Source organism: Zophobas morio, unplaced genomic scaffold (assembly GCF_036711695.1).
Source record: "Zophobas morio isolate AGI-343-1 ecotype UQ-CSIRO unplaced genomic scaffold, CSIRO_AGI_Zmor_V1 ptg000428l, whole genome shotgun sequence".
Lineage (NCBI taxonomy): Eukaryota > Metazoa > Arthropoda > Insecta > Coleoptera > Tenebrionidae > Zophobas > Zophobas morio.
This window is the reverse complement of record NW_026972532.1, coordinates 45,782-116,765: the sequence shown is the minus strand read 5'-3', so window position 1 is coordinate 116,765 and position 70,984 is coordinate 45,782. Positions and strand designations below refer to the sequence as shown.

Here is a 70,984-nt window from a genome sequence, read left to right as displayed (position 1 = left end):
TCAAAAGGTAAGCCTGCATTTTCTATCCCGGCCCTATTACCTTTTCCTATAGAGAAAAATAAACTTAATATAACTCAAGCTAGGTACTTAAATATTGAAGTTATTTTTATACTATAAAAATTTTAGTTTCAGCCTTTGTAAACTTGAAGAGAGAGTTACGAAATTAAAAAACTCATCTACCACTACGGATTCAAATAATACTGTAATTTCAATTTTTGATTTATATTTTTACATAAAAGTTGTTCAATTTTATTTATTACACTTGGTCATACCCTCAAAGCCCCCATTTATAATGACTTAACTTTTCAGGTAAGGGAAGAACATATAAATATCTTAATATATGTAGTCTTACTTTTTTTGATTTATTAATATAACAAGTAACCTTACAAATCTAAGGGACAATAATTAAAAAAAACTTAAGATAAGTAATTTAATTAATTTTTACTCTTAATAAAATGTTATTAATACTTTGTAAGTTAGTTATGCTATTCCATAAAGTTATTTTTTGAATTTTCTCGCACCTTAAGTTATGAGTTTAAGTTTATACTTCAGATCGTTGTAAATATACATATGAAGGATATGCGGTTAGACAGTTACTTGGTTAAAATATAAGCTAAAGAATTGTTAAACTTTATTAATCCCTACAAACTATCTTAAAATTTAAATTTTTTAAAATGCTTACTTTATTTATTTCTTTACGATTTTGTTTTTTTTTATTATAGACATAGTATAAATAAGGATAGTACTTACTTTATAAATATAGGGCTTGCAGGGTCCCGCACGAAGCGGGAAATTGAGTGAAAAATTCACAAATTTAAATCTTAAAGAAGATAACTTAAAATATGAAGAAAAAATTTTGGAACTCAAAAAGTTATATATATTTACTATATTATGTGTTTGGGAAATATATTTTGGTATCTTAATAATCCTCTACTGAAATGAAGAGAAAAAAAAAAGCTTAAATCCCTACTGACTCTTTTTTTGAGGAGGCAAGAGCGCAAAAGTTTTTTATAGAGAAAATTATGGAGTTAAATAATTGCTGAGAGCTATATTTATCTGTTTGCGGTGTTGAGTATTGCAGTTACACTGAAATCTTCACACTTACCATTTTTTAATTATTAATTTTAATCCAAATAATATTTTTGACTGCTCCTTTAAGCGATTTCTATGTTTTATTGAATAATTGGAAGGCGGTACTCCTCGGCCTCTTATTGCTGATTCCCATCGTTTTCTCCCTTAATGTTTATTTAAGCAACACAAGTTAAGCAATGGATTTAGTTCCGATCCCAAGCATTACCCCTTTACCCCTATAAAAATGTTTCCCAGCTTATCTATTAAGCTATTAAAAATCTAACTACCCACTTTATCAACATTTTCTCTCCCTTTCCTAAAAAATTAATTATACTAATATATTATAATGTTCAATACATATTGTCAAGTGGTTCTCTACCTGTACACCTTATGTGCTTTTATATAAACGCGAAACGTTTATGTTTCTTAATTACCGGTTCCTCAATAGAGTAGTCGACCAAGTTAACACGAGACATCGTTACATTTTACCCCCTAGGTCAGGTTTTAAGAGCTCTTCCATCTCTTTCCCCTTAAAAAAGCTTTTTTTTGGTTAGAATTTTTTTATTGGAAGGTTAAAACTTTTTGTCCTTCAGCTTTAACTTTATATTCCTTTTTAAGTTTTATATAACCGCTAATTTTACATATTATCGAGTGCTTTTATCTGTACTACCTTAAAAATGGTAAAGCTTTCCAGCGCTTGAAAAAAACTTAAAAATTAAATTATTAGGTTTGCTCAAGAATTAAAACAGCAACAAGGCGTTCGGATTTCGAAAACAGACCTTGAAAAAGGTGTTATAACGGTAAATATCGATAGTTGCTAAGTTTATTTTCGTGGTTTCATACCAAGATTTTAGACAGGTTCGACTCCTTGCGATAAGGTAAACGGCCTGATATTCATGTTAATGATGAGTCATTTCTAAATAAAAGGTTTATAAGTGTTTTATATTTGTTTTTTTAGAAATGCTTCGGGCAAGAGGAAGGATCCTCTTCGGAAGAGTTTCCTTGGTGCAATATTTGCAATGACGATGCAGTTTTAAGTTGTCCCGCGTGCGAAAATGAACTCTTTTGCCAGTCATGTTTCCTACTTATACACGGCACTCGGTCAATGAAAAAGCACAAGCCTATACACTACTCGCCGAAATCAAATAGCCGGACCACTTTATAATGTTTTAAGATTTATAATATTTAATTAGCGCATTCTGCCGGAATATTTTAAGACGGTCACTTCGAGAACTGTCTTCAATTTTTCTGGTCAACTTTTTTCAGTCTCTTTCACTGCTCGACCTAATTTACTTTTTTATTAAAAACACAATAAAAACAGTAATATCTAAGCTATAAAAAGGCTATAAAATTTAAACTTTACTTTTAGTTGTTTTAACAACCACAAACATTCAAAGAGTTGGAAGAAAGAAATGAGCTGGTTACCCAGTTAGTATAGAGGAAGGGGAGCGGTCTTAAAGCTTAATGCCTCTGTAATATCTTGTGTAGATTATTTTTTATAGATTTTCTCATATTCTTTAGTCTATCGTTATTTTCTATTCATTAGTCTTTAAGTGCTAGTGTTTATACAATAAAGCTCTATTATATAACAAATAAACACTGCATTTTAGATCATAACGTTAAATAGGTTAGTTACAAACTGTGGGCTATGCAGTAAAATTTTTGATCACAAACCCCTACATTCAACGAAACAAACTTTACAAAAAAAAGAAAAGGAACATATATTTGTAACAAATATTTTTTAGCACAGCTAAGTAAATTCAAATTGTTAAGCCCATCATACTTTGAATGGGGGATGCGTACACATACCACCCAAAATTAGAACGTGGGTCTTATTTGATGGTCTTCAAATTTTCGACATTGATTAAGGCGTCTATGTTCTTAATTAAAAAAATACAATTACTGGTAGGTGCTCATTTCTTAACTTCTCATTCTCGGAATACATCATTCGAAGTCTCTGGTCTTCTTGCTTTATAGTAATTTAGTTGTAAACCTTTTAATTGAAAAAAATATTGTATTTTAAAAATGTTTTTTTTTAATAAAGCATCCTTTGAGAAAATTGTATATATGCTGGTTTCTTAATTCTCACATGCGGTGTTAATATCCTTCGTGTGTTTACTAATAAGTTCTTAAATTAAGTTATAAATATTAGAGTTAAAAGGGTGGTGCCCCCTCGCACTAAAGACCCTCACAGCGACTTCTGTTAAAACAGACTGTCATGTGATTTAAAATTAGTCTCGTTTGACTATACTGTTAAGCTCAGATATGGACACTTGTTTGTAATCTTGATGACAACCACAGGTTAATAAAGGTAAAGGGTTATGTTTTACTAATCCCGTGAGTTTTTTGGCTAAGGTAAGCTTTCCTTATTTAAACTGTTTTTCCTTTAGGTGTGTCAAACTCTAAGCCACTAAAAAGTGGTCGTAAAAACCCCAAGAACCTCCAAGGAAGAAAAACTAGGCACGTTTAATCGCTCCTCTGGGCGGTTCTCTGCCCTCTCTTGTTCACACAGTTAGAGAGCCCCCACCGCGGTCTGGTAGGGTGTTAAGTTCAAAACCAAATTTTAAGTTTTTTTTTAGGTATGTAGTACTTTGTTTTTCTCGACTGGTGGTTAATCATTATTAATATTTTCACGAATTATTGTGGTAATATTTGTTAATTATATTTTTTGGGTTTGTATATTAGGTATACTCCATTTGTGCCTTTGTTGCAGAGTGCTTTGCTTACAGTCATAGGTTCTTGTGTTTTACCAGTTCTTAGCGTTGGTATAAACTTAACGGACGCGACTGTTTCACTCTTCTTCGTTTAACTGTCCTGCAATGGTAAATAGCTCTGACGATAAATGATTGTTGCTGATACTAGTTGTCAATTATTGTGATAGAACTGAAGCAGTTATTGGTGGCTATCAATATGCTATTAATGTGATATGTATTGTATTCTAACTGCCAACCTGCTCATTTTGTATTACTTACCTGAAGGTAAAAACCCTTCCTAAAGAAGTGATCGCCTCTCCTCTATTTCTCCGTCAGGGTTGATGAGCTCCCCTTATTAATTTTTGTTATATATCACTACCATAAAATAATAATTGCTACCACATAACTTTTATAGCCATACAAAATACTATAAGTATTTTCTCGTGAAGCTCAATAGATTTTTATTCTATCAAGCTGTATATACTCCAAAAAAAATTAATGGAAGTTAAAGTATTATCATCAAAATTTCTCAAAATATAAGTAAATTAATCCGTCTTCCTGCCCAAATCTTAATATATATTTTTTAAAATTACATCCATTAAAAATTAAGCTATAAATCTCTAGCCTCAATAATTTTATCTTAAACGGAACCTTAATTCTAAATTTTATATTAGCTGAATGGATATATATATTAAACTTTGTTGAGTAAAGATCAGGGGGGAAATTTTAAATTTCCTTTCTGCTCTTTTTTTTATATTTTACATTTTTGTATGTTTATACTTTATTTTATTTATATTTATTCATCTGTTTTATTTATTTCTAAAATTTAAATCCTGGTATAATTATCTCTTTTGCTTTCTTCCTCTTGCTCACGTGTTTTTCCCTTTTTATATCAAGGTCGTTTGATTACCTTATTTATTTATTTAACAGAATAGAGCCCTTTGGCTTATTTATTTCATTATAAATTTATCTATTTATATTATTTGTTTTTTATTTAATTTTTGCTTCATTTTGTTTTTTAATTTTTATTATTATTATAAATAACATGGAGGTCTAGCTTTAGTTTTATAGAGTTTGTTTGGAGATAACAATTAGGTTTGGAAAGTTAGATTTCTTGTCTTGCCTTCCAAATTGGGCTGTGGTTCCGTGTACCAGCGTAAAGATCTTGTTTCAACTGATTTGGCAAACTGGAATTAGGTAATGCTAAGGGCTTGACCATGACGGCAAAATCCGTGTGTTACGTAATTACTGCCTTCTCCTGCTAGAGCACGAAAGTCAATACCTATTCACAACTTAATATTTTTGCAATGTTCAAGAGTATGTAAGTCATATAAAATTTATTTGTAGACAGTATAGTAAACTGTTCGAGGAAAAGACACTTAAACTTGGGCAAGTCTCTTATTTAAGAGGGCTTTCAAAAAAACATAGCAACATTATTTATATAATAATTTCCAGTTCAATCCTACTTTTCAAGCTGTACATCCATATTAGACAAGGAGCTTAAATTAAAATGTCTATAAATAAGACACGATGATAAAAACCAGTATTGTTGCAACCAACACCAAAATTTAAACAGAAGGAAAAAGGATCCTAGTGCATCTGCGGAAAACATTTTTATAAATTCGTCTGTCTCTTATATAGTATTGTTTACGGAGGGGTCACGCCTACAAAATCTGTCAAACGCGCTGCCATCGTTGTATGAACTTTATTAATAACGGTACTTGTAATAATAAATTTACTAACGCATATTCTTATAATCTACTTGCTCTGCTTATTTTGAAAACTAGCTCTATCCAATTGAAAAACAAGCCATATCGTAATTAAGCAAAACGATTAAGATGGACAGAGGCGCTAGTCTTCATTTATATGAAGACAAGTTTTCTTTACCTCTATAACATCGACCCTAACACCCATCAGCGGATGGATTCGTCATAAGTGCAATCTACAAGGTGTTGTTAGTATATACTCGAACTTAAGTTTTAAGCATATTTCTGTATAAACGTTTTGTCAGTTTGTAAGCTTACAGAAAATGGGTGTACCGTCCAGTTTAACCACGAGAAGAAATAATATAAACATCCTTTTCTCTCTGGAACAGGTGTGTGGAAGTTAAGGATTTTCCTGCTAATGCATTATTTAAAGGAAGCTTGACATCTGGCATCGAAGACTAGGTCATTTTTTGGAGAAAGACCATTTTACTAAGGTCATAAATAATTCGGTTAACAACCTTTAATATAACTTAAAGTTAATCAGGTGGTTTTATCTGTGAAAACTCCCAACATGGAAAAGTGTAAAAGAACAAAATTTACTAAGAAGGCCAAGTATAAGGCTACTACTGTGCTTTTTAAACTTTAAAAGTTGATATCGTCAGCCTATCAATCCAACTGCATTTGTGGGTTATAAGTTTGCTATATGCTTTTATGGGTGTATTCGATGATTATAGAGCTTAGTATTAATAGAAGTTACCCGAACAATTTTAATATTTATGGACTCTATAGCAAAATCAGTAAAATGGGACCCCATAAACCATTACACTCTAAGACATTTTTTAATAATTTCTTTTTGATAAATTGATAATTACAAATGTCACAGCAACTTAGACGTCCCCATACACAAGAGTTGGAGCCGCTGAAAAAACTGTAAGACGTCTATCACCATGGCAAGGCCATCCTGTTCGGCTCTGGTTTACCCAAGTTATTATGGGGTGAAACCTCTTCTCCGTCAGCCTTTTTTCTAAGTAATAGGACAGCATCTACAGCTCCTTAGTCAACTTGCACATGAACTATCGCCGTAGCGAAAGTCGCATTTCTGGGTGCAAAACCTATTATTATATTAGTTCTGTTGAGTCTAATCTGGATGAACGAGGTAAAGTAGGTTACTTTGTAGGTTTCGACACTTACAAATTTTTAGTCCACCATCACTTACTTAAATTCGTGTTTATCAAATATGTTCTTTTGACGAGAGCCTCATATTTAAGGATGAATGTGTTCAGGAGTCGAACAAAAACGGCTCACTGTACTTATCTGACTGGCGTTTTACCACAGCCAACCAGGTAAAAAAGTCAAGTCGTTGCAACTGCCTCAACCAAAAACTTGGATCCTGCGGTGACTTGCCACCATGTGCTGACCTTTCGTTCAGTATTATAGAAAACCAAATTGACGTTGGGGGAGGAATCATTAGTGGTAGACGCACCAGAGCTGGTGAGGATTGTGCTAAAAAACTTGTAAATCTGAGAAATTGACACCGCCCTATTAACTCAAGCTCTAACACCTAATGCGCGTAACAATGCAACTCCAAGGACTTATTATGAAGCACATTATAGCGCCAAGTTAGAGTAGTTGCATGTTAAAAATAAGAAATTCTTCTATCATTTCAAAAGTTGCAAGTGGGTCTTTACAGATAATAGCAACTTTGACGGTGGCGTCAATAATTTTAAAGCCCGAATATGTGTTAAAGGTTTTACTTAAGCGTATGGGAAGATTATCTAGAAACCTTTAGTCCTATTGCGAAGTTAAAGCTTGTAAAGTTTTTTTTTTATTTGGCACTTCTATGAGGATAGAGCTACTACTAGACGGAGAACAAGTTAACTGTGTTAGATTGCTTTAATCACTGCTAAGTTGCGACACTCTGGTTTAATGTGGAATGTAACCATGCACCATGACTTAATCCAGTTTGGCTTCTGCCAATAACTTAGTAATTCTTGTACATATAATTAAAAAAAACACGACGAACTTATGCTTATCTTATTTGTTGATGACTGTTTGAGAGTAAAGTATTAAGCAACGAAGTAATATCTTACGTTAACTCCAAACACTACATTAAAATCCTTAGGAAAGTATCTTGAGTTTTAAGAAATGAACGTTGTTTAAAGTGACAATGAAAATTTTAATAATAAAGAAAATTATATTATAGAAGTTAATAACAAAATTTTACATAAACGATGCAAAGTCACTCAGAAACATTCACCTTATTTGAAGAAGACCAGTTAGGTGAAGCACCAGTTGATGCGACTCTAGAGAGCTAACCGGCTCTTTAATCCACTTAGCTTTGTAATAACTATACTTGATATATTGTTCGCTGTTAAAAAATTAGCTAGTAATCGTACAAACCTCTAGACTGCAAAGCTTTGGTATATGACAATAAATAAATAAAAACGTTAGGCAGATGATCGTGCATTTGGGGGCAGTTACTCTCTCTAACTACTTACTCAAACTTATGACGAGTATTTTATACTAAATATACATACTAACAGGATTTTTAGATCTAAAGATCTTACATTCTTCCTTACAATCAACGACAGCCCAGAATTAACATATAGTAAAAAAAAATACTTTATTACATAGAGAACTTCAAATATGAACCTCCGATAACAGACTGCTAAATCCTCCTCAGACACTCGACATCAAAACACCAAACGTATACACGGAGAGGTGGAAGAAACAGATAAAAATGACACTATAGAAACCAATAAACATATCTAACCCCTCCTTCAACCAAACCACAAAACAGATTTCACACAAAGCTAAACGAGAATGAAACTAAAACTATTTAACGAACCAGTAAAATACCCCTAGACTCTCTTACAACCAAAATCCCAGACAGTTAAACACTGAGATGAATAGAAACGAAACTAACACGAAAAAAAAATCAAAAATCACACCTAGCCTACCTACGCAAAAGACACCTATACAATATGATGGTACATCTTGTGACTGCCTACCCAAGCAAGCTCATAACAAACTTATTGAGGACGAATATAATGGGGTTACATCTGACCCTAATATAAATAAAGTTAACGACAATGTTTCGGAAGAAAATATTAGGATAGCAAATAAAAATAAACCAAAATAACTAACGCGATGGGAGACATTGTCGAATTACTTATATCAAACACAACACTAAAATTAAAACTACAAAGAGTTACATTTATAAAGCTAGATACTATTTTTGACCCCGAAAACAAATTTACTACCAGTTATCAACCTTACTCTCATAATAAACAAATCAAAAAATAAACATAAATTTCTAGCGACCCCAGCGAAGAGAATAATATAGCGCAAACGGACACTATATTAGAGGGTTACCCTCTGCAAACAGGAATTAAAAAACTGGGAAGACAATAAATGATAATCCCTTGTACGGAACCCAACTTAAGGATAAAAAAGAAAAAGAATTTACGAAATTAATTATGACACTAATAACCATAAGTAGTAAAAAATAAACCTACCTTTAATAACCTACTTAAACTTTCAATAAAGCAAAGGTATTCAATAAACGTGAATTATACATGTAAGCAGCTAAAAACGAATTATTTTTAATCCTTCATCATAAGGGATTTACCCTTAAGTAACAACCCAGATCATTTACCAGATACAAACATTATCTCAACCGCAAAAAGAAACTTCATTTACAAAGCTAGGTTAAAAGCAAGAGGTTTTCGGAAAAACAAAGGGTTTATGGTAGTATTCTAAGAATACTTCTGAGTACTCTCGCTCATATCTGATATTAAAAATTGACAATTATAGTGGCAAACATACATTTCTACACACCAAACTAACGAAACCTGTAAATATTCATATTTCAAGGTATTATACCTAATTATACACCACTAGAGTCCTTTACAAAAAGAATTGATAATTAACCTTTACAACAAACAAATTAAGTGCGCTTTTAAACTGTATGCAGCCTATACTGGCTTAAAGACTCTGCCTGCCCTTTTTACCAAACCTTACACATAGACTTTTAATATCCGGAACCTGCTTAATCAACTTGATGAGTATATTCTTTATTCTAGGAATTTTAAAACCATAGTTGGTATTTATGTCGACAACTGCATCACTTTAAATCGTGAACCTTTTTAAAAAAATATACTTAGGGTATACACTATAAAAGATGATTGCAGTGAAAAAAGTTTGCTTGCAGACATTCATCCACCTTTGGAGAGCCATAGACCGAAACCAACTTCCTAGGGGATCAGCGTCGGCTGACGCGAATTTAAATATATTGGGCCAATCTTCCATGGCCGCTTGTACGACATTGAGCCTGGTGACGGTACAGTAATCGTTACTCCCAATGAAGGATGTACCGAATGATCGCGAAGGTTCATAAGGTAGTTAAAACCAACAGACAATGCTCCCATCAAGGGAAAAGACCTGAACGGTTGATACATAACCCCGTTCTTTAAAGGATTGCCGACGCGAACCTCGCCGTGGTCGCAGCGATTAAAAAGGCTGCCTACGAGTCCCACCACGAAAGTGAGGATACAATGATAAAGATGTTAAAATAACGCAGCGGGACAGCCGTAAGCAAACGAGATATTTAGAATTAACTTTCAGCATATTATTATAATGAAACAAAGAAATTACATTGGACCAGGTAGATTTGGATGAAATAATTACCAAAAAGAGGTATAAAAATACCGTTACCTACAACCATTAAATTACAACCACCACTTGGGCATTAATAAAACTAACCTGGGGTAATACGAAACTTAGACTCAATAACAAACATAACTAATACTACTATACCTGACATTGCATACGCTACACACCCTACTTGGGCGGTATATGCACAGCAATAACGAAAGATATGGGAAATGGCAAAAAAAAAAAATAGGTTTTCCATTGAAAGATGGTATAGACGGCGTAGTTTATTAGTTTATCTCAAAATGATCCTTTTAATGTGTTATCAATTTATTTTCTAATACATTGATTTTGCACCTTGAGTCAAGTGGTTTAGACTTTTGCGTTCTGTTTTTTTGCTTCTGCCCATTTTTTTGGAGGCGTTCCATAATTCTAAACATTTATTAAATAAAAAACCTTTTCCGTTTGAATGCCTTTCTGATGGGGTCGATGTCTTGTATACTTGATTATAAAATTTAGATGATAATCCTTCATTATTTTTCTTATATCAGCCGCTTTTTTTTCTCAATAACTCGTCAAAAATTATGAGAGCTTACCTACAGGTCCTCTCTGTTGACAACGTAGTGAAATAAACAAGTTTTATTTTTGTCATTCGAAGCTTCTTTAGTCAAGCCTACCGGGTAGTTGCAGCACTTTGTTTTCACTTTGATGTTATTTTAAGGGTTGCGCTTCTAACGTGATTATTTGTAAAAGCTCCTACTATCTGGAAGTCGACTGAAAAAAAATAAGCGCATCTTTCATAAATATAAGTTTGGTACTCCATTTGCTTGAGCTGAAATTTCAAGTACGTTTGAGTTCTCTTGTAGCTTACCTTTAATACATAGTAATAGGTACGCTACGATTGTTTAAGTTATAGATGATGGCCAGTAAGCCTTCAACGAGGGTTCTATCTTCGCGTTAAATGCAAAACTCAGGTTTGGTTTTACGATTCTTAAGCAATTCTTTCGAATCGTGCATAAATAGTGAAAGGGCTGTGTTCGTTCGACTGTTAGCTTCTGCCTTGTATTTTAACTTTTTAGCTATTGTCCAAGGCTTGTACACTTTTCATGAATGTAAGGATTCATCTAAACGTCCCCTTCATGTAGCAAAGTGGCCTGAAAAGATAGAACTTTTTAAAAGGTGAATAACCTAACAGATTCCATACTAACAGGTAGACACACCTAAGAAATTCTTCAATACTTTTCATTAATTTTCTATTTTATGGCTGTGGTATTATCGAATCTCTCTTTGCTCAACGCTATAAAGGCTTGCCCGGAGCTTCCGTACGCAACTGATCACTAAATTATCCGTGCGCATATAACTTAGCCGCTCAGATCAATTTACAATTATTTGGAATGGGTCTACCCTATCGCTCAAGTCAAGAATAGATGACTCGAACAGGGAGAAAGGGGACTACTTTTCTTGTTTTCTCGTTCTTCTTTAGAAATACTGATAGGACTATTTTATTGCTTATGTCTTGTTCGTCCGGACTCATTATAGTATATTCCAGGAAGCAACACTATTCTGTAAGCCCCCTTACTTTTTGAGCTTAGTCAACAGTGGAGTTAGTCCTATTAAAATAAAGACCACAAAGATATCTAATGAAAGCTATGTATTGACATAAATTCCTTCATGAACTAAGTTTCCCAAAGACATTGACACTGACACTAGGGAAAAATCAGAGAGTTCAATTTCGGAAAAACCACTTTAAAAAAATGGAAAACTTAAGCTTGAGTAATCTTGGATCTTAGCTTATATATAAAATTGTATATTAGATAAAAACTTGCATATGAACTTAGACCTTAATTTCAAAAGAATGCTGGAACACAAGGAGTTATAAATTTAATCGCTGTGCTTGTATTATAGGTCTATATAAAGGTAGGTTTCTGACTTGGCTTCTATACAGAAAGTTAGTTTCCGCCTCCTTTTGAGATTAAAAGGAGTGGTTACTTCTCATATAATATACGGTAGGGTGTATGGTTCTATTCTCTAAGTACACAGTATACTATTATGCAATTATCTAGCAAACCAAAGAAAAACCGAACATTACTAATACTATATAAAAAGATAGAGCTCTAATATTTTCCTCTTACAACACACAACATAAGTAGCACTCATAGCTTTTTAAAGACATACTAATTATTGTCCATTATTAAGGGCTAATTTGACTGTTGCCTAAGCTCAAGATACCCCTATCAAAATGTACATATCTTTACATGCTAAGTATGAAGCAACCCTATAAATGCTTGGTGTCTTTATCATAACGAGAGAAGGCATATATTCTTGAGAAGCGTTAGTATTAACTAACTTGGCTGGTTTAACTGTGGCTCATTACTGACAAGAAATCAAATGACGAAATCAACAGAACAGTGCTTTCTTTACAAGACTCTCCAAGGAACCTTCCCCCCGGACTTAGAGATTGACATGTGACATGTTTCTTTTGGGGTTGCAAAAGCTTACTTTTCTCCCTATTAGAGTGATGGAATAATAAAGCTAGTAATGTCCTTAGCTTCCTTTGGCAACTTTTAACGTAGGAAATCAACTTGGCTAATATCTTTATGAAAGTAATTAAACAAGATATGATAAAATTTCAAGTAATAAGAACAACTTCAATACCTTCCATAAGTTAAACCTAAGAAGAAATTCTAGTTAATAAACCCATCTAAAACGTGAGGCCTACATAGACATATAAAAAGCACTATTGTCGGCCCGAGTTTTTAAGATTAATTCTCGGAACCTTTTAAGAGAGTGTTATTACTTCTTCCGAAGCTTTCTTACGCAACTAAGTACAGATGAAGAGAGTGTTTCTTTGAAAGACAAATTTACTTGTCAGTAGGATAATAACTAGTAAACTTATCCTTGCCGTCATCTATCTCTCTTCCTTTAGGTGCTTTATTAGTAGTAACTACTGTAATTTAACTCGAGTCGGATATAATGCTCCTGCGTGCTATGGCACATATTACCTTTTATCTTTCATCATTTTAAAGAGAGCTTGCTAGGGCGTCCTTCATTGGGTTTTGTTAGCAATGATGAAGCTTTTTGCCATCATTAAAAGACCCACTCATGGTGACTGCGTCGTTTAGGTCATAGTGGAGACACTGGGCATTAGTTGCAATTGTCTCTAGTCGATTACTTGCATCTCCAACTTTCCCACTGGAACCAGATAGGATCTAAAATTAAGTAAAATTGGATTAGAAATCAGAGCAACCTAGGCCTCCGAAAGCATTATTCAACGATTATAGATGCACTAAATGGTCTTATTCATAAAATAAAATAAAAAAAGGATAGTTAATTTAGTTGTCGTACTAAAGTAGAACAAAAAAAAAGTATGAAAGTAGTTATAATTCTCCCTTTCGTCAGAGTTAGATACCCTAAGAGATTCTTGTAAACCGAGTTGCGCTAGCTTAAGCAGAGAAACCGAGAACGTAAAAATTACCTTATAATGTTAGGTTGAAAAGATGTAAAATAGTTTCATCTTGAAAAAGAATAAAACTATATGTTATCATGGTCCGGTTTAAGGTAGGTTTGGTCTGCATCTGTAGTGATTACTTGCGGACAAAAGCTAAGAGTGTAATAGATCATCTTAACCAGTTCAAAGGCTAACCTACGCAAGTGATACGAAAGAACACTACTGGCACGTTAGGGATATTAAGAACAAGTTACTTAATAGTTACTTAATGGTTGTAGATAAGAGAAGAAAGCACGTTACACCTTAGCCAATTTCTTAGCCAAATAGCACTCTTAGACTTAAATACAAGGAGCTATGCTGGTAGTTCTACTTTAACTAAGCTAGTGAAAGCGAATAGTGTCAGACGAAAGCTTGACACGTTTCAAATAAATCCAGTTGATTTTATGACAAGCGTAGGGGCATACTAGCCTCTTTTCTAGGTTTTTTTTTGCATTTATGTTTTTTATATATGGAATTTTACTAACTTTTTTTTGAATGTTTTTTGGATATGCTGATGTTACTTTTAAAGTGTTCTTTAAAACATACTATAGTATAGTTTTAATAGTCTACTTTCGCGCGCCATATTAATAATATACTTTTTCTAGTATTAAAGCTAGTGTAACTCAAGTACGACATCAAATTAATACGATTCACAAGAAACCAATATCTCCACCCTAGCATACGACAAATGATACTACACTAGTTTTCAAACTAAATGAAAACGCAAAGCTTTTTATCACAAAGAGTACCCTTTATTTATTGTCCGACGTAAACTTCAAATCTCAAGTCTCCATCCTTTCGTTTTCGCCTTATAAAGTTCACTCACTAAGTTAAATGTAAATTACCAATTGCTCGAGCTATATATATCTCAGGCAAGTAAAGCCATTTCCTATATTACAAAATTTATCAGCTAATTACTTCATAAAATATACCTGTTAAAAAAACTGGTTTCATATTGCTTGCACATGTTTCAACTCACTCCACGCTCCTTGTGTTTTAACGAGGCGTAATATAATAAGGGCAGTTCGCGTTAACTTACTACTTTTAAATTTACCTTAACATAAAAAATTTCCTATTTAATTTGTTCCAAATATCTTAAAGTATCTGTTGCTTTTGATTTAGACAGAAGGTAGACCTAAGCTGTCAAACGTTAATACAAAGGACAAGGTTACGAGAAGTATGTAAATTATATTGCCGGCCTGAGATCATGTACTGAAACTTCTTACGAACAATTATTTTTTTTGAAATTGTAGGTGAATTATCATACTTTAAAATTATTATAGTAACTAAAGATGACATTTAAAAGAAAAATATAAAGGTTAAAGATTTATAAAATAGGCTATAAAACTTTTTATTAAAAAGAATAGTTGTAAGTAAGCCTACCAGTTAAGTTGAAACATGGCAAAGTGATACAAAAGTTGAGTTAGCCTGCTGCCAGATTATTAAAATCTTCTATCTAGCTTTAACAAACATGGCCTAATGGTCGTCGTAGTGGTGGGCAGCATATTACTATATTTTAAACATGTGTCAAGTAGAATAGTTTCATCGAAAATGTACTTGATGTATTACTTGGACGACCGCAGAAAGCGTGTTTACACTTTAAAAGTATACTATTTTCTTATAAGTATATATATAGCTTAATTTTTTTTTTAAAAAGAAACTTGTTAATAACGAGTGTACAAAGTCTGCTCATCCAGGTTAGTTTCATAGGTTTCTTTAAGTAAATATATAAATATTTTCTTTGTTAGCACGTTTCTCCCCTGATGATAAGTTTTCGAGGCAGAGATATTTATTAAAAAAACGTTATGGGCTTCTACTAACGCAACAAGAGCCTCAGCAATTTTGAATTCAAGTAATAAACTTTGAAGTTTTGATATATACTTTTTTTTGTTTAAAAGTGGTCAGCCAACTTTTTGTCTTGAAGTGCTTATTGTATTTTTCGGAATAAAGTTTTAGATTGTATATCTTAACTAGAAAAATTTTATTTACGTGAAGTTCACATAGAAGATTTAAAAGGAATAAAATAACTATGCGAAAAACTTAAAAGTTTTGTTTAATACATGATTTTGAAAGGTTTCTATTCTTTCATATTTGGTGTCGTCATCTATATTTTTTAAATTTTTTTTTACAAACCTTTGAAATTCCTTAAATACGGTTTTTTTAAAATTTAATGATAAATTCTTCTAGTGTACATTATAAAAAAGTTGAAAATTCTTTTTTTAGCAACAAATAAAACGGGTACTTATTATTGCAATCTAACTTAGTGTCCTATGAAAAACTTTTAGTACCATTGCTTTTCGACTTTTATTTATTTATAAGTAAAGCACGAAGAAAGCCTGTAGTGAAACATCACCTTTGGCATGAGTCAGTCTTTGAAGTTAAAGTCTACGATATTTGCACCCATAAACACGATCAAAGTTGTGGGCATACTGCCATATTTTAAAGGCTAAGCTTGTACTTTCTTTTAGTTAGTAATTGTTAATATTTTAGTATACACTACTTTATTATTGCAGCCATTATAAGTACTGTTAGAACTATATTTTAAAATTAATTTGTCACTCCCAAGGGTATATACATATCACTTTTAATTTTGGTTTTATTCGTCTAACAGTAGCTTTTGCATACTTGATAGTATAACTTGAACTACAGTTTTGCGTTTAATATATTATATTTTTGTATCGACTTCACAGTACGGATACAGTTATCTTTCGCAAATTACTAATAATAAAACATGTATTCAGTTCCTAATTATTAATACTATTAGTAAACCAAATGTAAAGTCACTTTAAACGTTAAGTATATTCAAATTTAAAAACTTTGATTGTAACCTCAAACCAAGTTTTGAAGATCTTTGTAATATAAAAAATAGTTTACACAAGTATTATGTATAATTGGTTAAATCCGATATATATAAGTTGCTAGTCCATAACGATATAAATGGATGAAAAAGGGAAAGAGGACCTGGCCAGTAGAATCGAGGCCACTATTCCTGGTGCTGGTTTTTAGCGGTTTCCACTACCCCAGTCAGAATGGTGGAAATCCGGCCGTACACCTTCACTATTCTTTAGTCCTTCTGGGCCATCATGGTGCTTCGGGAGGATTATAAGCGCCCACTGCCCCATTTGCGGTTACTTCTAGTTGAAAGCCCGAGTATTCGTAGTTGTTTGATCGACCGAGCAAATAAAGGGGAAGCCCTACTATTGCCGTCCCACAGAGCCCCCACGAGGACTGCATGTATTTTGATTAATCGAGTGCTTTGTTTCAGTACTCTAATCTTTCCATGCTCGATGCCTCGCTGTATCAAAAGCAGCAATGCTAAGAAACCTGCACAACGGCCACCTCAGAATTTGGGTATATTATTACTCGTTCAGTACTTTTGCATTTAACTTTTTTTAAAATAGCGGGCAACTTAGGCGGTGCAAAAGTTTTGACTTCCCAAAAAAAGTATTTTTGTGACTGTTTCTTATTATTTTATAAACATAAATTCAAATTTTTAGTCTTAAGTAAAATAAAATATGAAAAATAGTACAATATGGTAGAGAATAAATTAAAAAAAATAGCAGCATATGCATTAACTATTTTTTTTTCTTGTGTCCCTAGACAGGGCTGTTCTTGTTGTTTAAACGAAGACGATGACCCTGAAGGCATATCTGACTTAGAAAGAGAGAGACTGTATTTGAATTTTATCTTATTTATGGAATTTATTTATTTTGTTACTACATAAAGAACTTTATAAATCTTATAATGTATTGGTGGTTATCTATATAAAGTTAAAAGCACTTGACTGTAATTTATCTAATAACAGAAAGTGAAAATCTAGGCTAACTTATATGAATTTTTAGAATACTAATAGTATACGGGGGCCATTCTTATTTTTTTAAAAAAAGTTATTTTTCTTTATTACATCAGTAATTTAACTTAAAATTTGCACATTGTGCATTACATTAATTTATTTTATAAAAACATAATATTCTTTACGTTAATTTATTTATGACGTAAACTTAATTTATTTAATAGTTAACATTTATGTCATGTAAAGTTTTAGTTTTTGTGTAAATAAATGAATTTCTATTGTGTATACTTGAAATATCTTTCAATAGAAATGGTAAAAATAACTTCGTGTTAAAAAATTTTACTATATATATTTGTTATGTAGTCAACGTTATTTTTCTTATATGTAGTTTGCTGGGGCGGGGCTTTTTTCATAAGAAAAATGTGCCGTTGACTTTTATACTTAATAAAGCCAAATTTTTATATTTATATGTTTTCTTTTTGTACTCACGACGCTTGTTGGAAGGATTTTTTTTTTTTAACATTAAGATAAAAAGTTATTGCTTTTTATAACAAAATTCTTTTTTAGTGGAGAGCTAAGTTACCTGTGATAAAATTCTATTTTCTCAGACATTTTATAGAAGTTGTTGATGCTTTTAAGTACTATCAAACTTACACTCTAAAGCGGGTTCAAAGGGCTCGTGACGATTTGCGTTGTTATCAAAATAGACGAAATAGTAATATAATAAAAAAGAAAAATAAGAAGAATTGCCAAAATATATCGATGGTTAAATATATTAATGAGAACGACGATAACTTAAGTCTGGATATGTTTGTTGGAGCGTTGATAACTGAAAAACTTGACCATCTTGAAGACGGTTTATATTTTTAATAATATATTTTTGTCTTGTGTAGAAATTAGCTTATTGTAAAATTTAAGTTTACTTATCATGAGATATATAGTATTTAAGTTTTTTTTAGGATTCATTATATTTTGTTATTACACGTTAACAGAGTACGAATCCCAAACTTGGTTAACAAATTTTATATAACTTTTTATGATAAGCATAAATTATAATTTTATAAAAGCTTTTATATTCAAAATATTTATCCTGGCTGCTAAAATTATAAACTAAAAATTTTGTATTATGTATCTACGAAGGCTAAACGCTATATATATATATATATGGAATGGCTCTCACATGGCTTTCTTCGTTTTTATTTAAATATGTGGTCTTGTAGTGTTTGATGTTGCGCTTCTCAGGGCTCGTTATCTTATTAAATAAATAAAGTTTTATAATTATTTTAGTTCATAATGTTTTGTAGTCACTAATGTACCTTTATACCATAATATAAACATTGTTTAATGTATATATTAGTTTTGGCGCTTAAGGCAAGTAAAATTAACAATTAATATATTATGATATTTTTTTGTATATATTTAAAATTTTTTATTAAGTTTTTTAAAATTATTAAGTTATTAAAAAGTATAATAGAGGATATATATTATTAAGTAACCTTTTGTTTATTGTAGAGTATATATTTATGAGTACGGATTTTTTCAAAAATGCTAACTTTTATATTACTTTTCTTTGAGTTCATGGTATGATTATATTTCTAACTGTAACTTTAATATTCAGTATATGTCTTATCTGAAAAAAAAATTTTATAAAAAACTGTTTTATATGATTTACTAACTTTTTTACAAGTTTTATTATTGTGGTACCGTTTAATAGTACATTGGAAAGACGCTTATCATCAATTTCAGAAAACTTAAACATAAATTTGCATTAAAATTTTGTGGTAAAGTGTGTAAAATGCCACAATATATTATAAAAAATGTTTTAAATTCTTTAATATATATTTAAACTAATGCTATTGTAAGGTAGATTGTATAACTTCATTGTAATAAAAAATTAATTGTTTAACTCGTTTGCTTTTTTAATAAATTTTAAAGTGTTTATTTAACATCTTTGTTAGAAATACTTTTTTAGTTACATGTTGTAAGGTATTAATAAACGTACATTCATTATGAACGTTTTGTCCATTAAAAAACTTTTAGATTTATATATATAATAGAAAGGCTTCTATATATTAATTAAAATATTATATATAAAATTTGCCGTATGATTTCATATTATATTGTACACATTTTTTTAATGCACTTTATATTACATTTGTTTTGTAAAATTATGTTATTTAACTATTAAGCAAAAAAAAGGTTATCGTGCATGCTATATGTATTTGCAAAGGTTTATTATTATTTTTAAGATTCTTATTGAAGCTATATATTTTTTGGTCTGATGTAAGGGTTAAGTATTGTACAGCAACTTTTGCTATAATTGTATTAATATAAGTCATAATATCTTATACTCAATATTCAATTCAATTAACACATTTAACCCTTATTATTATTCTAATTATTATAGCGATTAAGAAAAATCAAGAATTTATTGACGAGATAATCGCACCTCACCGGGTTTTTGAAGATAGTGAAACCTTTGTTGTATTTATTTAAAGTCTTTAACAAAAAAAACCCAATAAGTATATAGAAAGTGTAATTAAATTAGATATAATTTAAAGGCTTATATGATCATTATCTATTAAAAATAAATGAAAAATAATAAATTAAAATTCAACATAACAAATAATTAATGTAATTTTATATAAATAAATAAACTCTGAAAAAAAATTTAATATAACCAAATAAATAATTCTATTATTTTGGTAAATAAATATATAAGTATATTGTATTACATAAAATATAGGAAAAAATATTTAAAAATTGTTATTCAATTATATTTTTATCACTTAAATAAAATTTATGATTAGTATAATTAAATATATAAAAATAATGTGTTTATATAACTATGCATATAAAGAGCGTAGTAAGACTATTTATCATAATTATAATTATGTATATTAATAAATTAAAATATATAAAAGTTAAAAACTTTAATTGCAAATTCTAATTTCTTGTTATACACCAAAATTATATAATGTAACATATTATATAATTAACAATAAAAGACATTTTTAAAATCCGATGTACCATAAATCGTTTTTTTGATCTAGGAATGTTCTTATTATGTTTTAGTAAACAATTCATTACTATAATATTATGAAATAAATTAAATTTTTTTTTCTTTTGATAAGCCAACAACAATATTTTTTTTAAAAAAACTCAAACTTTATTATTGTGTTTTGTCTAACAATGCGCACATGTTTTAATGGTATTGTTATTTTTCATGGGTTACTATTAAGGTTCCCGAAAAAAATGAGCGCTGCGCTTGTTCAACTCCTTCTGAACTTAACATGAGCAAAGTTGTTTATACATTAAAACAGTTTGTTAGAGACTGGAGCTTGGAAGTATTTTTTTCTGGTTTCTTTATTGATTAAAATGAGAAAATTTTATCACAGCTTAAATTTTTTTACTTAATCCTTTTTCTACTATAAAAGTTAAACTTTGTCCCATTATAATTATATTTTTTTTTAAAAAAAATTATATATATTATGCAATACATAGTTATACATTTATACTATTCAATAAAATCAGGGAGAGCATGAACGTGCTTCTAGTTATTATTATATTATTAATGAAATCCTTCATTATTATCCCAATGTTAAGTAATTTATAATCATTATTATCATTATTATAATCATATACTTATCGTTTTACTAAAGCGCTGGTACTGAGGTCTCTATTTTAGTTCCTGGCGCTGGATTGGGCCGTTTAGTTTATGAATTAGCTCGAAGAGGTAAGTTAATACTTATATCTATATTTAATGTTGTAGATTATAAATTCAGTCATCAATTTTTTTAAATTGTGTTCGTATTATATTATATCGTTATATATTGAAGTATATATTATTTCAGTAATACACATGTATATGCATATTGAATTATTATTTAAATAAAGTTTACTATTTAATTCTTACACTTATATATATTAGTTTTATTTTCTGTGTATTTTTTTTCCTGAAGGTTATAACGTTCAAGGGAACGAGTATTCTGTATTTATGCTTCTTGCCTCCAACTTCATATTAAACCGGTTTACATTTTATATATATAAGTTTTTCGCCAATTTTATGAAAAGTAAAAAGCGATATATAGTGAACCCTTAATTATTTCTCACAACTAACAGTTATAAAAATTTAATCTAAATTTACTTCATTAAATATGACAAAAACTTTATAATTTACCTTATATAAAAGTTTATATACCCTTATACTATGTTTTGTAATGTACTAATGTGGCAATTATATTAAAAAATGATACTTATTGCTTTAAATTATGAAGGAATTAAATAATAACGTTGAAGTGTTGATTAATGATTTGCCGTCTACAATTAATATCTACTAAAATCCTTTTCTTAATTAATTTTTTTCCCTCACTTTTTTTTATTACGTTTTGTTAATATGTTGCATTGATAAGTTAATCATATTATAATTGTTATTCACTTTTGCTCTTATTTTTAGTTTGAAAGTGAGATGAAGGTATTGCGAACAATATTATTTTGTTTTTAATAATATAAGTTGAAATATTTGATTTTTTTAAATAACTTTGATTATTTTTAGAAGTAACAATTATTTTCATTAATATTTTTTTTATTTATATTCTATTACTACTAACAATTTATTATATATAATATAGATCTGGAGATAGAAAGTTTGTTATTCATCCTTTCGTTAGTCAGTATAATAATAATATAGGAAGAAGCGATCAAGTAAGTCCAAATTCATATTTTTCATATTTATTATAAATATGGATATTATATTTCTGTTATTTAAAGTTTGTATATTTTTAGGTTTTCATTGTGCAAATAATATTGTTTACTTTTATAAAAACTTGTATCGATGTTCTATTTTAACTTTTTTATTAGATTTAATGTAGGTTTTGCTATTACACATTTTTGTATATTATTAATATCAAGTGATAAAATCAAAACACCATGTTGTGTACAACATATTTATTTAACTCCAACAAAATATAAGTAAGAACCCATCAATAGAAGAGCCTAAATAGAATATTTATAATATTTAAGTAGTATGTGTCAAGTTTGTTTATGGAAAAATTAAAAAACTTTCATATTTCTTTTTATAATATTTATTAGTTTCCCTATATAAATATATATATATATATAGGTATAAAGAGCTCATCTCTTGTTTATTTTTGTTAAAACATTTATATATTTTGAATTATTACAAGTTTACTTTATTACACATTTTATACTTGATAATATTTTTGTTTGCATTTATCAACTATTTATTATAGTTAGTGCCGTATAGTAAACTTTTTAATAAGTGCTATTACTATCACTATTAGTGACTGATTTGTCTTGTATCAGTTTTATCTATAATTATTGCATTATGATAATTACTAAATTATGACACTAATATTATTTTAAAAAAATATACATAACTTTAGTATGTTTTTGCTATCTTATTAAGTATTACCATTTTTATGAAATTTTTTAAAACATATTATAACTATTATTATATTCTTTCCTACTTGGTTATTATAAACTTCTTAGTACCGCTCTGTTCTTGTTCCTGATGTCAATATTAACAAAGAATTAAAGGGAAACGGAAAGATGTCCATGACTGCCGGCGAATTCTTGGAGTGCTATACTGAAGCAGGTTTGAAACCCATAAGCATTATATAAAAACTTATTATAACGTTATCAAACAATGCTCTTAACTTTTGGGTATTAAAAAGGCTAATAACCAATTAAAAGACTGGTAGTTGCTTAAATTTTTTTATTGGTTAATTAATCCAGCCAGCCAATCAATTTCGAACAACCTATAGCACCGCATAATTGACAATTATATCCTTCAAAGGGGCAGCGAGCTTGGTATTCAGTGCATACATTCGATAGGAATTTTTCGATCATCAAAAATTAATGTTAACGTGTTTACACACATCTATAATAAATTATAGGTTGGCAGTTATTATTAACTAGCAAGCTAATTAGCTACTAAATATTTTTTGAATTAGAGGGTTCGTAATTAACTAACACAGCGAGGTCATAATTAGCGAATAGTTATATTTACAGTTAAACGTACGGCCAATCAATAATTAAACATATAATGAGCCATACTGAGAAATAATTAGTTAATGAGTGGTATGATTACCGATCAACAACTCTACTAATGAGTCTATTACATTATCTTTTGATCTAAAATATTTTCATGCTAACTAGCTATTCTACTTTTTAAGGTCACTGTTCGATACTATGTAAACTTTTTAAACAAATAGAGAGCTGGGATTGTGTAGCATCGTGCTTCTTTCTAGACACGGCAAAGAATGTTGTTGACTACTTGAGGACTATTTATTATATTTTAAAGCCAGGAGGGCTTTTCATTAATATCGGTAGTTTTATAGCTTGAATTTTTAATATACTTTTTTTATATTTCTGGATCATAAGCCCTGCTTATTAATAAGATATTATGTCTTTATACTTATGCTCGGCAACTTATTCTGATTATAGCTTTCAAAAGCACTTTTTATGATTATTAATTAGAAAATCTTTTTTTGTGGTACTATTTATAGCTTTGTTATGTATGTCAACTTTTAAAATTTATATTTTTATACTGTACTTCTCCTTTTTAACCTTTTTAATTTATTTTAAACCTTTTTTAATTTTTAAATATGCTAAATTATTATATTAAAGAAATAATCATTGTTGTTTTACAAAAGCAAACTTTAATTAAAATTACACTTTTATTTTAGTTCCCATTTTCCTGCACTCTTACTTTTAAATAACAAACCATATTTTCCCTTTGAGATGCTTAGATTACTCTATAAAGCTCGTGTTTTGTTAAGCATGCCCTTTATATATGCATTTGTTTTTGTTATATTCTTTAAACAGTTTATATTTTCGTCCTTTTTCTTAATGGACTGAGAGCGGTACTAAAGGCCGCGCACAATAAAATTGTCATTTCTTCTTAAACTCCAGTTTTATCACTTACACCGTATTTTATTAATGCAGTTTATGAAATTAATTAGTATTATTTTTTGCATTATATCACCACATTCTGTATTATTCTATTTATTGATTATTTCTGTAATAATATTTTTGTAAGGGCCACTTTTATATCATTTTGAAGATATGAGCGATCCGTCGTTGGAATTCAGTTACGAGGATATTAGGGCAATCATGGAAAGCATTGGATTTATTCTTGAGGCAATTTTATTATAATGCACACTTATATTTAAGTCTCTATATTCTATTTCTTACTGTATTTTTTTTTATACAGAAAGAAAAAATTGGAGTGAAGGCGCCGTATACTTTTAACTACTTGTCCATGTACAACGTCGTTTATGATTGCGTGTTTTTCGTAAGTAGAAAGCCTGCTGAGGAAAAATAAAGCAAACTTTATTATTATTATTATTATTACTATTATTATTATTTTGGTGTTTACTATACAATTTGTCTAAAGCTCCAGCTCGCCAAGATAAAGTCGTTTATCACTGGATCCGGACACAACTAACAAAAATATCTGACATAATAATTATATTAATAGCAAAAAATAAGTACTGATAGGTGCTGAAGGATGAAAATGAACTTCATTTACACTCCCCGCGTGTCCTAAAAGGCATTGCAATAATATATATGACTAACAATTATAATACACTACCAGGAAGTTTATATATTGGTTTGCACGTTTGACTGTTCCATATAAAAACCATCCGATCCGCAGAACCAGCGCTTACCTTCATTTTATTTTTTTATATATCTTAGTGAAGTTCTTTTATATACTTATCATCATTTATATATTATAAGTATTATTAAAATTATTAGATATTATATGTACGTATTTTCCATTGGGTGACCAACTGCAACGCAGTAAGTTTTTCTCAAAGTTATGCTGAGCGCCTGTGTGAGAATAATAATGAATACGTAATTTATAAACGATTGTGATAAAAATATTGGACCTATAAATACACGCATCATTCTGCTTCCCAGTTTAAAAGCACGGACGTCCCACATACGAACTATACATTAATAAATTGATAGATTTAGTTATTAATAAAATAAAAAGTTATCTATTAGAAATAAAAATAATTAATTTCATAATTTAACATAATATAAACTGAAAAATAACAGAATAATTGAAACCACGTAAAATTTAAATAATGAATTATAAAAAGAAATAACAGCATTGACATTAATTAAACTTAACCCAGTCAGCTTGCAATATCTCTAATATATTATTAGAATATGACCACAATATTATATGGTAACTAATAAACAAACAGGCTTCGTTAGTCTGCATACCAGCAGTATAAACTGTTATAAAACAATAATAGTAAAAAATAGCATTATAAACCTCCATTAACGTATATAAAAAAAAACCAATTTAAAAAAATATTAACTTTATATGCAAAACAAGATAAGTAAAAAGTTTTTTTTATAGAATAAAACCAACATTTAATATAACAATAAAAATGAATACCAATATAAAGTTAGTACAATATATACGCTAGAGCCAAAAAAAAAGTTTATAATACTTAAATTCCTAAAGTTTTATTTATAAGTTCAAGTGTCCAAGCAATTACAGAATTAAAAAGATAAATACAATAATAACTTCTATTATTAAATAAAAATAAAAAAAAACCAGAATTGTCCATTCCATTGGAAAGTAAATAAGAACCGTTCGGACTAATGGCAAGCCCAGTAACTACAGTATTTTAAGCATTATCACTATAAGTGTTATTCATAAATTACTTACTGGAATCTTTGTGACCAATCATTTTATAGTAAATCTCATTTTTTCTCAAATCCCACGACTTATATGAAAGAATATAAACAATTAAACCAAATCAAAAAAAGTCATTGTAAAATTTAATCTAATCTCGCTTAAATAAAATATAGTAAATGTCTTGTATAACAATATTACAAGAAGAAAAGAAAAAGTTCAAAATTATGAATTCGCATTCATTTTTCTGTAATATAAAATAATGCATTATTTCATTATAATAACCTGTAATTAGATTAAGGTTGAGTTTTATATAAAAAATACTTATACTTTTATAGTAATAAAGTAAATATAATTATTTTTATTTACGTAAATATCGTTATCGATTCCTCCAGTAAAGATAGTCTCCTCATCTTTTCCAAAACACACAGAGGTCACTGGATACTTGGCGTCTAAACTCGTAAGAGGCCGTTTGCCGGACCTTCTATCCCACAGCTAATAAAAATAGTGGTTTTGCTGGTTACTTGTATTTATGAATAAAATATATAAGTAAAAAATTGAAATATAATAATATACTTTCTTCCTATCATAAATTTTAAATATTATAATATTAAAAGTAGTAATAATTTACAAGCTTGCTAATAAACTTACCAACATGAAAAAAATAATAACATTTAGTAGCATAAGTGATATTACTTTCTTTCTATTATCAATATTAAATATAACTATAAAAAGACGTAATAATAATTTATAAGCTTGCTAATATATTTATCAAAATGAACAACATAATAATTTAGTAGTATAAATAATATTAATTATAATTATATTTACCATGGCAGGATATATCAGTATTGTACAATGATAATATTAGCAAAATAGTTATAAAAATTTTTGATGTAATAATGGTAAGTTTCTTATAAACTGCATTAAAGTTATCACATAAAACATTAGATAAGTTTATTTTATATAATAATGAAAGATGCTTTAGCAAGTCTAATAATAAAGATCACAACAGCTTCCTAATAAACTACAATTAAGTTATAACATAAACATTATAACTACGTAGATGTATATCAAAAGTATATAAATAGTATAATAAACTCAACTTTTTTATTATTATCACAATTAAACAAATTTTATCTACATAATACATTATCTATTTTTAGAATTATACAACATTTAAAGATCTTAATAAATTATATTTGATAAGTATAATTATAAAGTTAATAACCTATTAATAAATTATCTAATAAGTGCATAAATATAATAATAACAAAAATTTCAATGATTATTGCAGTAGAATTTCATTAACTTATATAATCAGTACAATTACTTAATAATACTGGACGTAATACCAGAAAATTTTATAATAGCCATAATAATATATTGCGAAAATCACAAACTTAGCAAACTTTCATTAATGGTAATATGATAAATAATGAATACTTTAATGGACGAATCATCGCCACCGCTAATTATTAAGTTTCCGGAAGAAGAAGGGCAGCAACTATTAACAAACGAGTAGTTTCCCTATACAAAAAAATTACAAAAATATTATAAAAAATTAAATGCAATAAAAAGTATTAAATTAAAAAAACTTATATGAATAATAATAATGAAAGTACGATATACTATTAGTATTAAAAGCTTTTAAATATATTATATTAAAAAATTAAATATTATTAATAACCTTGAAAAATTATGTTTAAAAACTTTTTAAATGATTAAATGTATACATCTTAAACAAATAAACTAAATAATATCACAAAACTTAACATGCGTTATAATAAATTATTATTTAATAAAAAAATAGACTTTAAATAAAATATTAGCGTTATTAACAATCAATAATATAAAGTTAAATTTAGAAAGCACCCAATATTTAAAATTAAAAATTTGAATATAATAATACATAAACAATCAATAAATAATTAATATATGGTATAATATTATATAATTAATAATAACAAGAAACTTAACCTTCTCTGTTACAACTATAAAACTTAGTAAGGCAAAAAAACTTTAATTTATAAAATGAAAAAAATCATAAATTTAATAGAAATTACTTGATAATAAACAATATACAAAAGGTATCAAAAATTTAATAAAATATTTTGAAATAAAATACAAAAAGCTCTATACTCTCAATTTCTTTAATAGAATTCCGGTATGAGCATCCCAGACGGAAACAATTTTATCAACAGAAGCGGAAACAATAAAACTTTTATAAATATTATCAATTATGTCGTAATGGTTTTTAATAAATAAGAAAAACAAACTTTCCGTCGTTAGTCCAATGAAGTTCCATAATTGGGCCTATAAATTAAAAAAAAAAATAACGGATGTGGGGAAAGTTGTTTTTTACGTATATCATAAACAGAAAGACCTTGATGGCCAGAAAGTGCATAATAGTTTTCACATTCCCCGTAAGTTCTCCATAAAACTATACAAAATATAAATTAACATTAATAAAAGTATATAAAAATATGTATAGTTATATAAACAGTATCAAGGAAAAATAATAGAAAATGAATATACAAATAATAGGGAATAGTAATAACAGAAATCTTAATAATTAAATATAAGAAATAAATGATTAATAACTATAAGAGGTAAAAAAAATACGATAACATAATACATACAAATAATAATAAACAATTATAGAGTGATTATTAATAATATTATAAACAAGAGACAAGGATGTTTAATATATGTAGTAAAATAATATTAATAGTTTATTAACAAATTTGTTTATCGACGCCAGCAGAAGCGACGCTAAAACCGTCTGGGCTAAACTTGCAGGTAAATACTTCATTCTAATTATAAAAAAATAGAAACAAAAACTTTATATATAAAGCAGATAAACAAAAGAAGAAAACAAATCAATACCGTAATAACAAAAGCTTTAAACTTAAAATATTAACTTAATTAATTAACATTAAAGGAGTTACAAGCTAATAAAAATATTCAAAAATAACAATGTTTGAAAATTTATAATAAAACTAATTTTCAAAGAAAAACATAACAATTAAAAAGAGTACACGACTAACAACATAAAAGAATTATATTAGAAAATATATATTAATAAATTATAAATTTTTTTTTCCTGTAGTGCAAGTAAATTTTTAAAAGTTCTTTATAATAAACTAAAAAAATAAAAGATAAAGCTAGTCTACAATATGAGGCTAATAAATACATATATTAACAGTTTATAAAACTTATAGAAAAAATTTAAACATATATAAAAATCTATATATACAATAAAATAATTCGAGTCGCGTTGTAAACAAATTTTAACAAAACATTATTTACAATTTAAAACAAAAGTAAAAGAACTGGAATTTTAAAAATTTTTCTTCATAAAAAAAGTTCCTTAGTTTTACATAAATAAAAAATAAATATGAATAATTCTGCTTTAAATTTTTTAACGACTTAAAGATATTTTTTGTTAAAAACAAAGATAAGATTAAAAAGGCAAAAAATAGTTTTCACAAGAAAAAGTTTATTTAAGCTTGAATAAAATGTCAATAATATAAAATTAAAAGGTTTATTTTAGAATTAAAAAATATAAAATAAAATAGCTTCTAAACACCAAACTAATCGTTATAGTTCACAATTGTTCAAAATATATTAATAAAACCTGATGACCGGAGAGAAGCATTATAGGGGATGATAAGGAAAACTCAACCTTATTCGCATAATAGGGATTAGCACGAAGTTATTACAAATAAATCGGAAAATAGTAGAATATTACTTCTAAGCTATAAATAAATTTAAATAATTTAATGAACAATTCTACACTAAAGTTTTAGCAAACAAGGCTAACTTATTATATGCAAAGCACTGTTCCCTTATAGTATACTAATGTTTAATATAGAACCTCAGAGGAGCCATAAGCATTCAAGTCATTTTTAGATCTCTTAGTATGAAGAACAACATCTTGCGAAAGTTCATCGAGGCTTCTTTTAGAGTATTCCGTCATAACAACAGAATAATAAGTACATGCAGTAATTTAAAGAACAATGGGAGCGACTACTAAGACTGTAATACTGACGAGTCAAGGGGCCGTACGCATGGCTACTACAAAGAAGCCCGTCCGCTATAAATACAGGAAATTTTGTTTCCTAAGACTTTTGAGTATTTTTTTTAATTAACTTACCTTAATTGAGTTTCTGGTTCTTTTTTGTTGTTTCTACAGCCCACTGACGCGTTATATATAAGAAGTTTATTTAAATTATATTTTAGGGTTAGCTTTAAAATTATGATAAACAAATGTTCTTTCTTTCCTATATATATTGAAACATTTACAAGGAAAAAAAACTATTTACTACTGTCTTTTTATAACTTATATACCTCAAAAACCCTTGCACAGCCTTTACTATTAGATAAATTGAAAAATTCAAATGTAATTAAAATTTACTTTCCTGTATTCCTTAACCTTTAACGTAATTTTATATAGATAAGCAAAATATTATATCAAAAAATTGAAGAAAACTTGCATTTAAAACCTTTTCATCCTCTTACTTTAATACGAGAAGGCCTTGAGAAGTCTTTTGAAAGTTTAGGTTTAAGCTTTGAGGTTTATAAAGACCTGGATCCCGTTGTTACAGTTGAAGATAACTTTGATCAACTGCTATTTTCAAAAGGCGATTTTTTTATATAGTATTTAATACAATCTATATTAAGACTTAAAATAAAAGAGCATCCTTCTCGATCGAAGTCCGATACTTATTATATTACTGAGAATTTATGTTTGCGAACACACACGAGCGCACATCAATTTAAATTATTAAAAGATAAGAAGGAACAGTTTATAGTATCAGGTCAAATATTTTACCTATTAAAATAATTTTTTTGTAATTTAGTAATTCCTAGGACCTGTTTTTCGTCGAGATGAAATTAATTCCAGGTTAAATAGGAAGTTTAACTAAAAAGAGAAAGTTTAATGTTTTATAAGTATAGTCATTATCCCGTCTTTTATCAATTGGAAGGCGTTAAATTATTTAGCAAAGAACAGTTGATAACCTCTTTAAAACTTCAACAGGATGCTTGCTTTACTGAAAACAAATGTAGTGACTAGTAAACTAAAACTTTCTTATTTTTAAAATTTCATTAACCAAAGCAAGGACCAGTGATCTACAAGCTGAGCACAGCAAAGAATTGAGAGATGCTTTGGTGCTTGATTTAAAAAATAGTTTAGTGAAATTTATTTTTAATTTATATATATATATTAATTATAAGGTTTTAAAGAATATTGTATATTTTTTTTTAGAATTGGGGTTTGTTATGAGCGATATTTTGGGCGATGTGGCACTTCGCTGGTACTTTCTAATAGAAACAAGTAGTCAGTTTATATATTATATGAGTATATATTTTTTTATAAAGGACGTCTTCCTTTTTTCCTTTTACTCATCCAAGTTTTGAACTCGAAATTGAATATAAAGGGGAATGGCTAGAAGTTCTGGGTTGCGGTATAATAGAGCAAAAGATACTAAAAAATGCAGGTAAGTAGTAGCCTTTTATACTTATTATTTTACTAATTAAAAATTATTTTGCTTTGTTACTGATTATTATTAGTATCAAAGTATTTCTCGTTCATAGTTAATATAACATTTAATTTTTTTCCTCGTTATTATAGCGTTATACTCATTGTCACTAATATTTACTCTATTATATTTTTCTTAAAGGCGCCGTTAACCGTGTGGGCTGGGCCTTCGGCATCGGGCTTGAACGTTTAGCTATGGTCGTTTTTTTTTATATTTTTTAGTCTATGAATTGTATTTATATTAATATTTTTTTATTAACTTATAATTGGACTACAATGTATATTATAGATATTATTTGATATTCCCGATATACGCCTATTTTGGTCGAAAGACAACCGCTTTCTTTCTCAGTTTCAAGTCGATTATTTAGAACAGTTTTATTTTATACCACTATAGCTACTACTATAATTACTATTATAATTTTCCTTTAAATGGTTGAATATATATTTATATAATTTGCAGACTAAAGACTGGAGGAATATTAAATTTAAACCTTTTAGTTTTCAAAATCCTTGTTATAAAGATGTGTCTATGTGGATTCTAAATGGTTTTTATTATTTATTTATTTATTTATTTATATCATCAACAACACTTTTCTTTTTTTTGTTTTGCTAAAACTAAAATTATAGAATTTTCTGAAAGTGAACTATATGACTTAGTCCGTTTTTGCGCGGGAGACTTGGTAGAGTTTGTTCAACAGGTATACACAATAAACATAATATTAAGTAAGCGTTAATAAAAATAATATACTTTATAAGATTGATGAGTTTACGGATCCAAAGAGTGGAAGGAAGAGCAAGTGCCTCTAATTACTTTTTTTTTCTTTTAGTTTATGTTTTCATTATATAAGTGTTTTTGAGCATACTGTGCATTACTGCTTCTTGCATTTTTATTATACCCCTTTTTTACCTTTTATCTCTAAGTTTATTGAGCTATTTTTTCTGGCGCTAAACGGATATACCAAACTCCAAGAAGTATAATATTTTCATTTTTTTTTTTAGTTTGTGGGTAGGTCCCAACAAAATTGGAAGTATTCTTAAATCCTTAAAATTCCCAGTTTAAAAAATTTATAGGTGTTTTGTGCGGGCAATGTTATTAAAACCTCGTCAAGTGAAACACATCAATATGATGTGTGTGTTTTAACTAGCGCCTTACGTTAAATAAATCGACAATTTAAGTTTAAAGTGTAGTGCAATTACTAAATTTTGGGTCGCTAATATTATTGGCTACCAAAACTGCTTATTAATTAGCACCCGATTATAAAGGTCTGCGTAAAGTATAGTAATATATATCGTGATTGCATAAATTTGACAACCTTTCTTTTAATTAATTTATTGGCAACATGAAAAGCCTTCCTTTCCTGTAACTTTGTACAATATTTACCGCTGTACAGTTTAAAAAAGTAGATAATCAAAATTTTTTTGTTTACTTATTACAATTTTTCACGTTTTTCTATTATTTAATAAGAACCTTCAGAATTACTTATCGGAGCTGGGAAAGAACTTTAACGCATAAAGAAGTAATATATATAATTTACTTATTATTTCTACTTTAAAACGATTATTTATTTTTGGTTTATTATTTGTAAATAATTAATGTTACTATTACTAATAAAAAAATTCTATAAATGATAGATTAATATATTTTTATTATTATAATATATGTTTTGACACATTCATCTTAAGCAGATTAATAAAAATATAATTTAATAATAGTAATATATAAATAATTGTTTATAACTGCAGCATTAGTAATGCTATAATGAACTTATAATTTATTAAGATACTGAGTACATACTTTTTAGAGAAAGTATTAAATTTCTTGTTTTATTTATTATATTATAAACGTTATACGAGCATAGGAAAACCGTTTTTAAAAGTTTTTAAATGTTATTGGATAATAAATTTTTGTTTAAACGCTTTGTATAGTTAACATTATCCCGGTGAAGTTTAACTTTAAAAAGTTTACTAAATACTCTAAACTATAATTGCTAATCGCGGTTTTTTCAAGACCTTAGTTAGTCTCATTGCACTTCGAATGTCCTTCCACGTGGTTTCTGCTTTTCTGTTCCCCGAATCCCTCAAGCGTTTAAGGATACTGGATCACCTTTCGCGTGCCTTACCCTATTTAGTTGAGCTGCTTTAAGAACAGGCATTTAGTGTAACTACCTAGTCTCACTTCAGGTGTTATATACACCATCACGCCGTGTGCATTTCATAAACACCCCGAAATAATTTTTTAAGTGTCTTACGTGGTGCACTTAGCGTTAATGTAACGTTTTTCCTAAAGTTTTGCGTATTATAACATTCTGGAGCAATAAAGTGCTTTCTCTACTTGCTATAATTATGTTTATGCAGCAGTGTAACTATAAGGTTAACACGACTACTTTTTTAAAAAATCCTAAAAAAATTGCTTTTCAAGCGAAATTTTTAATTGCAGTTTTATGTCAAAACAAGACTTTTTATTAATATTTTATTTTCCCCAATCTAATTCATAATTAAACAATTTTTAAAAGCTAACGTAGAACTAAATACATTATATAAAAAAACTTTTTATGTATAATACTATAAAATAAAATTAAAAATAAAGCTATTTAATAACTTTAACAATCATAGAAGTTTGCTGAATATTATTAATATTTTAAATAAACTTGATAATAAACTCATTAACTAAGGTTAATGAAATTCACCAGTCAATTCATAAGTCTTTAGAAGAAAGTCTTAATGTTGAAATCCGGAGACCTAAGTAAAAGCCTGAAAGAATATTCAATAAAATATAAATGAAAGGGTACTATAAATATATTATATACTCTAGTTTTATAGGAAAAAAAATATTCCTATAAATACTACTATTAATATTACAACGGTAAAATTATAAACTCAAGCTTAATACTTAATAAGCTATAAACCATTAATTTCGTCAATTAAAATAAACTTACTGCCTTTGTAGCTTTAGCAAGAATCACCTTCCAAATCGTTGCTCACACTTGGAATACTCTGTCAAAGCCCTTTTAAAATAGTAGTAAGGAAACCATTCGATTTTGCGATAGTACCTAAAAGAAAATTACAACAATCTCAAAATGATAAAAAAATTTACAAAACAAAATTGCTATGTTATAAAAAACAACACCACTAATTTCTTATTAAAAGAATACTTAATTTCTGAAACTCGAGTTTGCCACGGAAGATAGCCAGCTAAACTTAAACACGATCCGAACACTAAAATAAGCTCCGGGTCAGGAAACTTCTTGTAACCTATTTTAGAACATTGTGAGAAATAAAATTAAATTTAAGATTACAAATAAAAAGAATATTATTACTCCACAATAATTTCTCAATACTACTTCTATTTATTTCATCCAAACAAGTTTTTTTTAAGCAAAGTTTTTGTATGGCGCCAACCAAATCTTCTTTACAAAATTTTAAATCTAATAAGGCTATATTATAAAAAAAAATTTTTTCCCCAACTAACTCCTTGCAAACTCTAAAAGGCATTGGATAAATTCGATCATCTCCATAACAAAAAAATGATTCTTTTCTTGTATTACCGTTTTTTGACTCAATCTTACTCAGTGGGGGCTCAGAAAAAGAATTCGGAAAGAAAAAAAGCTTAACAAAATTAATGTTTAGATTATCTAATTTATGGTATATTATGGACTCCAATTCCTTTCTTAATTGTACGGCCTTACCGTGTTTGTCGTAAATACTAATGTAATGTATTCTTTCTACAATAGCATATAGAATTAAGTTAGATAAATCTTCCAAAACTTGAAAAATATAAAATTCAGTTTCACCGTTTATAATAATGCCTAGGTGTAAGGGTTTCTTAGGCCCAGGGATGTTAGTATTAATATTATTAAAACCGCTATTAATAGTTATTTCGCTGTAATTATCACTAAGATTAGGGGGTGTAAGTTTATAACTCCTTGAGGCAAATAAATTTATTAAAACTCGATATATAAAATCTGCAAGGTCACATAAAAGTAAGAAATTGCGAAATACTGAATGAATTAATAAATTCAAATATATATAAAAAAACGATAGATTCATGTTCTTGTGGCCAGTGCCACCAAAACAGCAAGACAATTAACTCGCGCAGTTTAAACTCTAAAAAGCCTTTAAACTTAAACTATGTTTACCAAAGTCACTATGTGGTTCCCATGCGAACTTTCTATTTTAGTTTAACAAAGCCAATGAGCTGAACCGATGATTGCATCTCTATTTGATTCTTTTTTTCATAAATGGATACGCTGTCTTTAAGCAGGAACCACGCTAAGTTTTTAGTAAACGTAATTACCCTTTTAAGTTTAGTAACACTATGATAAATCCTGTGGCCAAAACTGCATCTCTTTGTTAATGTATAGTAGATTTAAAAATTCAGATCACAGATCGGACAGTTTAAAAAAAGAGGATAACCACAGGGTTTAGTTTAAAATTATATAAGAAATGAGGTAACTGCATTTAATATCAAAAATAATTCTGCGACTTTACTGATAACATAATATTAAAAATTAATAAAGCTACTGTTTTGTTCTCCATTTACAATAAGAAACATGTTAATTTGAAAGAAAATAAACGAAAATTAAATATCCATCCTCTAAGTTTACGTCCCATACTAGTGTCTCGCTTTTTTGCAAAGCATAATTTGTGAGATTAGTTAAGTAGTTTAATTAATTTGTACTGTTGAAGTTTTCCGCGTGCTCCTACCACGCAGATGCCTATTGGGCACCAAGTGCATGTGCTACGTCCTGGGTTGCGTTATGTCTTAAATTTTGTAAAATTCTTTTACTCTCCCTGAAGTATAAATAACCTTCTTCCACAGTACAATAAACCGCCTCAGGTAGTGATACCAGTATTCATAATAATCTTTTTATGAAAAATAGTGGTCATAGTAACAAACTCTTAAAAAATAAAAAAAAATAGCAGTCTCAATAGTAATCATAATAATACTAATAGTTATATTAATTACTAATAATAAAAATAATAAGAAAATTAGTAATGATAGTTGTAATAGTTAGGACGATATAACTTAAAATTGTCTTCACACTTCGATTACTAGAACAACAACAGTATACGCAACCAGAATTGGATAGAATGGTAACAGACAACCTCTAAGAAACAGCCAATACACGTGCAGCCCCGGAAGAGCCAACGATGCGTAAAGTAACTCTCTTATCGTTTTCATTGGCAAGAAATGTGGCCTACATCAATGAAATTCCTGTAAGTTCAGGGAGCAAAGGTTCTTCCACCCGCGAGCTCCGTGAAGGCTTCCGCCTGTTGCCATCATCTGCCGAGGACTACCGCAAAATAGTAGTATCTACTACGGGAGTGTTCTTGGTAACACTACTTCTATCAGTTACCCTAGGGCAACCCCCACAAGATCGTTCTTCGAGGTTTTTACACCGATCTACACTATAGTCGACAATGAAATGAAACGGCGCTACGTGCTCACCCTTATGCGTTGCACGTCTTCTACAACCCGCCCAATCGGCAGGAACCGCGTTAAGCAGTCACTGCCACTGTTCTTGTACACTTGCCGATGAAGGAGGGGCCTGCATTCCACGTCCTGAAATTAATATTTCATCTACAAATAAGAATGAACCCACTTCGAAAGAGTGAACTGCATGGGGTAGTGTCAGCGCTGTCAGTGCTTCAGCAATGTGCACAGAACTGCATCATCACTCCAAGCTGCGTTAAGCGTGGGGTATCATCTAAAGATCTAAAGATAACGTGAGAAATCCTAAAAATTGCCGTCAAATGTGCTAATTGAAGAGGCCCACACTGGAAATTACTTAGAGCGTTTAGATATCCTCGGAAAATCGTTTCTCTGCCTCCGACACGTCAACGACGGCAACGCAATCAGTAACGCCGACGTTCTCTTTTGCAGCCATGATGGGACGATTACCTCATGCACCGCAGTACGCGTAACAACAAAGATCTTTTGTTCCAAATCTTGTTGACAGGATACTGGTCCCACTCGCAACTGCTCTTGAAACATTCCTTCGAACGAATAACAACCTGACGACTGCAAATGGTGGTTAGGTCCCATTCATTCGGTCAGCTGAAACTCTTGCAGTGAGCTGCCAACGGTGTCGACTGCAAAAAGGATGAATTGCTACAGCTGTTGCAGAGTAAAGATGTGAATGTTGCGTTTTCAAGTAGATGCATTTAAAAGCGGACGATCGGCTTGTGCTCTGTAACTACACAATGTACCGTCTTGACCGAAAGGCGCCCTATTTCCTATTGAAGGCCTTTCTACTCTTGCGCTTGAGAACTCCGACAATACATATATTGACTCAACAATTCTTCTAAAATGATCAACAGGCTTTAATTTTTAAACCACATGATAGCTAGCATCAGAAATAAGTATGGTATCGTTATTTAGAAAGCTACCAGTTGCTAAGATAGAAGGCAGCGTTTCTCTAGTAGTACAAGGTTGTATAAAGCTGTTTGAGTTTCTAAATTGGGAACTGCAAAAGATTTTTAATTTTTTTATTTTCTAAGAGGACCATATTTCCACAATAAGAGATTTCAGTTCTGTATTATAGCAATTTTTTTCGGTTGTAACCCAATTTTAACTTTTTAAGCATTTATTTTTAACGTTTTTTTGAAAATGACAATCGGTAAAAGTGGTCATCTTTGCCACATTTACTGCATCTTTCCTTACTTTTTATTATAAGTTGATGCGTTTAAGACCTTCTTGGCCGTTTAATCAATTTGGTCAGACGGTTAGTAAGCTGCCATATCTTGTCTTGCCTAACTAGGGTATAATATGTAAACATTACCTATTATAATTTTTCTGCGTAAGTATGTTGCTTTTAAAGATAACTCATATGTTATTCTCCGGAAGTCCGAATGATAATCTGTGGATTTTTTAGCTTTTCCGGAATCATACTTTCAATAGAATAAGCCGAGAGGCTTACGGTCAAAGAATTTAAACTAACCTTTTTAAAGTCGGATCTTAGTACAGCGGCTAAAACTATTATCTTCAAAAGATTTCTTTAAAGTGCAAGTTGCATGGCCGAAATCTTTACGCTTGATCTCGTTTTTAGGCAGGTCCCATATATATTGCCCTTAAACAAACTGATCCGGCCTTAGACTCTAGCGCCTTGGCGATTTCACTAAAAAGTCAGGGACACTTGGAACTACATCATAATTATTATGTCAAACTACTAATACTTATTACAACTAAAGTGATAAAAATCATATTTAACTAATTTCAGTCGGTAGCGTATTTTTTTAACTTTTTTTTTTAAGTAGCTTTTTGTGTTTCCTTTGTTAGCGTGTATTTTTGATAAGCAAAATTTCAAGATGTTCAATTTAAAACCAAATAATAAGTGTTATATGTGTACTAGACTTAATGCTTTAAAAATGTAATAACTAGCGCATGATGCAAACATCTTGAAAGATAGAATTGTAAAGCTAAGAACTCATGGTTTATTGGAAAATTTGTTTGTCTTCACCGACACATTAGAAAGGAGCTGGCAGCCTTTCACAATAATTGCTGGGAGGCGAAACAGAAGGACGGCCATCTTTTTAACGTTTCATCAAAACGTACTAAAAAAAACGTTGCCACACACCACCCGCCACTTGATAACGGCGTGATCTAGCTGCTCATTGTTTGGGCAACCTTTGAGGACGAACACAAAACACCACAGGACCCCCGACCGCTACAGAACTTTAACCTTGGTGGTCCAAACTTGATTAGTGCATATTAAACAACCCCTATAAATATTTTTAGTCGCGTAATAATCTTCTATATGGACGACAAGACTGTTCACAAACGGCGCATTAAATTCAAGAAGCCCATTGTATTTGATTGCAAAGAGAGGTCGCACCAAGTAAATTTCAACAAAGCGCAATGATGGACAAAGCTTTTTAAAGAGTTGGCCCTAGGAGCAACAAAAAATTATAGTTGAACTGGATTAGTTATAATTGTTCACTAATGAGCTTGTAGGTTCATTTAGTATTTTTTAACCGGAACGAGGCCTGACAAAGTTACCTCAGTCACCTTTGTTGTCTTAACACTTAACAACATGTGGCATGGAACACTGTTTTGTGGTTATTTTAATAACGAATGAGCTATAAGGTCTAAACCACTTAATAATTTCCTCCAACTATTCGTTTAATATTGTTTATTTTTACGTATAGGAAGCTTTTTGTATTAACAAACTCTTTTATTTATTTCTTGTGCGCATGTTTAGTTTGCTTAAAGAATTTCCTTATCTTCTGGCTAGCAGACAGGTTTACCTATACAAGAAAGAGCGTAGCGTACATTGAAAACAGACCAAAAGTCCTTACTACAATTATTTTCAAATTTTCAATATTTAAGTTATCACACCTGTAATACCTTTTTAAGGTACAAATAATGTGTTATTTAAAAAATTTGAGAAGTTTCTAAGTTAAAACAAAGACTCGATTCAGTGAGACCTAATGGTATTCGTTTTCTTAATATATGAACCAATCAATTCGGAAACTTTTCGAGCTCAATTTAGCTAAATAGTCTAACTAGTTTTTAAAGGCTGCAACAGGTTGATCATACGGTTTTAATTTCTTCTAGTATTATTAGATAAACTTCTATCCAAAATATTTAAAGTTCAGCGATAAAATTCTTTTGCTTTCAAAATGTCCACAGTTTATGAACAAATTAAATATAATATATTTATACTTTTTTATTAAGAAAAGCCTCTTTGATTTTGGTATACTGCTGCATACAATTTAATAAATCAGCTGGATGAAGTACTTTTTTATAGGATTATATTTTACAATTGGCCTTTCCGGAAGAACGCCCTCCCAGCACCATTGTGGGGAACTAATAAACATTACTGCCTTGTAAGCCTGCAGAGCTAAAGATAAAATCATTGCACACTCTGTTTTTCTAATTAACTTCTATCATCTAACTGTAGTATTACTTATAACTTGCATCGGCGAAGTTTTCTTAGGGATTGAAATTTTATCTTGAAAATATTTTTATCATTTAGTATTAGTCATTGTGAACACTGAAAACTAAACTTTAGAGACTTAGTAATTTCGATTGACAACACTTTTAAAACAATATATTGAATCTTTATATTTTTTTTATGTTTTCTGACCCTAGACATATATATTACACAATTTTGACATCTCGTGGGTTTATAATTATTTTTAATTTTTAGTTAAATCTTGTTAACAATATTTTTTGAAATTGACGTAAAATTAAAATAGTTTTATTTATCAATTGTAAATGTTCTAAAAACTGTAATTTACAAACGATATAGAGATTTGACAGCATGTTCACTGTCCGACACCCTTTTACCTGATGCTATTACCATCACAGCTATAACTTTGTGAGCTATTTTCTTAAAATTTTTTATGAAATTGTAATATTCCATTGTGAGCAGAAAACTTTCTAAGAACAATCTTAATTCTGTCGATGTGTCCTCTTTTAAGAAATTTACTTTATTGACTGAATTGTAAGTTAAATTGTGAGAAATTTTAAAGTTAAAAGTTTACTTAAGTGCGATCTTTTTCTTAACCTACTATAATTCTGTTTTTACTGCCGCCCTTAATTATTATCAAACTGTAACTTTAAAATAATAGCTTTTATTTTTCTTTTAAAACAGTTATAGTTTTACTAAAATTTATAGTTTTAACACATCAACAATAGGTACCTTGACAACAATAAAATTATATGTATAGAAGCAGGCGCATTCTTAGCACTTACTAATTTGGCTATACTGTAAGTCATGTAATAACTTGTAACAGATTGGTAATAACTGTTTTTTACGTAACATCTCGTACTCAAGATGGCTTAATAACAATCAACTTTGCTCAATTCATAGTGGCCTGTTAAGAGGTCTTTCTAACCTGGAAGTACTGTAAGCTTTAAGCTATAACGCATTTAAAAAATCATACCGTTTTAAATATAAACTGTAACTAATTTTATAATAAAAGTTTATTAAACAGTGCAGTTATAATTTAACAATACTTACTACTTATATTAAATCATTCTTAAGCTGGTTAGAAGGGAACCGCATTACCGATGTGGACGCTGACTCCTTTAAAGATCTAGTGAATTTGAAACATTTGTAGGTCTATAACTTAACAAGATATTATAACCAGAAAGTGAGAGAACGTAAATATTGTCAAAGTTTAATAAATTAATAATCTTAATAGAAAGCTAAATTTTTATTGAAAAATAAAATTCAATTAATTGACAAATAAACTATTTTTTTGTACTATATTAGTTTTCATGTTGCTTGCTGGTACTAATAGTTATACTTGAGGTCTCTCTCAAGTAATAAGCTTGAGTCCTTTAATCGAACTGCATTTTCAGAACTTTCGCATTTGACTTACTTGTAAGTAAAACATTTATTTGGCTTATGAACATTTTGCACATGAACTCATATAAAACCTGTTAATTAAAGAAAGAAGCAACAAATATAAATAGTTTATTGAAATTTTATTAAAATAAAAATTATATTTTTCTTTCTGCAAGCAAAGCTAATTAAATTAAGATATGGATTACTTTAATTCATGTATATTTACAATTAAACCTATTATAGAGGTTTATCTGCAAACCATCTTACCAAAATCGAGAAAAAACTCTTGAAAAAATTTGCGAAATTAAAAACTTTGTAAGCTCAAACTTTGATCTATAATCCTTGCTATTTATTTAATAATATTTATTATATATACCTAATTTTAAATATTTATTTTATTAGGAGACTTGACTTCAATTCCATCTATTCAATAGAGCCGAGATCCTTCCAAAGACTTGGAGATTTGACTTACTTGTATGTACCTGTGAGTTTAAGTAAATTTTTGTAGCTTTTTTTTTTTAAATAAAATTATTTAGAATTTTAAGTTTAAATACTTTTAGTTGGCTTTAGTAAAAAAAATAATTTAGCTGACTAGTGCACCAAAGTGAGTAGTGAATTCTAAAATAGGCAAGATGTTTTTTTTAAGCGCATTTTCGTTGCTTAAACACTTCAAACTCTAAGGTTAACTCTTGAAAAAAAGTTAGAATTCTTTACTTACATTCTTTAATATTAATTTAACAAAAAATGAAGCCGTTCTTTTGACTTTTATACTTGTTTACTATCTAGAGGACTCAGTAGCAATCTACTTACTTTTATTGACGAGACCTTCTTTAAAGGGCTATATCAGCTAAGATGCCTGTAAGATGCTGGTCATTATATATTGAATACTCCAATTTACTTTGGGAAGTCGGAAGTGTAGCTTAAAAAATAAAAATAATGTTTTTTTCCACTTAGAGTATTGCACACCGCTATTTATTTTCGTTAGGTACCTTCAACATAATAACATTGAGTTCATTTCGGAAAATTCATTTATAGATTTGAAAGCTTTAACTTACCTGTAAGTTAAGTGTAAAGTAAAACAGAAGGAAGAGCTTCTCTTGTCGATCAGTTTATATATAAACAAAAAGAGTTTTAACTTTTTTTTTATAGAGGCTTGAGTAACAACAACTTACTTTACATTGTAAGCAACTTTTCTAAAGGATTACCCAATTTAAAAGAGTTGTAAGTTATCCTCAACGTTACTTAGAAACTCTAGTATTCTTTCTCGCCGAACTTCTTTAGTAAATAGTCTTAATTAAAATTTTGGAAATATATTTGTAACAAGCATACGTGAAGCCCACAATATTATAATAACTTTACACAGAACACTTATAAGAAATAATATAGTTTCAGTCGCAGAAAATTCTTTTATAAAATTAAGTGCAATAACTTCTTTGTAAGTTATTTATATTGTTTGTATAATATTTAGTGTCTTGGGTTTTTTCAATTGGAATTTTTATTTAAAATAAGCCTATAAATTTTGTGCTTCAATCTTTTATTATAAAACATTGGAAATAGGGATTTAAGAGAGAATTTAATAACGGACATCAATATTAACGCTTTTGGGAAAAAGTTTGACTTTAGAAAATTGTAACATAACTATAAACTATTTTATCAGTTTACAAATTATTATATACATTTAGGAAATTAACACTTGACAAATACTTTTCTTGTTGCTCGCGTGCTTTTTACAAAGATAAAATTCTCTTTACGAGTGGATTGTGCGTTCCAGACAAAAAAGTAAACCGCTTTGTAAATTATTCTGATGACATCTGTGGCGGCAACACATCTAAAAAAAGATTATAAAAAAATTCAAGCTGAAAGTTAAGAGTCGTATAACAATATACAAATTTATAAATTTTTTTATCAAATGTATTACCTAGAACTTGTTAAACTCTATAAAATATAAAATTTTATTAACAAAAAGGTTAAATATATTCGTACATATTATAAATTTAATGCTATAAGCGACGTCAAAAGAGTAGCTTTTAAGGTACACCGCCAAAAAAATTTATAATCCTTAAGCTAAAAAGTTAATTTAACTTATAAACCAGAATTGACTATAGTATAAAAACTATTCATCTTAGACTATTGTGTAAAGAAAAAAAGCTAGAGCAATCGACTGGGATTTTAAAAAGCATGAATATAGGAGACGCACCCATGACATTGGGCAACCTGTTGTGACAATTGTATTCAACGAGTATTTCATCTTAATCAACGTTTTCTTCGAAGCATCTTTTTCTTAAAACCTTTTTTATAGTTTGTATAGCACGTTCCTCTAGCCCATCACTTTGTTGTCGGTCTATAGTTGCTACATGGTGCTAGATACTTATCTTCTGCATTAATTCTTCATTTCAGTACTAACAAAGGCTGAACTGGGTAATGTTCTTACTCCTAAATAGCCCATAGAGACAATAAACATGGAGTTATTTAATAACAAGGAGTCTGTCTCTAAACTCATTTAAGAGACTGTTAGGAGTGAAATTAAGAACAAAATTAAACCTATCTAGAAAAAACTGGACAAAATCGCGTCCACCTCCCACCCTACGAAAGCTTACACTGGGCCAGCGAAGACTAACAATAAATATAATAGAAGAGCAATTCCGCAAAAACGGACAGTAACATTAATGACGCTGGTAAGTTGTCACGTAAGTCGACCGATAAATAGTCGGGGTAAGTTATCCTCTTTTAATAAAACGCACCAGACAACTAGTAACTACCACCATCCCAGCTGAAAGTTTCCAGAAGCAAAGAAACTCCTGGAAAATTCCCAATTTTGACTTCCGCGGGTTTTTGCATTCTACAAATATTCTCTAGTAAATCTATTACCTCTCCTGACGATAACCAAACATAACGAAGGTTTCTGTCAACAAGGGCCAACGCACTGTCATAACCGGTTTGTCTTTAATGGCTTCATTATGTCCATAGACAAACTGTATAATGGTAGCTTAGGTCTATTACACACATGGGTTCTTTCTTGAGGTTAGACATAAAAGAAAATTTCGGAGAATTTTGCGAATTTAGTTCATGCTTATATTTTCACAGGTGACGGAGGCCCCAACATTTTTGGTACCTTAGGCCATCAGATTGTCCGTCAGACAACACGTCTGCTATTTCATTTTCAGAGCCAGGAAGATAACGTAGGGTGCAGGTAAACGAATTAGTGATCTGCTTCTCTCTATTGATACGTTCGCCCTCTCACCAAATCATTCTCACAGTCATTTTTAAATAACCCTAATAAACCTTTATGGTCTAATTCGACTACTAGTATTTTTCCACTCGTTTTAATAAAGTCCATTAATTTATTAGCGCACCAGACTACCACTTACGCTTCCGATAAGAGGTGCCGTAATTCTGCATGTTATTGAATTTTGGGCTAACGAAGGCAAAACGTAATGCGTCCTTCCACCATAACTTATAGGACTTCCCCCATTCGGACATCGCTTGCATCAGTCCGCAAAGTTAACTCATGATTCGCTTTGACTTGTTCCACACAAACTCAGCTCTCCAATACTTTTAATGCCTTCATTCATGCTAACTTCTGTTCATTATCCCGTTGAACCTCTCGTTCTTTTTTAATAATCTGCTGAGAGACTAAGAGAATGGCATTACTTGGGATATACATATTCCAGTAGTTTAACAGTTGCAGGAGGCTACTCAATTCATTCTTATTCTCCGGGTTTCATGTCTTTGAAGGCTTAAAACTCGCTCTATACTCATCCTTAAACCTTTATCTCTGAGCTCTCTCCCCAGCCACTTCAACGAAGACTTCACAAATTTCCTTTTTATAGCTAAGCTTAACATTACATCCCTCATATCTGGTTACCAGTCGACATAGAAAGTTGCAGTGATCCAGTTTATTTTTACTACATATTAGGCAGTTATTTACATAAGTATATGTATAGGGCAGCCAAAAGTTATGGTATCCATCCCCTTTTTGGTATTCAAACAAGGTATTTATACACCCAAATGGTAAGACAGTCCATTGCGCACTACAACCATCCAGCATTCAAGGGCAAAGAGCTTCCTGCTTTCTTTAGTCAATGTTCTTTGGTAGAATACCTTAGCATTATTCAGAAAGGTGAAGTATTGCTATTCCTAGCCTTCACATTTATTAATTTTTCATTAGGAGGGTTATATCCCTTTACGACACACTGCTTCTTTAAGCCCCTAAATTCGTCACATATCCTCATGAAGGTTTCGGTCTCCGTAAATCGTTCTCAGAAGCATTTATTAACCCAGGCGTGACTACTACAACGTCCATGGTTCTAGTCATAGTTGTTGTTGGTTCTAAGGACCCCACTTACAAAAACTTTACACATTTTCGTTAAATCACCAGGCGCTACAAAATATCTTTTATCACGTACGTGCTTCAAACAGGGGCAAAATCCTACTCTTAATTTCTTACTTTGTGGCTTGATTTTATGACTTTGCATTCGGATCCCATTAGACCGCGTGTATGCGATGGGCTAAGTTTCTCCTGATCAACCTTCTGTCATCAACCCTCAGTACGCACTCTTTTCTTTCCTCATCATTGAATCGCTACATGTACATTTTTTCTCTATTCTCCGTAAACTGGAGTTCCATTTTTACAAGTTCTATCGACTTGTGAAACTCCTTCCCTTCTTGGTTGCCTTTCCTACTTTGCAGTTGTGCTTATTACCGACACTTTTAACTTGCAGAGTCACCAGCAAAAACAATTTAGAGTAGAGAGTCTCATAGTCACTTCTCCAGAGAAGGACACCCATTTCGCTTGGTAATACGTGCTCTACGATGTTTATTGGTATTTAAGCCTGCTTACCTTTTATACAAACCGTGACGTGTGCACTACCAATGGTATAATAACGATAGCCGCCAAACACGTTATACAATTTCTTTTAATGAATTTTGTTAAAGCATACTTTTTTAATTTTTATAAATGTGACTCTCCACAGGTAATGAATGGAGCCCAAAGATAGAGTTCTCATTCAGTTCCTCACACTAAAATTTCTTTATTACCGTTTGTTTTAATATTGTTAATTACACACACATTTCATTCATACACTTCCGAATACGAGAATGATTACTAAGACAAAATCTTCTACTATCACGATTACTTCTAATTTTATCTTTTAACCTATTCCCTAACTCCTTGATTTTATTTATTAGTACACTAAGTACTACAAGACAAACACTCCTTAAAATCCTTTTCGATTTTCCTTTCGTTTTAGTAACTACATCATTTGTATGTAACTGACCTTCCATTTCAAAGTTTTTTTTGGAACACATGTTAAAAGTTTTCGTTCAAATTGATTTTAGGCTCTAAGTCTTCGAAAACTTGTATATTAGAGTAAAGTAATATAATATAGTAATATAAAGTATATCATAGAATAGTGATGTAGTATGGGTTAGATGAAGTACTACAGAGCGCTGTAAAATTACGATTATTATAGATTTCTTAAGCGCACCAATTCAAACTGCATGACTCTTATCTTAAACACAGGCCAAAAGGGGGCGCTCGCCTTGTACCTTATCCGGTTAAGGTGTCTGGAGTGATCTAACTGTTTTTTTTTAATAGTTACAACTTTAGGATCTATAAAGGTCAGTTTATTAATACATAACGCATAAAATTTAAAACTTTTTTTTAAAGAAAAATACAATTATTATTGAAGGGTCTAACAGATGACAGGCAATCCGTTATGAAAATATCGCATTATAACACAACCATTTTGTCTTAATAACTTTTAATATAAAGCTATATAACTAAATAATAGTAAAAGAGACGAGCTCCAAAACTTACTTTATGTGTAATTAGATTTGAAGGAAGTCGAAGAGTTTTGTCACCTTTACATCTTTATTCTGCTCAAAAATAAAAGTTCGCTTCGATTTTAAAAAAATAAATATATAAGTAGTGTGTTAGATAATAAAAATTACTTGGAAAAACAGTTGGATTTAAATGAGAATTTTTTCAAAATTTTTAACTTTTTTCTCAATCATTTTCTCTTTATAGTAATAATGAATGTACCAAAAGATTCAGTTAACAGCTTTCACTAAAGCGACAGCGCAGCACCACTGCAGTGCGAGAAAGTTCTTTAAAAAATGTGCTTATCAGCTTTTTGCTAGTTATCATTACTAGAGTTGCTAAAAATTTTAGTGCAAATGTTTAACTAAAATTTGTGCGCCAACAACGCAATTTAAAGCGTAACAAATATATACTTATTAACATTGATCGGTGTTAAATCTACTGTAGCACTCGTCCTGCTGCGTTGCTTCTTTAAATACTTATTAAATAGTTATTCAAAATGGCAAACATAATATTAAAAATAAGTATGTGCTGACAAATTTTAATTCGTTTTATATATTAAACACTTTTAAACTCTTTATTATAACTTTTAGTAGATAAATATTATTTTAATAACGAAATTAATCTGTTTTTTATAGCCTATTATTAGCCACATAATAATTATTGGGTTCAAGTAATTATTTTTGTCTTTTTCAAATTAGTTCATGACAAATATAACACGACAACTTTTTTTTTTTATTTTTTAAAAAAATTAATTTTGGTTTTTGAAAAATTTTATATAATTATATTTTTTTGAATTATAAAATGAAAATATAATCGATTTATTCTTTAGTGCAGTAATATAAGGTAAACAATTTTTTTTAAGCTCTCATCATTTCCATAAGAAATATTTCGAATGTTTAACTCCAAAAGTTATTTCGTGCGTATTAATCCCAAAGTTTAATAGTTCCGTCCCAAGAGCACGTGACGACCTGTGAAGGTTCGTGAGGATGCCAAATGCAGCCAATAGTAACCTTTTAACAATAACAATTAAAATCATCAGTTAATAACTTTTCCGTAATTACTTTAATTATTGTGAATTAAAAAATTATATAAATAAAGTTTTAAATAATAAAAAGGTTTTAAAAATGAGTTATATAAAAAGTAAAGATAATAAAAAATTATAAGCATAAATAATATTTTAGGAATTGATAACAAGCTGATTGAAATATAATAAATAAGTTATTATAAAATAAAAAATTCTATAAGTATAACTAATAGAAATTATCCATTAAAAAAAAGTAACTAAAGTAGCATTACAAAATCTAATTAGTAAAATAATTCTTTAAAATAATATTATATGCAACTATATATATTTAAGTAGTATATATTTAATTATATAACTACTATAATATATATATTAATGCATTATAAACATCTAAATAAATAAAAAAGCGTAAAAAAAATTAAAAGTTAATAAACTAATATAATTTATTAAATGACTCAAATGATCGTCATTATAAAAAAGAATGATGTTCATGTAAGACAATAAAAAAAAAGTAACAATCAATAATCAAATTTCAATAAATAAAAATTACAAAAAAAAAATAGTAAATAATAAAATAAATAACTTGCTTGTAACAATTAAACTTCTCATTATTATTTACTAATAACTAAAAGGTAGTAAATAATTAAAGTCAATAATATATCATAATGGTATGAATATATAACATATACATTATAACTAATATACAAAAATTGTAAAAAAAAATAAACTAATCTTTAACACATAGAAAATAATAATACCATCAATAAGTATATATCAATTAATAATAATAACCGTAACTAATAAACAGTTAAAATTTTTAGTAAAAACAGTGGAGAAAAATTTAGTGAGATTTTTTTTAAAATCAATTATTTATGTTGAGAAGTTGGTGTCAAAAGAAAACTTATTATAATAATTAAATATTTGTTAACTAATATTATATGAATAGTAGAAGAATAAACTATAATAATAATAAATTAAAACCAACATAACAATAATAAAATATATATAAGTATCAAATAATAATCATTGTAATTAATAAACAAACAAAAAATTATAGTAATAGTGAATAGGAAAAAAATAAAATGTAGGTGACAACCAAACTTAAATAGATAAATATTAAAAAAAATAATAAAATAATAATAATATATAAATATTTTAGAAATATATTAATCAACAGGAAAATATTAAATAAAAAAAAAAAATAGATAATAAAAATAAATATAAAACTATAAATAGACTTGTTTATGACAATCCATTTTTGAGTATAGTTTTCCTGATTTCCAATCCCAAATGACGAGTCGCCCTTCGTAATCACCAGAAATTACGTAACTACATAATTAAAAGAAAAATCCGCATAAGTAAAAAAAAAAAATTCTTGTAAGTAATAATAAAAGATAAGTTATATAATAATCATATCATAATTTTCAAGTAACTAATAAAGTATAAAAAGTAAGTAAATTGTTTTAAATTAACAATATAAAAACTTTACTCGTATAGTAATGATATCGTAATATATCAAGTAACGGTTATAAAAAGTTACAAACTTAATTATTAACACAGGTAACCTTTACTTAATTGAATTCTATAGGCATTCTAAAAGTGTATATAATATTAGATAGAAAATACTATTCGTAAATAATTGATTAAAAATATAATAGTATTAATATAACAATAACTTTATATTATATATTAAATATTAATAAATAAACATTTTATTTTAGTGCAAATAACTTTATAGAAGTAGAAAATTATAGAAAGTGATAGTAATAAAAAAATATTTTTATAAACCTAATAAAAATTTAAAACGTTAAGGACTAATGAAAGTTATAAACTTGTAACAAAATTTAATATTTTTTCTTTATATAAACTTTTTATGAAGATTTAATTATAATATTATATAACTTAACAACAAGATTAATCAATAAAAGTTTTTCATTTATTATATATTTTTTAATAAAAAAATAATATTATTATATATTGGGACTGCAATAAAATATTTTTATGAAATTTAATAAAGTTTTATAACTTCATGGATTTCAAATATATAAAGAGAAAATAATATACTCGACTAGTAATAATATATAACCTAAAAAAATTATATTAATATATATAATTATAAAATAAAAAATCTTTAAAAGTGAATTACCTATTATTATAAATATATAATTTAGGCTTTAATATTAATAAATAGAAATAAAATTATTTGTTTATAATAAAATTCGAGACAACAAAATGAATCAATAATAGATTCATAACAAAATTATAATAGAAATATATATTAGAAGTTAAAATTATAGAATTAAAAATAATTTATAATGCCAACTTAAAATTTCAGATTTTTAATATTATTAAACTTGAAATAATTTATAAACAATATAATAAAAACATCGTCCAATACTTTTTACATATATACATGTATTTATTAGTGTATGAAACTTGTAATAATAATAATAATTGTACAATAATAAAAAGGCGCAGATACATAATGTTTAGTAAAATTTTGTATAAATATGAATTACGAAATATTTTTAAATTTAATGTAATTAATAACAATATAAAAAGTTATTTTAATGATGCTAATTATTAATAACTTTTTTAAGTTATAAAATTTGTAAGCAAAATACAATTTTAAAAAGCAAAGAAAAATACAACTGACAATATACAATTCAAAAAAAACAAGAATAAAAATTAGGAAGTAAAATTGAGAATATATGTTCTAATAAAAAGTTTAAAAAAATAGTTAAGATAGTAAAAAAGCTTTTATTTCTTTATTATACTTATATTAATTATATAAAATTCATTTTTAATAAAATTTTTAATTTTTTTTAAAAAAAATATTTTTATGAATAGATAAAAAGTTTTGTAAGTAAATATATATTATTATAGTTTAATATAATTTTTAGGTAAGATAGAAAATGTTACAATATTAACTTTATTTACAAATATAAAAAGAATTTTATATATAATACATAAATTCTTTATTTCATGAGAAAAATTGAAAGTTTTTTATCATATGTAAGACAGTGGTATCAGTTTCAATATATGTGCTTAATATATATATCATTAGTTTAATTTTAAATAAAAATAAAATAATATTAATAATATTTTTAGGTACAAATAAAATAAACTAACTTTTACTATAAAAATTTATAATTAATTAATCTATTTTTTTTAGTTATATAACAACAAAAAAAAAAATTACTTTTTCCGATTAAAAAATGTAACAAAAATGATTTCATTAAAAGATTTCAATTTATTAAAAAAATTATTTACAAGAACAGTATATTAATAATTTTTTACTTTTCAAAAGTTTCTAATAATCAATGAATTTATAGTAATTAAAATTTTAATTCATATTGCAGTTTTTGTGTTATCAATCTACATCTTTTTTTTTTAATGTTAACAATATATAATAACATTTATAGTTTATCCTTCAATATAATAAATAAAAGTTTCTCATGAGCTATAAAATAAACTTAATTATACATTAATTTTTTATTATAAATAAAAAAAATTCAAATTAGTAATATACGTAAAAAAAAATTTATATACAAAATAATATAAGTTGTGTCTACATACAAAACTATTACTAAGTTTATTATATATTATAACTTTAAATATTTTAATAAATTATAAAGATAAATTTATTTCCATTATGAAGTAATAATAATTATATAAAAATTTTATATATACAATAAAAGAAATTGAATTTGTATATTAAAAACATTTCATTTTTTAAATATCATCTTTATACCAATAAAAAAATATATTTTTAGTATAAATAATATATATAAAATGAATAAACTTTTAAATTTTAGAGTATATATTTTAAATAGTTTTAAATTATTATTTTTATTATATTAATAATTTTTATAAACAATAAACTATTAATAATTATTACTTTCAGATAATAATTCTAAAAGTTCCTTCAAGTCTTTAATAAAATTATTTTTTTTTCGTTATTAAGTAATAATTATTAATTATGAAATAAAGTTTGTGTACAATAAAAAATAATTTAATTATATATTTATTTATTTGGCGATAATAATAAAAATAAACTTATTAAAATATATAATAATTATTCTTTAATTATACTAAAAGTTTCCTATTAACTTTTAGAAATTTTCTTTGTATATAATTATATAAAAAGTATACAAATAGATTTAATAATTTTCATTTCTTATATATTTTTATAATAATGATATAAATAATTTTTTTATGTACAATAAAATATTTTATATAAATGTAGTAATTATTTTTAATTTTTTTCAAAGTTTAAAAATACGTTATATTTAAAATATAAAATATTTTATGGTTCTTATAATTATATTATATAAATTTGATAAGCATCTACATATAAGTAATGCTTAACTAGTATGATTATTATTTTATTAAATTATCATAAAATAATGTTATCTAACCATTAATATATATATTTAAATCAACTTTTTTAATATGATAAATTTAGTTCTTTATCATAAATTATATACAAGTCAGTATATTATACTACAAATAATTTAGATTATATGAAAATTTTTATAATTGTTTAAATTTTTCTACTATCGATTAGTATTTTCTCATTCTCTTTAGTAATTATTTTTTTCCTTTACATTGTTGTAGTTAATAAACTTATCAATATACTTTTTATATACTTTCTTCTTGCAACTTCTTTAGTTTTATTTGCCTACTCCCTACTATTTTTATACTTCGAATTTTAATGAAATATAATAAAAAAATTGAATATTTTCTTAAGTTCACGTTTTAGAGTTTTATATATTTTTTACTTTATATTCTTATATTTCTTAAACTTTAAACTTTTTATTTTCTCCTTTTGGCATTTTTTAATACTATATTTACTCGTAAATAATAATTATCAGTACTTTCCATCAGGAGAAAAGTTAACGTCACAGGCGTAGCCGGCAGTCAGATGGCCAGAAAAGCGTTTCTTTTTGTGCTGCCGATATCTATTATTATTATTTCATTTATAATACAATATTATAAAGTTTCATAAAAAAATAAACGTAAGAATTAAAAAAAAAAGGACAATAAAAAAAGAATAAAATCTCAGAAAAAAAGGAAATATAAGAAAAACAAGAAAAAGGTGTAAAACAATTATAAAAAATGTATAATAAAAAATAAATAGTAATTATAAAGGTGGTATGCCTTTTTTGAATAAAAAAAGCATACAAAAGAAGATGAATAAAAGGAAAACCATAACAACAGCACTATAAAGTTTTTTAAATAATTAAATATAAAAAAATAATATTCAGCATACTAAAATGAACTTTTGTGGTAAAAACATAAAAACGGTTAAAATAACAAATGAAATTATAATTATTTTTAGTGTAAAATCTAAAAAAATTAGAAAAATAAATAATATAAATATTTCTACCAAAAAAAGGAAATTATTTTTTTTTAACTTTTATTATTATATAATACTAAGAATATTAATGATAGTGACCATTTAACTTATAACATTTCACAGTTTTATAAACCACAAAAAAATAGTAATACCTTCCACTCGCAGAAAAAACATATATAAAGTTATCCATACTTTGAAAGCAAATCCATTTCCCTAGAAATTATAATAATAACTTTAATAATAATAATCATAATAATCATAATAATAATTATTATAATTATAAATATAATAAACCATTGGGATGGATGGCGGTTTTTGGCATGGAATGTTGGGTGGGTTCGGCAATATATTTAAAGTCAACGGGAATTTCCCACTCCCACACGCGAATACTTTGATCATCTATTATTTATACTATTATTACTATTGGGTATAAAAAAACATATATATGCAATAATCATAGAGCTCTTAAAAGAATTTGCCTGATGTGGACACAAAACGGTTGCCTTCCTCAGTAAAAGTTACTGTATTGACAGCTCCTAGTATTATCATTATTACTATTACGAGTAATACAATATTTATAACTTAAAATATAAATAATATTATTAGAAACTTTATATTTTATTATTATTCATGAAAATTATAAATTAAAATATTATTGTAATTATCATAATTATATAAACCTAAATGTCTATCGTACTCCTGAACAACTTCGCCTGTATTGATATCCCACTAAAGCATAAAAAAAATAAAAAAATTTCTATAATATAGACCAATAAAAAATTAATATCTATACACCTGAACAATCTTTTTGTCTTTGCAGCCCGCCACGAACATGTGCTGCTTGTCAGGAGCCGGATTGAAACGAACGCAACGTGGAACCTGAAGGCAGTTTCATTAGAATAATAACAATTAAATAAATATAACCATTAGCAAATCTAATTTATACTTCTATAAAAAACGCATTATAACATTTTAACTAAATTTTATATTATAATTATATTATAAAATAATTTCTTCTTCATTGAACTGGCTAAATTCTATAAGAATTTGTAAAACTGCTTCATTACTAATTAATAACCTAAGAGTGATAGGCTAGTATGAACTTTTCTTAGAGATTAGTATTATTTAGTAATGTAATTGGCTAACAAATCATTGTTTAATAAGTTAAAGCAAAAAATAGTCCTTATTATTACAGAATTGTGTTTTATCATTAAAAATGGCTAACTAGAGTTTTTTAACATTCTTTGTAGTTCATTATTTTTAATATCTTTTATTCGTCACCTTTTCTGTTATAAAAAATGTACAACAAACTTAATAAAAAAATTCAATATAAAGTTATATAACTTACATTATATAAAAGTTAATTATATACAAAAACAACTGCTGTATATATAATGTAATTAGAATAATAAAACATTACACCAAAATAAACTTGAAAATTAATAATAAATGATAATAAAGTATATATATTAAAAAATTAACAAGAATGAGAATAAGAAAAATTACAATAAGTAATATATATATATAATATTATACTAAATATATCTATAATATTTTATCAACAAAAACTATTATTTTATATTTACTATGGAAATATAGTTCATTATATCATATTATTAGATTTTTTTATAGTAAAAAAAAATATTAATATTTTTTTATAAGGTTTTATTAACAAAAACTGTGACAATATTATTAATAGTTTATTATTTTTTCTTATAATAACATGTATTATCAAAGAATTCGTTGATATATAGTACATTTTTTTCATAAATTAGAAATTTACTATCAATCAGACTGGCTAACTTAACAATAAAATCTTTTTAAAGTCATAATTTGTCTTAAATAATTTATTAGTAACTTGATTGGTAAACAATAGTTTAAATATTTTCTTAATTTTTCTTAATAAAAAAAATGAGTCAAACTTCATTATTTTGATTTTTATTAAATTCATAAATTGTTAAAGTATAGTTTATTATTTACATTCAAGTTAACAAAAATAAAGGTAAACAGTACCAATTTTAATAGAAATTTTTATAATTTATATATTACCCCTTTTATATTAATTTCAAAAATGTTTATACAAAAAACTTTTATTTTTTTTTTAATAGTATTAATAATAACGTACTAACAATACTACATGTCTTCTAAATTTATTACTTGAAAAGGTCAATAAAGTTCATTGTTTATATGAATTCATTAATATATAAAAAATAATCGGTAATCACTATTAATATATTTATAGTTTTACCCTTAAGTTTCCGTTTTTATAAAAATTTAACTCATTATTTTAATAAAATCAATTAAAAATAAAAAAAATTTATATTAATTTTAAATAAGACAATTGGGTAAAAACTAAGTTGACATTAAAATATATGAAAACCTTTCCAGTAGAAAAGCGACTTAGACATTCCCCTGTAAAAAAAAATTTAAAAATAACCAAAACCGTCCCCAGCATAAACATAAAAAATTAGCGCAGAAATATATTTTTCAAACATACCCGTTTCTGTATTCCATAACTTTATATATTTATCAAAACTACAACTTAAAAATTTCGTGCCGTCATTGTTAAAACAGAGATCCACAACTGCTTCAAAATGGCCTATATTAGTAATAATAATAATAATAATAACAATAATAATAATAATAATAATAAAGATAAAAACTATACCCACATATGTACGTATGCAACGGCGTTGACCGTAATATTCCCACAACTGAAGAATGAGCCATTTAATGCCATTATACTATAGATATAAACCAATCAATTGGGAGAATACACGCCTTAATTTTACTGTCCATTCCTCCGGACAAAAGCAAATGACCCGAAATGGGGAATAAACGAATCACAGCGACACCTTTAGTGTGACCGGTCCTTTAATATAAAGAATATAATATTTTACAAAGTTTTTTATGAAAAATAGTTCAGCATAAACATAACAAAAGTTTATTATTGTAAATACTAATATATATAATGAAGAGTAATTAAAAAAACTTCCTTCAAAAAAAGAACCAATAGAAAAAGAAATAAATAGTACTTAATAAAAAAAACTGTTGTCGCGCCCAAATTATAAATTTTTTTTATATTAATATGTCGTAATGTTACCACTCTTAAAGGTTTACCATAAATATAGTGAAGTAAAGTTCAGCGTATTTGAAAATTTATAATAATATCTATATATTAATATGATATATAAGCCCCACACTAAACACCAATTGTGCTTAAAAATTAAACGACCTTCATGCTTATAATAAAAAACCGAAGAACCAACAACTAAAATAAAGAGCTCACTAAAAAACGATAAAAGTTACTATAGCAAATATTATAATTAACATAAAAGGAAACAATTATTACACCAATCACATCTCAAAAAATTAAATATAAAAAATAAATATATTAAATTATAAGGAATTGTGTTGATCACTTTTATCCCTACTTACGTTTATTATAACAACAAGATACTTGTATGTTTTATTCATAACTAAAAAAGAGTCATAAAAAATAGCTAAACTAAAAAATTATTATATAATAATTAGTTAAAAATATATTAAAAAACTTTAGTGTTTATATGTGGTATAGGTTGGTTTAAATTTAGAAATAAACTTTATTTTTATTACAATTATTATTATAGCATACTATATGCTATTATCATAAAAATATCAGCGTCTACAATTAAGATAGCTATACAAAACTTTTATTGTAAACATTCATAACTAAGTTTAATAATTTACTACAAATAAAAAAAGAGCTGTATTATTAATTTTATAAAAAATATAATAAAGAATTCTAAATGAGCTAAACTAGCGTGGTTATTCAATTGTCCATAAAAATAATGAAAAAAGTCAAACCAAGTGTAAATATGTTTCTTAGGAAGAAAACATCGTTCGGGGACAGCAGAAGGGTCGTCGAGTCGCGTGGATCCAACACCTGACCGTTTATAGCCAATGATAAATCGTCATTATAAAATTTTTAATATCATTAATATCAAAAATGTTTATTAAAATAAAATATAAAGTGTTTTGATTATCTTTAATAATACTTTAAAATAGAAAAGTATATAAAAATAATAATAAAAGGAATATTTAAAAAGTTAAATACTAGTATTTAGTTAATTATTTAAACACAATTATATATATGAAGATAACAAAAAAAAGTTGTTTTCAAAAATATTATAATAATTTTGAAAATACTACTAATAATTTAAAAAAGTTCAACAATAAAACTTTATATATAGATAATAATAGGTAATAACTATCAACGAAATATATATAATATACAAATTAAAGTTCATTATATTATAACATTAAAAAATAAATTGATAAGTTATAAATATAATAAATATTGAAAATTTATAATATATAATATATCTCTAGAAAGTAGCAAGCGTAATGATAGTAAGAATTAATAATAAAGGTTTTACAAGATTCATAAAAAAAAGAACAACTACAATTATAATGACGCCTAATAATTGTAAACTGTTTTTTACAGAATTTTAATAATTAAATAATGTACAAAAGTAATAAGTTGGAAACAATAGAGTTAAAATGCTATTAATAACTTAAAAGTTTTTCTATCAAAATATAAATATATTGAAAAAAAAGAATATAAACTTTACAAATAATAATAATATTGAGAAATGTATTCATAGAAAAATTAAATTCTTAATAATAATAATAAACTAAACAATATTTTACAAAAAAATATACTTAAAATCACTCACTGTTCTACTTGTAAAAATTAAAAAAACAAAAATTTGTATATAAAATTATAGAATATAATAAAATACTAAAATATTAATTAATTACAAGAAATTATATAATAATATGTAAATATATATACTTCCAAAAATTATTAATATAGTAAAAATAAGTTCTCTTCAAAAAAAATTTTTAATAGGACTTACATATATAATATATTTATAATAAGTTCTCTAAAAAAACGTTTACATAAAAAACATATTTATAAAAAAAAACACAGTACTGTATAACAATATAAATGTTATTGGAAAAATAATATACAATCATAATTAACAAAACTTTGAATAAATAATAAAAGGAATTCTAAAAGTAAAGAAAAAAAGAATCAAATAAAGTAATATACAAATATATATATATATAGAATATATTAAAATGTATATACAAAATATATTAGCTAACAATTTTTTATAAATATATAATAAAAACAATAAAATAATAAAAATGTTAATATACTATCATATTAATATTTAAAAATTAATGCATTTTTGGTAAAAATAAAACCATTAATAACAAATATTAAAAGGTTTGTAATATAATAATACATATATGAATATTTATAAATAATTACACTTATTAAAAATATAACCAATAGCAATAATATAATAAAAATGTTATAATAATATATAAGAAGATTTCTAAAAAAAATTACTATATATAATACTCACTATATTAAAAAGAATAAAATTATGTAAATATTACAATTATATTTTTAATATACAAAATTTTTTTTTAATAAAAATAAAAAAAACAAATAATGAAAGTTACTTAAAGAAATATTAAATAAATTTTTTTTAATACTATGAAATAAATTTCTATAGAATATAAAAATGTTTATATAAGAAAATACAAAATAATAAAACCATATTAATCCTAATATTTATTATAAACAATTCATTATTATTAGAATAAAACAAAAATTAAATATTAAAATTATTTATTCAAAAAATAATAAATTTCAAAAATAATGATAAAAGTAGAGAGAAAAGTACTAATAAAAAAAATTGGTTAACAAATATATCTTACACCAAATATATTACAGACCACTATTAAGTTAATAATAAAAAATAAAAATTTTACAAAAGTAAATAATTATAAAAATTTAAAAATATAAAAAGAAACATAAAATATAACTTATTAATTATAATATAAATAAAAAGGAAAAAAATAGATTATATATAAATAAGATTACATAATTTTTTTTAAAGTAATGAATAATAACGGAAAAACCAAAAAGTATAGTACAGAAAATAAATAACAAAATACTAATACAAAAAAATATGAGACTATATATTACAATAAATAAGTGATATAGTTTACACTAATACATATAATGAAAATAATAATAAAATAAAATAATAAATAAATATTAAAAATATTAATAAATATTGCTTATAATATTAATATAGTTAAAAAAAAATATTAAATATAATTTACTATTATGTATAGTAAACAAAATATTTAATACAATAAAACATATTTATTGTGTACGAAAAAAACAGATAAAATAAATGGTTAAAAAAATATTGAAAAATAAAAATAATAACAACTTTAATATATAAAAAAGTAAAAATTAGTAATAAGTACAAAAACACCCTCAAGGTCGTAAATAATAATAAAGTATTTAAAAATATTATTAAAACAACTTTCGGGTTGTACAAAAAAGTATTATAATAATAAACAAGCAACCCTTCGGAGTCTCCATGAAAGTTCTTCCCTGATAGTCATGAGTTTCTTTTACTTTTATAAAAATAAATAAAAAAATACATTTGTGATGGTATACGTGACACGTACAGTGCAGAACCGACTTTTCAGTAAAGTCTTTCGGCTTTCCTTAAATAAATAAAAATAATATCATTAAATGAAAAAATAATAAACGTTTCACAAATTCTTTACTTAATAATTCATGATGAAAACTTTAATAAACAAAATATGATTAGTGGACACGCTTTACCATAAATGAAAATAACGTTGATTAACTAAATAATGATGTAGAGTAAAAAGATATGCTATTGGCTGTTCCTTATAATACTAAACCTTGATTCGCACGTTTAAATATAACTTTTCCCCCCTATACTCTCTTTTCGAATAAGCTCTTAATATTTATTCAAGTATTAAAAACAAAAAAAATATAATTAATGCAAGTAAACAATTTTTTTAGTACATATAAAAAATTTAAAATATATATAAAAATGCTATAATATTCATAAACTGAAAAAAAAGGTCAATAACTTTTCGATATAAAACTTTTAATATATGTTAACTCATTTTGTTAAGTTAAGTATATTTCCCATAAAATATTAACGTTATTGTTTACCTCAAAAATAACTTATCAGACTAAAAACTTATTATTATTATATTATAATTATAATATTACATAAAAACCTTTTACGCCAAAGGAAGAGGTCGCCTTTTCTTTCCAGCTATCCAACAATTCCTGTTCTTCCTAAAAAAAAGTGAAAAAAAAATTAAGCAAATCACTATTGAACAAATCATTCTTAAAAAAACTTTTGTAGGCGCCGCGATGATTTGTTCATCAGTATATTTACGCCAAACGCCTCGAAAATTATTGACATCGCTAACATCACCGTAATCTTCTCTAAAAAAAAGTAGAGAATAGTTTTTATATAATAAATATAATAAACATTAAACAAACTTTCAGCATATAATACTATAAAATAAATTCTAAAAATTATTAACAAGTTTTTCAAGTATTAAAAATAATTTCTCAACTTTAACAAAAATGAACTTTTTAAGTGGAACTCATTAAATTTATAATAAAACATATACGAAAGAAAATAATTAATCTTCTCAAAATTTAAACTAAAAAAACAACAAAAATATATTATATATATAAAAAGTTTCATTAAAAAGTTTTATAGTGTAAAGCAACGATAAATAATTATAATAGAATTATATACAACATAAAAAATTTCATATTTACTATAAAAACAATAATATTAATACATTTAATAATCTTCAAAATAAAAATTATTATTAAAAAATATATGAAAAACAATAATATCAACAGAAGAGCGAAATAAAAAAAAATAAAAGCTTTAATGTTAGCAAAAAAATAAATATAACGTAATTTAAATATATTGAAGCATAATAAAATGAATGTAAAGAATTGTAATATATATAAATTGTATTTAGTTTATAAAAAAATAAAAAGAGCAATAAAATACCAAAAGATAAACTATATGACAAAATAAATAATAAAACTATAGTAAAAAGTAAAAATTCTATATAAATTTAATATTAGTATGTTAGAAATAAATCTCATTACATAAAAATATAATACAAAAAATATTTTAAAAATATTTAAGGAAAAAACTGTAAAAATATATAATTATAAAAAACTCGACAATAATTTTAAAAAAATAAAAAGAGAAAAACAAATTTAAATAATATGTTAAGAATCTAACAAGAATATAATAAAATAAAAATAAAAGTAAGAAAATTATAGTATATATATAATATTTAACTTCTTAGAGTTATTAATATAATTTTGTAATAACTTAATACAATTTAAAATATATTTAAGAATTTCCAATATAAACAAAAGTATAAAATAAATAGAAGATATAATTCAAAATATATTAATAAAATATAATAAGTTAATAGAAAAAAAAAAGTTAAATAATAATAGATAACTCCTAAATGTTTTCTTTATTAAATAAAATATAATAACTATAATAACAAAAAAATAATAGAATAAATATGTATTTAAATTTACTAATAAACATTTTAACTTATAATAAAAATAATGAGAATATGAAATCTATTACATAAAATATAAAAAAAATTCATTTTTATAGAAAATAAAGTATATAATTTAATTAATAAAAATATAGTTTTATTAAATGTAGTAATAATAAAATATATTAAAAAGGGAAATACATAGAAATATTCCTACCATAGGTAGCAAATAATTATTAATATTAAATATAGATATAAAATTTTATATTATATATAAAGATATATTAAAAAAAATTATAAATTAAAAATAATAAATAACCATATAAATATATAAAAACTTTTTGTTACATTTAAAAATATAAAAAAAGTGAAATAAAATAATTTAAATAAATTAAAAGTATATAAAAAATGAAGAAAAAAAAAAAGTAAATTTATTTATAAAATAAAAGTAATAAATAAATTCATAACAAAAACTTTTTATTGTAGTAAAAATATAAAAAAAGTATATCAAAATAATTACATATTTTTTTAAAATATATAAAAAATATAAAGTTTTATGGAAAAGTTAATATAATAGAAAAATTAAATATTAAAAAAAAATTATATAATAATTATTTTTTATAAGTTTATAAATATTAATAAAAAAATCAATGTAAGGTTCGCAGAACCACGTGCTAGGAAGCAAGCTACATGAACTTTTAATAATAATATAAAACTTATTAATAGTAATCATAAAAATTAATAAAAGCATATAATATAATGAAAAAGTAAACTTGAAGTATATGCAGGTATAAATTTATTATCGAGGAAGTTGCAAAAATAATAATTATTAAAAAAAAAACAAGTATGAAATGAAAAAAGTATTATTACGTCACTTATTTTATTGATAACAAAAATAATACAATTAATTAAATATTAAATAAATAAAAAAAAAGGCCTAATATAAGAGATTTTCATTAATTTATAACGTGTATGATTCACTTCCAAAAAAAAACTCAATAGATACATATACCCACAATATTTAATATTTTTGCAAACAAGTAATTTATATAAAAAGTAAACGGAACTAAGAATAATATGAAATATATAAATATATGAAACCATAAATTGTAAATTATATGAAAATGATATAACTTAAGCTATCAGAATTTAAATTAAATATTATAGATTTAAAAAAAAATTGTAAATAAATTATTTACTAAATAATTAATATTAAATATAAAGTAGGAATATAAAAAATTAAACAAATAATATAAATAAATAAATATTATATATGATACATATGATTAATCACATAATAAACAATAAATTTTACTCTGCAATTTTCAGTGCTTTTTTTATAATTTTTTATTGAAAATTACCAAAATATACGCACTAATAAAAATTGCGTTCGAAACTTCACAAATAAACTTTTTATTTTTATTTGGTAAACTAAAAAAATTCATTTTATTTTAACATGTCAAAAAATTTTGATGTCTTCAAAAATATCTTGCATAGTAGAAGTTTTTTTTATTCATGTTATTCCAAAAGAAAAGAGTTAACTAAACTACGAGTGGCTTACCATAATAATATAGTAATTAAAAAAAAATTAAAAAAAGGAATAATAGTAATAGTAATAGATAAAATATAAACAATTATAAGGATAATAAGTTAAAATATAATATTAAATAATAATAACCTTGGCCTATCATGCTTTATCTTTAAAGTTGAATCATAAATTGTAGCATTTTTAAGGGATTTAGCCTTCTCGGTATCTCCTACAGCTTCTAAGGCCATTGCTGGATCCGCTGCATAACTAATAATAAAATAATATTATTATAAATTAAAATTAAGTAAATAATTAACAAAAAATACAAGCAAGTAACATTAATAATAAATAATGAACTAAATTTTTTAATTCTACAACATAACCATATTAATTATTAAATAGTAATAATCAATGATATTCAAATAATAAATAAATAAATAAATAAAAAAACACAATAAAGTTACCCTTAATAAAATTTTATAACTATATTTCAAATATAATAATAAAATTTAAAAAAATAATTATTATTAAAATTTAGTAAAAAAAAAAGTTGCAAAAAAGTTTTATTGTATTGTTATGTAAATTTCACGTATTTATAATGTTGATCTTTATATCAAATGCTATAGTAATGAAATGTTATAATTAATAAGGGACTAAATAATAATTATTATAAATCCTTGTAACCAACAATATTAATATTAAATATTAAAAGAAAAACAATCAAAATATAAAATATATTATAATTTAACTAGAAGTTGTCTAATAATAAAATAAAAAACTTTTTAATAATACAATTATAATAATGATAAACAATAACAATACCATTATAAAAAAACATGAATAAGAAATTCATTACTATAATAATGATAATATAATAATATAAAAAACCCGAGTTGTTCAAAAGTTCTTCTTTGCTCTTCAAAAGCAAATTCACTGAAAGCAGCATCTTCCACATAACCTGGAAACCACGTAAAGATATAAAAAAAATAACAAGTAATAAAAAATAATGTATAAAAGTAAATAATATTAATAATAATAAAACTTAAAAAAGTAAATAATTTTAAAATTGTAAAAAAAGTATTATTCTCACAAAACATAATGTAAAGAAAAACAGTTTTATAAATTATAATAAATTTTTAAAGAGTAACCTTATAAAAGCAAAATTAATATTAAAAATATAATAGAAGTTTTTATCAAAATTAATAAAAATAAAATTTAGCAAAGCAAATTTTATAAATTAGTTTAATATTAATGGTTTAAATATGTATTAAAAAAGCACTACTCAAAAAGTATTATAAGAGAAATAAATTAAAAAAAAAGCTGAAATAAATAATAATAAAAATCAATGGAATCAATAATTCTTATTAAAAATTATAATATTGTATTGAAAGACAAAATATTGGTAGTAGTTCAACAATTTTGATACTTAAAAATAAAATCAAATGCACAGAAGTTTTTTACTAATTCAAATAACATAATACAAAAAGTTTAAAACAAAATTTTTAGTATTAATATATCAAAAATATAATAAAATTTTTTTCTTTGAAAGTTAATCAGATTAATAAATATTAAGATTTAAACAATTTGTAAATAGTAAAAATATTCTCAAAATAAAGTAAAGTAAAAAATGAAAAACAAAAACTAATTCTATAATAAAAATACTACTATTAAAAAAAAAGTGTAAGATTTACTTATAAAAAAGCTTAATTAAAAATTTAAATAAAATTATTTTTTATACTTTATTTTAACTAAAACAAAAAAATTAGTATAAACGCAAAATATTTTCTAAGAAATTTATATGTGCACGAAAAGTTTAAATAATATAAAATGCAAGATATTTAGTTTATTATTTCGATTGTCAAAAATAAAATAAAATAAATTCAGAAACAAGTCAATCTCAAGGGATTTAAAACTCTAATTGCATATAAAGAAAAGTAATAAAATTTAAATATTATAGAAACTGAAAAAAATAAATAAGTGCTGGTTACTTTTTGATAAAAAAAATTTATATTTATTTTAAGTCAACTAATAATTGACTTCAATAATTAGTGAAATAGAATAAAAACTTAATTTTTTTAATATAACAAAAATCATTAATAAACTATTAAAGGTTAATCAATAAAAATATTATATATATAAGTTCAAAAAAAAATTAAGAATTTTTAATTTCTCCAAAATAATTTACTTAAATATACTGAAAAAATATAATATTACAGTAAAAAAATTACTGCATTAAATTTATAAAATTCTTTAAGAAAGACAACATTAAGTATCAGTAAATAATAAAATTCACTAAACTTATTTAAAATTGTAACCCAATTGATGGGAAGTAACAATTAATTATCATAATAACCGTTATAATAGCTTCAAATAATAATTAAAATAAAATTTATAATAATATAAAAACAAACAAAATTATTTAAGTTATCATTCCTACAGAAATACAAAAAATTAGATTGTTATAAAATTAATATTAAAAACGAATACCTGTTAGTATGTTTCTTATAGCACCTTCTTGCCTAGTTTTATAAGGATTATGAGGGCCAACGTCAACACCAGAAAACTAAAAAAAAAATTTAAAAAAAATAAAGATTAAAAGTAAACAAAAAAAAATACACCTCTTCAACTTTCGGGTTGTAGTATAAAACTTTTTGTGTGGGATCTATTAAACGAGGCACAGCCAGTGTTGTTTCCTATAAAAGTAAACATATATAAAAAAATTGTTTAGATTTTAAGGATCATTTATTAAGTAATCAACAAAATATTAGCTAACTTATTGCTTTTCGTATATGTTATTTATTTGTAAGCAAATCATATAAAGAAAATTTAGTCTTTTTTTTAACTCTATATTATTTATTAATAAGCTTAATCCCAAATAAAAATTATATATTAACTTAGTTCAGTTAATAATATTAATAAAAAGAGCCTTAGAAACAATAAGTGGTGCTATTTCTAGTTTTAATTTCTTTTTTGTAGATAATAGTCGGGCATTCAAGTCCTTCTGCTCAGAAGTTGTCTAAATTTTTTTTGTTTTAAAAAAGGTTTTATGTGAATTAGAACTTCATACTTTTATTATTAAAATAATTCAACCTCTTCTTCTTCAGAAGAGGCTTCAGAATATGCGACTAAAGTGGTCATAGAAGTAACTATTCGAATACCTCTAGCGCTAATCAACCTACTTTGCCCTGGTGAAGCTGACAACGTGGGGATTCCGCGCTCGGCCAAACAAATACTTTGTAAGCATTTATTTTAATAATAGAATCATTACTAAAAAGCAAAGCACCGTGCTAGTATGCACATTATTGGTATACTATACTATTTATTAAGAGGCATTTATATTTAAACATTTTTTTTAAAAAAATAGTGGCATTTATGCTACTATAAATGATTTAAAACTATTTTTTAAAATTTTTTGATGTTTCATCGAACCAACTTATATAATTTAAGTGATTAGAAGAAGCATGAACTAAAATAATAAAAATTGTTAAAATATTTTATTATATATTTCTTTTGTAAGATGAAACTTGCAATACTTTTCTGTTTCTGTTAAATTTTTTTAAAGTCATAAGACAGATACACGACTGTATGTTAGCGAAGGCGTAAAAGAAAAAAGTTTAAGTGAAAAAGCTAAAGGATAAGTTCGAATATTCGGAATTCTATAATAGGCTACATACGCCTTTGCAACCGCTGCAGGAAGAGCACACATATAATTTTACATATTTCTTGGTAATTAATTTATAATAATTTATATTAATTGTTACCACCGTTATTGTGTATTTAGTAATAAACCAATTAATTGGTGCAGTACACTTAACTCTTGCTGGAAAGAATGGAATCGTGCTCAAGTTAAATTGAAGCTCTCCTACTAAAGTTTTAGAATTAAGGAGTAAATACGAAACCCACAAACTACAAATTTTTTATCGTATACTCTAGCCAGGCTGTAAGCCAAGCACCACTGCACGAGACGTTATAGATATGATTACGGCACAACTTTCGTGCGATAACTCCCTACCTGCCAATTAGTATATGCAACTGCTATGGCGCCTATAAAAAGGTAATGAAGGCTAATGGGACCAATTAGTGTCCTTAGTGCGTTACCTACTGGTATGCATAGCATAGTCCATACTAAAATTGCTTGTAGGGACCTTGCAAAGTGTTATTTCTACTCCTCAACTTAAAACATACGCTACAAAACATTTGAAGTTTTTGTAAACATAGATATATATTATATAAAGAAAGGCTATCAGCCAGAAGGTACCAACTGGCGCTAGGCATGGTTGTTAATGAAGTTGACTTAACTGTTCTTTTCAGGAAATTTTCGTTTGTTTAATTATTGTGGAAATAAATAACTAAAATTCATTACACCTTGAAGCTATTGATACAGCTTTTTACACAAAATTTGGTTTACGTCTTGAAGAGCTCTTCTGGATATGTACATAAATATTACCATCTAATGAGCAAGGACAAATATTTCTTGACCAATTGTTAAAAAAGGGTAAATTGTCTACTAGGGTCATGCTTTTTTTTTCTATATATGATTTAAAGTAGTCTGCAAGAAATTCTACAGAGCTCTTTAAAAAATATAAAATAAAAATATTCGGTACGTTTATAGGAAATGCGTTGGCGACCTCGTACAATAATTTAGCAGGTCAGTCAACAGTAATGACAAGGACCCCGCTGAAGGAGAGCTAATTATCCTCCTCTGTTTCTTGAGTGGACGTGTTGTGGTATAAGAAAGCAGCTTAACTGTGTATATCGTATATACTTTTTATTAAATTTTTTCTGTGCATATTTTATATTACGTTTCTTAAAGCCACTCTCCGTGATAATACCGCTAAATAAGAATTTAAAGATCACGTGGAAATTAAGTATGAATTTAAGAGTTTGAAAAAAAATACATCCGCTTAATTAATTTTCTCTGCTTGAACAGTTGGTATATAAAAATAAAATAAATATTAGCAACAAAATTCAACTCTTACCCTTGAAAATGTTAAAGTCAAACAATGTAGTGATGATCAAAATAGTAACTTTATATATGGCCTATCATAATTGACTTACTCTTTCTGACAGATCCTCAGCAGAACCTAAGCAGGATCGGAATAATAGAGCATTTAGAAAAGACGTAGAAAATCTGTCACCCAATTAAGGACGAATGCTAAAACCGTGTCTTTGCTATACCAGCCTCTCAACTCGTGGGGTATTTAAGTCATAGACGCAACCTAGAATTCTTAGTAATGCATGCTAACCCAAAGCTAAGAGCTTTAAAAAGGGATATACCATGGTTAGGATTCCACCTGTCTTTACTAGCAAAAGTTGATTTAATTGTCAAATAGAACACCAGCAAAATCTGACATTTAGAATAGTAGAGGGCCACACGCCCAAAGGAGATGAACTACATTCAACTTGTACGTTGCCTACAAATGACAACACTTACCGACCTTAGTTTAAAAGGCTTGTGTAACAAGCACTTGTACGTGTTGCGACCTAGGAGTAAAAAGGGACTAAAAAAGGCAACTGTTCAGTCTCCGGCCGCAGCTTAAAAGTTGCCTTAAAAGGATATTCAATTGAGAGCTAAGACTGACATCACTATAGTAACAGTCCAATGAAGGAAGCTATAGCCGAAGAAGCAAGCTACAGAGCCGAGACGGACGAGCGTTATAGCTCGCCCTCTAACACTTTTTTTGTAGACGATGATTACCAGTAGTATTGTAGTCACTTAGTAGACTGTTTTTTTAAATAAGGATATGTAAAAAAAATAGTGGACTTTATTAGAGCGTGAGTTTTTGGTATAGACTACTAGTAGCTTTAGAAGGAAAGAATCATTATGGTTATTTTCCTAGCAACCCTTGTGGGCTAATGCTTTTATACAGACTATTTTATACATAGTGGTAGATCAAATTTCCAATAACCATAGCAGGCCCCTAGTTAATACGAAAATCCTTTAAATGTATATTCTACGCTGTTTCTACTTTAAAGACGAACGGCGTAAAAATGAATAAGTAACCTTTAAGTTCATAATTAGATAATCGCGAACGAAAGCTAAGGCATACCTGAAGCGGAAGGGCGAAAGGGGTGTTGGCAGGCTAAAACTACTAGCAGTTTATTAATTCAGTTTCCGTTCCTTTGTCAAACATAGTTATTATACCCGAGTCATTAATTTAACAAAGTTTTGCCTCCCAAATTATCTTACCTAAATCTACTTTAGTGGGTATTACTAGTTAACTAAACTTGATTAGCAAGGACCTAGATACTAACCACTTAGGAAAAACTATTTATATATAAATCACTCTAAATGGAGATCTAGAGTAAAATAGTTAGCGTGTTTTTCCACTTTTAGACATGTACTTTGACCTTAATGCACCAAAACTTGGTTGTATCAAAATGTGAGCTGACTTGTTATAAAAGTATATCCTCAGTAGTAGTGCACAACCAGAGTTTTTTCAATGGCCCCCTAAAGTTAACGCCACTGTTACTTCGAACAAGGTTTGCGGCACTTGGCATGTAAGAAGGTACTATAAGTCAGCTAAAAACTTAGAAATCTAACTACTCTATCATTCTTTCGAAGCCATTAGATATGAATTGTTCTACCATCTATACTAAGTCCTTTTCACTGGTGTATATCTCGTTGGTGAATTTTTTCTAGAGGGACAGCTTCTTTGTTGTTGGATTCAGTAAGGATGTATAGAATTCGGTCGGTTAGTCTAATATACCTGTAAGCCTAGCAGTGTCGTTATGAAGTTATTGAGCCATCAATGTCCGGAGATGGGAACAATCTTTTCATCCTCGCAAAAAAACACTAGATTACACCAAGTTTGGTAGCAGAGTCTAGATCGAGTTATGGTGGCCGGACTCGAGCATTAGAC

At 26.7% G+C, this 70,984-nt stretch overlaps 7 protein-coding genes and 3 long non-coding RNA genes across 21 annotated transcripts in view; 6 read left to right on the top strand and 4 right to left on the bottom strand.

Annotated features, from left to right (window-relative positions):
• LOC135120864 (abscission/NoCut checkpoint regulator-like) overlaps positions 1 to 2,359 on the top strand; it is a 2,905-nt gene extending 546 nt beyond the window's left edge. For 3 of the 7 annotated variants that reach the window (XM_064045187.1, XM_064045189.1, XM_064045184.1), the window contains 6 exons: positions 8 to 83; positions 127 to 202; positions 764 to 870; positions 1,799 to 1,871; positions 1,926 to 1,949; positions 2,030 to 2,359. In XM_064045187.1, the coding sequence (XP_063901257.1) occupies positions 8 to 83; positions 127 to 202; positions 764 to 870; positions 1,799 to 1,871; positions 1,926 to 1,949; positions 2,030 to 2,236 (563 nt within the window). In that variant the 3' untranslated portion in view covers positions 2,237 to 2,359. Of the gene's footprint in view, positions 1 to 7; positions 84 to 126; positions 203 to 763; positions 871 to 1,798; positions 1,872 to 1,925; positions 1,970 to 2,029 lie in introns of all 7 variants that reach the window. The other 4 variants (XM_064045185.1, XM_064045186.1, XM_064045190.1 and 1 more) reach the window with 4 other exon arrangements.
• Positions 2,360 to 15,166: 12,807 nt separating this feature from the next.
• Positions 15,167 to 15,455, top strand: LOC135120832 (uncharacterized). The gene is made up of 3 exons (XR_010278761.1): positions 15,167 to 15,215; positions 15,268 to 15,307; positions 15,359 to 15,455. It is a non-coding gene; the product is annotated as an uncharacterized LOC135120832 (long non-coding RNA).
• A 1,238-nt stretch (positions 15,456 to 16,693) lies between these two features.
• On the top strand, positions 16,694 to 20,780 carry LOC135120846 (uncharacterized). Its single transcript, XM_064045166.1, has 6 exons — positions 16,694 to 16,961; positions 17,012 to 17,054; positions 17,211 to 17,282; positions 18,012 to 18,259; positions 19,811 to 19,887; positions 20,646 to 20,780. The coding sequence occupies exons 1-6, from the start codon at positions 16,694 to 16,696 to the stop codon at positions 20,778 to 20,780; spliced, it is 843 nt and encodes a 280-aa protein (XP_063901236.1).
• Positions 20,781 to 20,968: 188 nt separating this feature from the next.
• Positions 20,969 to 24,567, top strand: LOC135120836 (carnosine N-methyltransferase-like). The gene is made up of 8 exons (XM_064045153.1): positions 20,969 to 21,008; positions 21,066 to 21,139; positions 21,366 to 21,432; positions 22,035 to 22,107; positions 22,915 to 23,020; positions 23,161 to 23,235; positions 23,640 to 23,753; positions 24,467 to 24,567. Exons 3-6 carry the CDS (start codon positions 21,401 to 21,403, stop codon positions 23,187 to 23,189), a joined length of 240 nt encoding a protein of 79 aa, XP_063901223.1. The 5' UTR covers positions 20,969 to 21,008; positions 21,066 to 21,139; positions 21,366 to 21,400; the 3' UTR covers positions 23,190 to 23,235; positions 23,640 to 23,753; positions 24,467 to 24,567.
• An 88-nt stretch (positions 24,568 to 24,655) lies between these two features.
• Positions 24,656 to 30,080, bottom strand: LOC135120835 (U5 small nuclear ribonucleoprotein 40 kDa protein-like). 3 transcript variants are annotated; one of them, XM_064045152.1, is made up of 16 exons: positions 29,964 to 30,080; positions 29,724 to 29,771; positions 28,827 to 28,899; positions 28,470 to 28,526; positions 28,363 to 28,399; positions 28,226 to 28,304; positions 27,530 to 27,613; positions 26,453 to 26,578; positions 26,117 to 26,174; positions 26,003 to 26,065; positions 25,320 to 25,379; positions 25,199 to 25,260; positions 25,022 to 25,097; positions 24,922 to 24,972; positions 24,811 to 24,870; positions 24,656 to 24,737 (listed from the first exon to the last, which is right to left on the bottom strand). In XM_064045152.1, the coding sequence occupies exons 1-15, from the start codon at positions 30,063 to 30,065 to the stop codon at positions 24,818 to 24,820; spliced, it is 1,029 nt and encodes a 342-aa protein (XP_063901222.1). In that variant the 5' UTR covers positions 30,066 to 30,080; the 3' UTR covers positions 24,656 to 24,737; positions 24,811 to 24,817. The 3 variants fall into 3 exon arrangements, with proteins under 3 accessions (XP_063901222.1, XP_063901221.1, XP_063901220.1); XM_064045151.1 differs by having other exon boundaries at positions 24,660 to 24,737; positions 24,806 to 24,870; XM_064045150.1 differs by having other exon boundaries at positions 24,680 to 24,870.
• A 2,020-nt stretch (positions 30,081 to 32,100) lies between these two features.
• On the top strand, positions 32,101 to 32,449 carry LOC135120853 (uncharacterized). Its single transcript, XR_010278763.1, has 3 exons — positions 32,101 to 32,176; positions 32,259 to 32,329; positions 32,388 to 32,449. It is a non-coding gene; the product is annotated as an uncharacterized LOC135120853 (long non-coding RNA).
• Positions 32,450 to 34,315: 1,866 nt separating this feature from the next.
• On the bottom strand, positions 34,316 to 35,090 carry LOC135120875 (uncharacterized). The gene is made up of 4 exons (XR_010278769.1): positions 34,949 to 35,090; positions 34,784 to 34,883; positions 34,568 to 34,681; positions 34,316 to 34,382 (listed from the first exon to the last, which is right to left on the bottom strand). It is a non-coding gene; the product is annotated as an uncharacterized LOC135120875 (long non-coding RNA).
• Positions 35,091 to 40,254: 5,164 nt separating this feature from the next.
• Positions 40,255 to 42,937, top strand: LOC135120873 (leucine-rich repeat-containing protein 70-like). 4 transcript variants are annotated; one of them, XR_010278768.1, is made up of 11 exons: positions 40,255 to 40,327; positions 40,382 to 40,460; positions 40,886 to 40,954; positions 41,009 to 41,080; positions 41,275 to 41,346; positions 41,414 to 41,485; positions 41,624 to 41,699; positions 41,894 to 41,965; positions 42,173 to 42,244; positions 42,332 to 42,423; positions 42,716 to 42,937. XR_010278768.1 is itself a non-coding variant. In XM_064045202.1 (11 exons), the coding sequence occupies exons 1-11, from the start codon at positions 40,267 to 40,269 to the stop codon at positions 42,789 to 42,791; spliced, it is 789 nt and encodes a 262-aa protein (XP_063901272.1). In that variant the 5' UTR covers positions 40,261 to 40,266; the 3' UTR covers positions 42,792 to 42,937. The 4 variants fall into 4 exon arrangements, 2 of the variants coding, with proteins under 2 accessions (XP_063901272.1, XP_063901271.1); XR_010278767.1 differs by having other exon boundaries at positions 41,624 to 41,742; XM_064045202.1 differs by having other exon boundaries at positions 40,261 to 40,327; positions 41,624 to 41,695; positions 42,332 to 42,403.
• A 5,649-nt stretch (positions 42,938 to 48,586) lies between these two features.
• LOC135120845 (pre-mRNA-processing factor 17-like) lies at positions 48,587 to 57,380 on the bottom strand. The gene is made up of 12 exons (XM_064045165.1): positions 57,375 to 57,380; positions 56,808 to 56,883; positions 56,637 to 56,738; positions 56,520 to 56,551; positions 54,935 to 55,018; positions 54,820 to 54,868; positions 54,619 to 54,675; positions 54,434 to 54,538; positions 54,292 to 54,352; positions 53,658 to 53,741; positions 50,016 to 50,106; positions 48,587 to 48,763 (listed from the first exon to the last, which is right to left on the bottom strand). Exons 1-12 carry the CDS (start codon positions 57,378 to 57,380, stop codon positions 48,677 to 48,679), a joined length of 834 nt encoding a protein of 277 aa, XP_063901235.1. The 3' UTR covers positions 48,587 to 48,676.
• Positions 57,381 to 60,527: 3,147 nt separating this feature from the next.
• LOC135120844 (pre-mRNA-processing factor 17-like) lies at positions 60,528 to 67,421 on the bottom strand. Its single transcript, XM_064045164.1, has 11 exons — positions 67,405 to 67,421; positions 67,212 to 67,353; positions 67,048 to 67,137; positions 66,740 to 66,814; positions 66,609 to 66,684; positions 65,010 to 65,079; positions 64,272 to 64,388; positions 61,400 to 61,490; positions 61,277 to 61,337; positions 60,686 to 60,724; positions 60,528 to 60,631 (listed from the first exon to the last, which is right to left on the bottom strand). The coding sequence occupies exons 1-11, from the start codon at positions 67,419 to 67,421 to the stop codon at positions 60,528 to 60,530; spliced, it is 882 nt and encodes a 293-aa protein (XP_063901234.1).
• Between the last annotated feature and the right edge of the window lie 3,563 nt (positions 67,422 to 70,984).

Coding starts and splice junctions, on each gene's coding strand:
- LOC135120846 (XM_064045166.1), top strand. CDS start 16,694: ATGGTGCTTCGGGAGGATTATAAGCGCCCACTGCCCCATTTGCGGTTA. Junction 16,962..17,011: donor ACGGCCACCTCAGAATTTGG/GTATATTATTAC, acceptor TTTTTAAAATAG/CGGGCAACTTAGGCGGTGCA. Junction 18,260..19,810: donor ACTTGACCATCTTGAAGACG/GTTTATATTTTT, acceptor TAATTATTATAG/CGATTAAGAAAAATCAAGAA.
- LOC135120836 (XM_064045153.1), top strand. CDS start 21,401: ATGCTTCTTGCCTCCAACTTCATATTAAACCG. Junction 21,433..22,034: donor TCCAACTTCATATTAAACCG/GTTTACATTTTA, acceptor TATATAATATAG/ATCTGGAGATAGAAAGTTTG. Junction 22,108..22,914: donor ATATAGGAAGAAGCGATCAA/GTAAGTCCAAAT, acceptor TAAACTTCTTAG/TACCGCTCTGTTCTTGTTCC.
- LOC135120835 (XM_064045152.1), bottom strand. CDS start 30,065: ATGACGGAATACTCTAAAAGAAGCCTCGATGAACTTTCGCAAGATGTT. Junction 29,772..29,963: donor ATGCTTATGGCTCCTCTGAG/GTTCTATATTAA, acceptor TATGCGAATAAG/GTTGAGTTTTCCTTATCATC. Junction 25,098..25,198: donor GGTCACCCAATGGAAAATAC/GTACATATAATA, acceptor AATAAAATGAAG/GTAAGCGCTGGTTCTGCGGA.
- LOC135120873 (XM_064045201.1), top strand. CDS start 40,267: ATGAACAAATTAAATATAATATATTTATACTTTTTTATTAAGAAAAGC. Junction 41,081..41,274: donor TTTACTTTATTGACTGAATT/GTAAGTTAAATT, acceptor CATCAACAATAG/GTACCTTGACAACAATAAAA. Junction 42,424..42,715: donor GTATGTACCTGTGAGTTTAA/GTAAATTTTTGT, acceptor TTTACTATCTAG/AGGACTCAGTAGCAATCTAC.
- LOC135120845 (XM_064045165.1), bottom strand. Junction 54,676..54,819: donor GGAGTACGATAGACATTTAG/GTTTATATAATT, acceptor TGATAATACTAG/GAGCTGTCAATACAGTAACT. Junction 50,107..53,657: donor AACTTTTCTCCTGATGGAAA/GTACTGATAATT, acceptor TTAATTATGTAG/TTACGTAATTTCTGGTGATT.
- LOC135120844 (XM_064045164.1), bottom strand. Junction 66,685..66,739: donor ACAACCCGAAAGTTGAAGAG/GTGTATTTTTTT, acceptor TTTTTTTTTTAG/TTTTCTGGTGTTGACGTTGG. Junction 65,080..66,608: donor TATAAGAAACATACTAACAG/GTATTCGTTTTT, acceptor CGTGGTTTCCAG/GTTATGTGGAAGATGCTGCT.